The following is a 72,089-nucleotide window of genomic DNA, read 5'->3' on the forward strand; positions in this document are numbered from 1 at the left end:
TAGCTACTTTTGCTAGCGCGTTTGGTAAACAATTCCAAAGTCAGGAAGCGCGTTCACTAAAACGTGACGAAATGTCCAAAAGTTCCGTCACAGTCAGTAGAAACATGTCAAACGATGTATTGAATCAATCTTTAGAATGTTGTTAACATAAATCTTGAATAACGTTCCAACCGGAGAATTACATTGACTTCAGATGAGCGATGGAACGGAGCTCCCTCTTATGTGAACGCGCATGGTCAAAGAATGGCCACCTCATGGCAGTGGTGACTAATTCTCCTCTCATCCGGCCCCCCTTCACAGTAGAGTCATCAGACAAAGTTCTACAGACTGTTGACATCTAGTGGAAGCTGTAGGAAGTGCAAACCCATTCATATCTCGCTGTAATTTCAATGGGATCTTGGTTGAAAATCCACCAGCCTCAGAATTTCCCCTTCCTGTTTGGATTTTTTCTCAGGTTTTTGCCTGCCATATGAGTTCTGTTATACTCACAGACATAATTCAAACAGTTTTAGAGACTTCAGAGTGTTTTCTATCCAATACTAATAATAATATGCATATATTAGCAACTATGACTGAGGAGCAGGCCGTTTACTCTGGGCACCTCTGTGCACCTTTCATCCAAGCTACTCAATACTGCCCCTGCAGGCATAAGAAGTTAAGGAACATGCACCTGTGGAACGGTGATTAAGACACTAACAGCTTACAGATGGTAGGCAATCAAGGTCAAAGTTATGAAAACATCAAAAGAAAGATGCCCAGGGTCCCTTCTCATCTGCGTGAACGTGCCTTGGGTATGCTGCAAGGAGGCATGAGGACTGCAGATGTGGCCAGGGCAATAAATTGCAATGTCCGTACTATGAGACGCCTAAGACAGCGCTACAGGGAGACAGGATGGAAAGCTGATCGTCCTCGCAGTGTCAGACCACGTGTAACAACACCTGCAAATAATCGGTACATGCGAACATCAAACCTTCGGAACAGGTACAGGATGGCAACAACAACTGCCCGAGTTACACCAGGAACGCACAATCCCGCCATCAGTGCTCAGACTGTCCGCAATAGGCTGAGAGAGGCTGGGCTGAGGGCTTGTAGGCCTGTTGTAAGGCTTGTCCTCACCAGACATGACCGGCAACAACGTCACCTATGCGCACAAACCCACCGTCTCTGGACCAGACAGGACTATCAAAAAGTGCTCTTCACTGACGAGTCACGGTTTTGTCTCACCAGGGGTGATGGAGGGTCCATCATGGTCTGGGGGCGGTGTGTCACAGCATCATCGGACTGAGCTTGTTGTCTCAACGCTGTGTGTTACAGAGAAGACATCCTCCTCCCTCGTGTGGTACCCTTCCTGCAGGCTCATCCACCAGCCATACTGCTCGTTCTTTGCGTGATTTCCTGCAAGACAGGAATGTCAGTGTTCTGCCATGGCCAGCGAAGAGCTCGGATCTCAATCCCATTGAGCAGGTCAGGGGGTGGAGGGTGAGGGCCATTCCCCCCCAGAAATGTCCGGGAACTTGCAGGTGCCCTGGTGGAAGAGTGGGGTAACATCTGACAGCAAGAACTGGCAAATCTGGTGCAGTCCATGAGGAGGAGATGAACTACAGTACTTAATGCAGCTGGTGGCCACAGCAGATACTGACTGTTACTTTTAATTTTGACCCCCCACTTTGTTCAGGGACACATTATTCCATTGCTGTTAGTCACATGTCTGTGGAACTTGTTCAGTTGATGTCTCAGTTATTTATTTACACATGTTAAGTTTGCTGACAATAAGTTGACAGTGAGAGGACGTTTCTTTTTTTGCTGAGTTTATTACAACCCTATCGCTGCAAATACAGTAGGGCATTGAGGTGGTTTATTGTGCTTACCCAATGATAATGCACTAAGTCACAGATTCGGCACATCATGAAATACATTGAGGCAAAACATTTGACAGTAGCCTAGTTGTGAAATAGAAGTCAGTTGATTGGACAATATATAGGCCCATGTAGTCTGTGTCTTTTAATGTAGTCATCTTGGTTTTCATTTGAAGCATTATTTTATCCTTGTTTGTAACAATTGCAAATACTTTGTATTTGTACTCAACTTCATTCTGAAGTTATCAGGAGTCAGTCACAAAGATAGCCTAGTTAAGGGGAGAAAGCATCTAACGATGCACTTTCAGTGCTCTACGAGTGGTCTGAAACACTCCTAGATTTGCAAAGGTTTTTAAGAGCCACGTTGCTAATGAAGGCTCTGGGAAACAGCTCGGCTACGGAGGATGCATCGTAAGAAGGTTCTAACGATGATCTTAACGCTATGTAGGCTTTGGAAAACGAGGCCCAGGTCAGGGAGAGGTAGCAGGCGGTTGGACTCCAAGCTGCCATGCGTCGCCTTTGGTATTTTTTTTGTATTGTTATTGAGCTTCGTTGTTAGTGATATTAAGGTAAAGAGTAATGGTTGTTGCTTGTCAACTTGGAGACCAACCAGGTGAAGCTGGTTTGTATTGTATTTCCTGCTGTGTACTCTTAAGCATATAGTTTACATTTGTCTAGAGCCTTACTGTTTAGTAGTTGTACTTATTGTGATTTAACTTTGCAACTTTTGTAATGCTTCCTCGCTTTTGCTGTGCTAGTTTGCTGTGTATCCACTGAACCTAACCTGAGTGCTGTGTATTCGCTAGAAACCTACCATGTTCTGTGCTATACCTATTTAACTTTGGCATGTATCGAACCCACACAACTTCAATTCAATACGTCTACTAGATTTTGTGAACCCCTCAAGCAATGTTCCTATTTTATTGAAACTGTAATAACATTGTAATGACCACGGAATAAACAACCTATTTTGTAATTCTGTGGTTGACGTGTTACCATGGTTGTGTTCAAGTCTACATTGGCCCTGCCCTGTCATTGCAACCTGTGGGCGTTATGCAGCTTTTCTCATTTCAGGGTTTCCCAAACCAACTCACCATCAAGCTTTGATTGTTTGGACTGACTAAATCCTGGTCTATTTAATAGTGGGATGAAGTGAGGGCAGTACAAGTACCTCTGACACAGTGAGTCACCCACTTTTTTAAGATGGAACGAGTGCTTTTTTTTCTTTATAAGAAAATAATACGTCACGTTATTTGTTACTCCAAAATACCAAATTTGAACAGAAAAGCAAGACTGGGTACATACCGTGCTGTTCTGTATGCCTTTACAGAATGCACTGATACAACTGCGTTTCATTGGATAAACTCTGGTTGCCAAGGTGACAAACTATGATTATGGCAATTTGGCCTCACTTCGTACCAGTCGGTCAAGCACTGGGATTTTGCGGTTCAGTCCAACATCCATCGACAGGGGTGACAGTTAAAATCCGAGATGCAAGGTCAATTACATAATCACTGGGTCAGTTTGGATGTTCGGAAGCTGTCCTTCTCAGCAATAAGGCCTTGATACTATTTTGGCTGAACACACTTTTCCAGGGCTTTTTTGGAGCCTTTCTGCAAGCCTTTGTTTGAGTCTGTTCGTTTTGTAGTCAATGGTCCAAAAAGTGTATTGATTAGCAATATGATGTTGTGTGCAGTTTAATAGAACTCTTCCAGTCTGCAGTTCAAAACTTGTGAATAGACTCCTGAGGTACAGGCCTTCATTGAAAGCATATAATATTGTGCCTGGTAAACGATATTGATTTCAAGTGTATTTATTGGCATTATGATCTTTTGTTCCATTTGGTAGAACTTTTCCAGTGTCTAAATCGAAACTGGTAAAAAGGACTTCTGCGGTATAGTCCTTCATTGAGATCAATCAGAATTAAATGGGCCACATTAAGTGACCCACCAGCTGGACCAAGAGCACTGCGATTCAGTGTTTTACCAGAGACACACTGCACATCTTCTCCAATTCATCTACTCTCATGCTAACTGTCCCCTAATTGATCCGTTAGCTGCAAAGTGGTGGCAAGCAGGTGGACGGCCCCATTCCAGAGATAAAGTTAAAACCACCGGGTAAAAAGATGAATCTGTAGCAATGAGCACTATACGGACAAAACGCAAATGCATCATTGTAACGTGACATTTTTGTGGGACATAACGGTTAACACGGAGTGACAGAATTATAAATCATATACACCGTGATACATCTCGACTGGCATGACAGTAAGTCCTGAGAATCAGCGAATCATTGTCCTGACTCTCCCTTGGCAAACCAGAAGTCTCAGTAATTATAATCTTACTGGACACTTTATTTCTCCCCTCCACAGGAATCTGCAGCGACAAGATAAGTGTAGGGCCTTGTAATTGTACGCTGCCTTAGTCTTTCCAGCCCTCTGATAATGAGTTTGTGAAAGCCTTTTGCTCATTAAGCCGCTTTTGTTTTTTATTGGTGTGGGTTGACTATTTTTCAGGAGAATCCCCGGGTTTTAATGTCATTCTATAAACAGAGCAGTTGCTATTCTTCCCGAGCCCTTGTCCTTAGAAATCAAGAGTTATGTATGTGGCCATAAAAGGCCTCCATATTTACCACAACCCAATCTGACGCACTTACGATAACGGAAACTCATTGGAAACTTTCCTAAATTCTTAAAGTAGACAGTCCAAGTGGCGCTCAATAATGATGATGTTCAGACATATTTATAATACTAACACAAAAGAGAAAATAACACAAAGTCCCTCAATAGTATGGCAAACAGAACTCATTAGTTTTCGTTCCTAAATTGGGCAGTTGTGAAATTGTGTCTGCGAAGCCTATTCATTTATGAGCATAATAAAATCGGTGAGATTTCCTAGAAGTAAAGAAGATGAAATGAGTCTTTGCTGAAAGGCAGAGTGACTGTGAGTTATTTGCACTTATTTCTAATCCTCCTGGTTTGGGATGATATGTCGTAGCTGTCACGTGTGCTCCCTCTCTGGCCTTCTAGGTCACCAGGCCGCTCGTTAGGGCGCATACCTGTCACCAGTGTTACGCGCATAATGACACTCACCTGGACTCCATCACATCCTTGATTACCTGCCCTATATATGTCACTCCCTTTGGTTTCTTCCCCAGTCGCCATTGTTCCTGTATCATGTCGGTGCTCTGTTTGTGTTTCTTGTTGAGTTCATTTATTAATTAAATGTATTCACTCCCTGAACTTGCTTCCCGACTCTCAGCGTACATCGCTACAGTAACAAGTCCAGCAGGCTTGGAATACTAAGTGAAAGGATTTCTAAAGGGGATCTGTGGATAAAGGTTCAGATTTGCAGCACCTCTGTTACAGGTGTAATGCTGAAAGCAACGTCCTGCCAAGAGTTCATGACAGGAAAGGCTTCATCATCTCTTCCTGTTTGAAACAGCGCCCTAATCTTTTACAGTGACACCGACTCTTCTGACTGTGGTTTGGCCCCTGTTAGCTGCCTCTTTCTTCCTGTTATGTGGTAGGCCCAGGCGCCAGTCTGCAGTATGGAGTGGCTATGGCAGCTAGTGTAGGAACTCAGGCTACAGCAGCATCAATCCCGAGCAAACAAGATTAAAGCCATGAGTCATCATTTGGGCCACGGGTGCGGTGACCAAAGACCCAGGCCCCCAGTCTATTTCTCTCATCCGGGGGAAGAGAATAGCCAATCCCATTTCTCTCATCTCTCAGTCTCTTTGAGGTTCAGTAGAGAGGGTAAGCATGACCAATCGCACACAGCTAACCCCCCCCATCCCCCTTATCTCTCCCCTCTCCGCCTGCCTCCACTCCTATCCCTTGCCCTGGGCTTCGAATGTAATTGCAGCTACTTTTGGGAGGGCTCATCAGCAGAAAATGCAGGGGATTTTGAGAAGGGGGGTATATTTGATAGAAAGAGAGTGAAGGGAGCAGAGGAAAAGAAAGTTATGTCTGAAAGGTTTGGCGTTTTTCAAAATGTCAAGCTGAATTTCTCATTTGAAGCAATGGATGTAATGGCTTTGGTAGGAAATGACTCCCAATTACTTTATTTCAGCCAGATGCACTTATAGCGGTCATTTAAGCCTCAGATCTTATGCTGCCTGTCAAAAGCTGAAAACAACACAACCATTCACTATAGACTGGAAGGACTGGAATACTGCCACTGTCCTGCAGATAATTACAATTTATGTAATAATCTGATAAATACTGTATATATGCAATATGAGTGACGGAACTTGTGCACAACTCAAAATAGAGGAAAATGTTTCCTGTAATGTCTCATTAAAATGGTATGTTAAAATGTGTACATAGACATGTGGTCTCATATCTCAATCTGGCTCATTGGTAAACACAACTGAAGTTAATAATTCCACTATCTGCTCTCTCCTAAATTCAATTAAATCCACTGACTTGTAGTCAGCTAAACATCTCCACCCCCAAAAAACAGCATACACGCGGTGAGAGGCTTACTTTGAAATAAAATACATTGTCTGTAGGAAATGGTTTGATCAGCCATGTCAAATACCAGTGGTGTAAGGTACTTAAATACAAAAAATACTTTAAAGCACTACTTAAGTCTTTTTTGTGGGTATCTGTACTTTACTATATATATTTTTGACTACTTTTACTTTTACTTCACTACATTCCTAAAGAAAATAATGTACTTTTTACTCCATACATTTTCCCTGACACCCAAAACTACTCGTTACATTTCGAATGCATTTCGAAAGCAGGACAGGAAAAAGGTCCTATTCACACACATCAAGAGAACATCCCTGGTCATCCCTACTGCCTCTGATCTGGCAGAGTCGCTAAACACAAATACTTAGTTTGTAAATTAGTTTTGGAGTGTGCCCCTGGCTATCCTTAAAGTACAAAAACTAAACAATTGTGCCGTCTGGTTTGCTTAATATAAGGAATGCGAAATGATTTTATACCTTTACTTTTGATACTTAAGTATATTTTAGCAATTTATATTTACTTTTTGAAACCTAAATATATTTAAAACCAAATGCTTTTAGACTTTTACTCAAGTAGAATTTTACTGGGTGACTTTCACTTTTACTTCAGTAATTTTCTATTAAGGTATCTTTACTTTTACTCAAGTATGACTATTTGGTACTTTTCCCACCACTGTCAAATACTGATCTGAGATCTGAAGGGCACCAGGCCTGGGGAGTGGAGCTGATTCATCTTTGCTCCAATTCAAATAGCGAACTCTTTCCTCAGAGGTTCCACTGCGCATACATCACACACACACAGTTCACAGATCTCACAGAGTGGCCCGGGTCACTGAAATCAGCCCTGGTTGTGCCACAGGGCCAACTCTTTCCCTGCTGCTCAGACCCACATATTAAAGGAGCTCTGTTGACTTTGATGTCCAGTTCCAGACCTGTATTTGGTGTGTTTGAGAAGAGATACTGTAATGAGGGCTCGTCACAAGGACATTTTTGCCTGGTTGAGGAGGAGAAAGCGAGACACAAATACATGAGAGAATCTTCCAAATAAACTGTGCAGAATCTTTCCATGTTCAAACACGTGTGTGTGTGTGTGTGTGTGTGTGTGTGTGTGTGTGTGTGTGTGTGTGTGTGTGTGTGTGTGTGTGTGTGTGTGTGTGTGTGTGTGTGTGTGTGTGTGTGTGTGTGTGTGTGTGTGTGTGCTCGTGTGTGTGTGTACAGTGTGTGTACAGTGTGTGTACAGTGTGTGTACAGTGTGTGTACAGTGTGTGTGTGTGTCTCTTCTGGTACCCCTTCTGTTTGACTGCTTTTCAAAGGTGGATGTGTTCTTTATTCTGTCTTTGCTCACGCACCGGCCACAATCTGGTCATTCCAATTACTGAGGAACTGCAAATCATCTCATCGTATATCTAACAATAACAAACGGAGGTGTGACGGAGGAGGTTCAGAACCACGGACAGCACCACAAAATCCTGACTGCCGATTCTCAATGTTCACGGCCCCTTTTCACAAAGAATCTCAGAGTAGGAGTGCTGATCTAGGATCAGGTCCCCTCTGTCTTTATAACATCGTTCATTATTATCTAAAAGGCCAAACTGATCCAAGTATACAGTCATTATGTTTCCTGATTATGTGTCATCACCTGCTTCAACAGAGTAAAGTCATGTCTCATGACTTCTCCAGTACTTTCCATATACTCAAGGCATATTAGCCATGCTGAATCTCCTATATCAAATGTATTTGAAACAGAGAGCCATTTACCATCAACAATTTCAACAGTCGCTCATCAACTGGTGTTCAAGACGTGGATACATATTGCAGCAACAGTTATCTTGTTCTCTGCAAAGTCCTGAAGAGTCACCGTATGAAGAGTCTCTTGCTTTTCCCAGAGTTACACATCAGTACAGCGTCTCGAATCCATAGAGGGTTTCTCTCCCTCGGTTGTTTATAATTCATAATTCATCTGAAAGTTGCTCAACGCCTTCATTTTGGGCCCTTCCTGCCTCACTTCTTCCTTCCTTCTCTCTCCTTATCCTTCTATCCCACTTTCTTTCTCTGTTTCTATCGTAGAATCACATTTCTATTTCTGTCTTACACTCTGTCTCACTCTTCTCCCTCTCCTGCGTGTTTGACTGGGTCATATTTGCATTTTACAAATTGTACCGGTGTTCCTTTGCCACACACACACACACACACACACACACACACACACACACACACACACACACACACACACACACACACACACACACACACACACACACACACACACACACACACACACACACACACATACTTACATACACACACAGCCCATCCTCCATTGCCTGCGTCAGATGCCCCAGTCTCCCTTCTCACCTACACAGTGATCTTCTCACGTCAACTCCCCTTCCCTCCGCGGGCGGCCTACTTCCTGGTTCCCTCCAGTCATGCCTGACGTATTTAGTCTTGTGGAAATATTAGCCCATTCCCTGCTTTAACTGCCAAGGATTATTCTCCAACGGTGTTCATTTTGAAATGAGAATTAACGTTACATTTTTAAAAGGACCCAAATCCCACTTTGCTATTTACATTTTTCTTTGAATTCGGTAGTCCTATTTGACTCTGAAGTGCGTGCCAAATTAAAACATGTCTCAAGAGAAAAAAGTCCTAAATAAAATACCTACGAAGAAAATTAAAGCTCTGACCTCTTGAGAGGTGTGTTATGTTAGAACAAACTGTTCTGACAGGAAAACGGAGCAACTGTATCATGCTGATTGGCTAGACCCGGGGTTTTGGTACTACATAGGCAGTCCCCAGAAGACAGAAGAAGTGAGCACGTCCTCAGCCCAATTAACACACATCATTTCCAAACAGCTTCTTTTCAAATACTACTACAGCTAAAGTCCCCCCCCCCCCCCCATAGTTTAACAGAAAATAACAGGATGTTTCGTTAGTGCCAAGTTCTGGTGACGTTCGCCTGCTAATGAAGACCAATTAGCTGGTGAGGAGGAGGACATGTGACGTCGGGTACCCACATGTTCAACTCCAATTTAAGACACTTTGCTACGGAGACTGAGTGCCGTAGTTATTTCTCTCAGTGTTGCCCATTTAAAAACCATTTGTGCCTATAATTACATATAAAATGGATACTTTGTATTGAAAGTGCATAGAAACAGTCATGACAAAAACAATATAGCATTATAGTCCTGGGTAGTGGTTGCACTTCCTCATTTCAGGTCATTTTAAAACACGGCTTGAAAATGCACAACCACAAACTATACGTTCACTCTCATCTTAGACTCTCCTTGATGCTTTGAACTTTCTCCCCAAGCAAATGCTTCTCCCTTTCAGGTCATACCCAGACATAAAATAAGTGAATTTCACCATGCCACAGACAAATAGACAGATGGATATCCTCTGCCATGCTCCACAGTCTACAGAGACTGAGATATACCAGCACAACACTGTGAGAGCCAGTGTGGGTTCTTTGTTAAATTTTCTCACTCACTCCCCTCTTTCTCTTTCAATTTTTTTTCTCTTTTCTACTAGCTGGATGACCTACAGAGCTGGCAGGCTTTGAGCAAGAGGGAAGTCAATCAGGATTGGAACAGAGAGGATCCTGGGGCATGGAGACAGCGCTGTGGTGTATAGAGCGGTGAGCGGGCGCCCATGTGCCAACTTTTTCCTCCAGCGGGGGGTTGTCAGCACAGGTTAGCCCGACACAGGAGTCGGTTTCAGAGGTTGCTTAGGCAATGAGGTGGAAGAAACTCCGTTGTAAAGAAAGACAGCGAAAGTGACTTTGGGGTGTTGACAAGCTCACGCAAAGTGTGGAGGAGGAGAAATCTGCCAGGGGTCTCAAGAGACATTTTATATTGACCTACTACCAGGACTAACAATATTTATAATCACCTTGGGAACTTAAGTTGGTTTTTTTTCAGGCGCAGTGTGCCAGAACAAAGTTATCTAACAAATGAGTTATAGTCTACCAGTCATGGGGGAATAAAAAAAATGCATGGAAGACCAGTCTTTTCTATTCCAGAAGGTTCAAATGAAATTGTATTTGTAACATGCGCCGAATACAACAGGTGTAGACCTTACCGTGAAATGCTTACTTACAAGCCCTTAACCAACAATGCAGTTCAAGAAATAGAGTTAAGAAAATATTTGCTAAATAAATTGAAGTAAAAAATCTAATAAAAAGTAACACAATGAAATAACGATAACTAGGCTTTATACAAGGGGTACCGGTACCGAGTCAATATGCGGGAGTATAGGTGAGTCAAGGTAATTTGTACATGTTCAGAAGAGTGTGTTGTCATTCGACATTAAAGAGAGAGGTTCCACTGAACTGGAAAATTGCAAATAAGTGAAGAACATTCAAAGACACATGAAGAGAGCAGGAATGAAGGTAGAAAGTCAAGGGTGTAGATGAGGAAGGAGGAATATTTTCACCCTGATGGGTTATTTTTTGTCTGATGAACCCTTATCCTCCTCCCCATGTCTTTGGCTGCCGGGGAGGAGGCTACTGTGAGAGCCAGAGAGAGGCAGTGATTCAGAAAGTGCTAAGTGATCTAAATTCCTGGGCTTATGTCACGGAGGGAGGGAGGATGAACGTGGCGGCGAGTAGCGTTTAATCAGGAGTTCACCTCTCACTCATAGAGACTCACAGGTGTTGGGAGATTGGGAGAGGCTTGTGTGTGTGTTGTCGCTCTTGATCTTAACCAGCTGTGAGGAATGGCGACGGCGTGGCCATCCTTACTCATCAGATAAAAGGAGGACCTGGCCTGGGCAATGGAGGCTGCTAAGGGGAGGACGGCTCATAATACTGTCTGGAATGGAGTCAATGGAATGTTATCCAACGCGTGATTGATACCATTCCATTTACTACATTCAAGGCATTATTGCGAGCTGTCCTCTCCTCAGCAGCCTCCACTTGGCATGGAGTTTGTCCTAATATTCTAGGATGGCTCATAAACTGTTATGATGAAATCAAGTGACGTGCCCCACTAAATGTGGTATCTTATACATTTTACTGCTATGACGGGGACTAAAATGTAGAAAAACATTTGCATGGAATGTACATTTTCCAACACATCATATCAAATAACAATGCCAGTTGAATGATCACTCGTCAACATTAAGAGCAGTACACTTTTTATTTGTAGTCCCCTCATGCAGAACATTTCTCAGTCTTCATTGTGAGTCTTCAAAGTGCCCGCACAAGTTGTGTGGAGGCAGTTAACTTCTAATTATGGGGACATCGCAGAAACATTTACACTGATAAAGTGTCACTCAACAAACGTGTGGGTGGTCAGGCTATTAGAACACAATAGTCTTCCCACCATCAGCACCACTCCTCCAGACAACAATGCTATGTAGGTAGAAGCTCCTCGAACCTTCGAGAGGAGAGCGACTGAGAGTCCTGAAAGTACTGGAGGAAGCACCGTGCTGTGGTAATCAAACGACTCCATCCAATCCTGGAGATCGGTACTTTAAGACTTCCTCAGGCGGTCACACAAACTGCTGACGCGGACAAACACCGCTCTGTCAGCTATTGTAGAAGAACACAGACTTCCTCCCAGACAGACATACAGCTGCTGCTGCTGCTGCTGCTGCTGCTGTTGTTGGGTTGCACTCTCATTTGCAATAGAAAGAAGGAGTAAGAGATGCCTTTTTATTTCAGGACTCCATAATATTCCATGTTTCGGCCTACGGGCACTTTACATCCATTAAAAGGAAGTAGTTATCTTTCATGTGTGCACGCATGACCGTAAGTCACTTTTGGATAAAAGCGTCTGCTAAATGGCATGTATTATATTATATATTCTGCTGGAAGAGAACTTTTATAAATATTATTCCATTAGTGTGCTACAACCACTTGGTGAGATGAGGCCTGAGGAAGTAAATGTGTCACAGCATCCTTTCGGTATTTGTCTTATACGCTGGTGGAACGGTTCACTTGTTCTGCCCTGTAAAGTTGATCCTCCCGTCGGGGGTCTTCACACTCATCATATTTTCTAAACAGGTTCTCACACACCCACAACTAATCACCCATGCTCCGAAAACAAATATTAATATCTAATATTATTCTTTTGTTCTATTGAGTGAATAATGCATACACCAGCTAAGTTCATTATCTTCAAGGGTGGCCTCTTAATGTATGAATAAAATCAATGATAATGCCAAATCTTTGCTTATGTACGCTATTTATGAGCATGCTGAATGTCGTGAAAGTGCATGATATATCATGACTGGTACGATAAATTATTATTATTTAAACAAGCAATTGAATGTTGGAAAAATGTACACATTGGCTGGCATTGTAAGCGCGTTGCCATGGCTTTTACCTACAAAGCAATGGTATTGAATTGGAGGAGGAGGGACTGTGAGTGGTGTTTAGCACTTCTAAAGTCAAGATAATGTTAGCGTCAGCATAAAGCCTCAGACACCAAGGCTAACTGAAAAAAACAGCAAACACACACCCCTGTCAGAAAAAATGAAATGGCTGTTCAATACACTTCCTTTTATTATCTGTTTTTGCCATCAAGGTGTTGTTTACAAGACAGCTCCTTATTGTATTTCCTGATCTTATCCTTTGGCCCTCTTTCATTTCCTTGTACAGCTTTTCATTTAGCCTTGCTGGGAGTGAACGCAGCAACTCCTCTGCCAAGACCAGTCAGAGCCACGCGCTAAGCATCCCATAGCAAACTGACGCTTTTTCTCCTCTTTTTTTGCTCTCTTTTTTGCCCTCTTCCCCCCCCCCTCGACTGATAGCTAGAGGAATGGTTTCTCCAAGGAAATACAGGAGCTGCCAAATAATTCATTGAATTTGTATTTCAATTGATCCCTTAGAGGCTGATGTGGTTGGTTGGTGCTGGAGGTTCGCGGAGGAAGAGGGGGAGGAGGGTAGAGAGCCAAGGTTAATATGAAAGGCCAGTTCTGGTTGTCAGGGGATTCTGGTGGAAAATAATACAGCAAAGTCTCAATGTGAATAGTTTCCACTCCATTCTGCTTCCTCCCATGCCAATCTGCTTCTATAAAAAAGTTGGTACGGGAGGAGAATGAGGGGTTTTATTGGGTGCTAGGGTTGAGACTAAAGGACTATAAATAGCCAGTTAAGCTTACAATTCCAGATTTAAGGGTTTAAGATTACTCACGGTATCCTTACACCCCCCTTTCTTTCCATGGAATCACACTGTGTGTGAGAGCGGGGAGGTGTGTCAATGAAAAATCATATGCGCATCACTTAATGTAAGGATAAGGTGTTGGACAGAGAGGTGCACAGGAGCATGTCAGGGAGAATAGTGTTTGGCAGTGTCCTCAGTGTTCGGCATACGTCTCAATCGGAGTGCATCTTTGTCGAGGCTGAAAAGGTGGAGAGCCTATGTCTATGTTGCAGTGCTTCCTAAAAGTGGACCTTTTGTCATCCGACACATTTGATCATTACAGAGATGAATGCTGGCCTTTGCCATGGTCTAGTGATCACTCCCCCGCTGTAATAGCTGCACAGTGGAACGAGATTAATCCAGCCATCGATTTTGAACTGCTGGTCTCCGCTGCTCGACCTTTGGTCCAACCATTAGGTTTGCATTTCACAAAGAGTCCATGGGCACATTCACTTACCTTTGACAGAGCATCTAACAGGGGAGACTAACAAACTATTGATCCCTAATACCCCATCTGCATATTGTCGATTCATGGCACTGTTGTGATAAGCGCTTTCATCTGTTTCGATACCTTTTTATATTCATTAAAAAATATAATTCAACTGTAGACAGAACTCTACACCTACAGTGAGAATATACAGTGTGAGGAAGTCGAATCCCAATGGCATTTCACAGGATCTCAGCTTTAGATCCCCATGAATTAGTGATAAGCGCTTTCATCTGTTTTGATATCTTTTATATTAATTCAAAATATCATTCAACTGTAGACAGAACTATACACCTATAGTGGGAATATACAGTAAGAGGAAGTCGAATCCCAATGGCATTTCACAGGATCTCAGCTTTAGATCCCCATGAATTATCCCCACCCCTAAAAAGAAAGTCTGAGATTAAAAGTCTTCAAACTCGTCCAGGCAGAGGGGTGGAGAAATGGACTCGGGGTGGAAATCGGCTTGCACCTCCCTTCTGTAGATTTGGCAGGACTACAAAGGGCCACCTGTGAGGCTCTGAAATCCCCTCTCTGTGCTCTAGAGTGTGAGTGGGCCGCTGTTAGCAGCTCACTCCAATTCTACAGGTTGATTGAAGGAGTGATGCCTTGAATCCCCCGTTGTATTGCTGGCTGACTATTCCTACGAAGTGCTTTAAAGTATCCTCCTCAGGACCCCTGGAATTCCCTGTCAATCTACAGATCAGACATGGTGAGAAGAATATCAGAGACTATGGTAAAACATGCATAATCACACACACACACACACACACACACACACACACACACACACACACACACACACACACACACACACACACACACACAAACACACATGCACACTCACACAGAGGAACACACACACACACACACTGAATTTGTACACATACATAAACAGGCACACACACACGTACACACAATTGTGTTTTTTTGTGTGTTTTTTTTTACACTTGTGTTTTAATCAGGTCAGGTTTTGCACCACCAGAAGGTAAAATCTTTCCTTTGTTCATTAGTCATTATTAATTAATGGACAACCTTTTACTGCACTTCTAAGACTACAAATGATTGAATTAACGTTTAGAGATGTAGTCTAGTTGTCTCTATCTCCTGCTCAGTATCTGCAGAGCAGTTAGCCCAGTTAGTGTACACCCCAATGATACAATGTATAGATAGTATCAATGCTATTTGGTTGCAGTCTTCTGTAGCGAATGTAGCTGGATTGCATTGCTTTGCATCAGATTTCATTTCATTCAAGGTGTGCAATGGAGAATCTCTCGACTGACGCTCGTCTCACTGGAGCCGTGCTGACCCATAAAATCACAACGCCAAATGGATATTAAACTTAGCCAACATCCCCAGGTTGTTTGTGTCACTCCGGTATGCATTCAGCACACTAACTGCCGGGAGTGAATGTGGACGTTCATCTCCTAAAAGACATGATTTCGCCTGCTGCCCCCAGGAAGTAGAAAACATGGAGGGTTGTGAATTTGGAACGGGTTGAGGGAGGCGTAGAGTAAAAACATGGTGGAAATGTATTTTCTGACAAAAATCCACACCGGTCTCGGTTTGGAGTAAGAATGGGCGACATGGAGAGCATACATGACCAACCAAATGAGAATGAAGTATTGTTTTGCATTGTCTTGCAGGAGCTTTGTCTCTGCTGCCTCTGTTCGGTGTTCACTCTCTGCACGACAGTGTTGCAGAGGTAGAAATGAGGCCCCATGAGGCGCCAAGCCAGGTTTTCCCAGTCCACTATGCATCCACTTGGGTTCATTCATGTGTCCACAGCACCCTCTGGTGTTCGGATGTAAAAATTGTATCATTCCCATTCACCTCACAACTCACCTGGTAAGAACATTTATTTTAATCTTGCCTATCATCAAGAAGAGTTAAGGGATGTTATATCAAAGCGAATCAATATGCTGCGTTTATTTTTTTATTTAGAAAATGTAAATTTTTCGTCCCCTGAAGAGAGATATTTATGCAAGTCATTCCTCCTCAATGGCAAACTCCAGAGGAGTATTGAAGAGAAATAATCTTCTTGATGTCAAAATCAAGTATATGTCTGAAAAAGGGTAATATTTGCATAACTTCCAGATGTATTTAAAGATATTGCTTTCACGCGTCGTTGGGATCACACTGCCTGCCCTCCAGGACATCTACAGCACCCGGTGTCACAGGAAGGCCAAGAAGATCATCAAGGACCTCAGTCACCTGAGCCACGGACAGACATATAGACAGATAGACGGATAGACATACCCCCTCGCGCTTCACACACACAAACAGCATGCAAGCAAGCAAGCACACACACAAGCAAACACTACACCCCCCCAACCCCCACCGCCTTCACACACACAGATGCATCTAATCCTGAGCTGTCTTTCCTTCAACACAACAGGGGCAGCAACATGCCATTTAAGTGTCACCTGGGAGAGTGCAACTTCCAAATCTCTCTCCAAGGGGACTCTGCTCAGGTTATCCATAAGCAATTTGCCTTGCGATGCACCCCCCCGTCATATCCCGCCCCCCTGTGCAAACACACCTCCGCTTGTCTGGTCAACCTACTGAGTCACAGCGTCTCACATCATCTCTCCGCTATCTTCCTTTTTTTTTTAAAGGCAGCGCCGCTTGAACCTGGGCTGACATAACTGAGGATCTTTGCTTTTTCACCATTGGACACTGGTATACCAAGCCTCCCTACCCACCTTCCCCAGATAGCATATGAACACGTCATAGCCATGGCAAAAAAACAACAAATGAACAAATGAATTACGGAAAATGTGCTGTTAAACTGCTCAGACCTTGAGGGGGAGGGCTAAACCGTGGTGAGCCATTGCCATTGGAGCGTCAGCATCTATTTCACCCAGCCAGGGGGCTGTACATGTCCTGTGTCTGGGAGTCAGTGTAAGATAGAGCTTCTCTTCAGAATGGTAACGGTCGGATGAAAAGTGGCTGCGCACGTCCTTGAGTGACCTCGCCGTTCATTGTTTCTCGGCTGCCCTCATCATCTCAATTCCCATTGGATCTGCTCTTACTTTGTAGATTAGTGGAAGGGAAAGGTCAGGGAGAAGACTGAAACACCTAGGTAACGCGTAAGCGCTGACGCGGGGACCTTTAAATTCATGGCTTTATCGTTTTCAGTCGCTCGGCTGCTCAAGCTGCTTTTTTTTTCAATGGCTTGAAAGCACAAAAGCCCTCGCAAATGTGGAGTGCAATAAATTATCATCACTTAATTAGCTGGTGCAGTGGTAAAAGGGGGCCTGTCCAAGTTTGTTTCACCCTAGGTGAAGATGTTAGGATCGAGGGGTGCAAAATAATTGGATTCTCTTGGCTGTCAGGATAAAATTGCTGACTATTATGAAAGGATGGAGAGACTGACTCACTAGCTGACTGACTAAATGTGGGAAAGAAAAAAAGAGAGAGAGAAAGAGAGAGAGAGCAAGACAGACAGAGAAGAAAGACAGACAGACAGACAGACAGACAGACAGACAGACAGACAGACAGACAGACAGACAGACAGACAGACAGACAGACAGACAGACAGACAGACAGACAGACAGACAGACAGACAGACAGACAGACAGACAGACAGACAGACAGACAGACAGAGAAGAAAGAGAGAGAAACAGAAACAGACAGAGAAGAAAGAGGGAGAGAGACAGAGAAGAAAGAGAGAGTGAGAGAGAGAAACAGCAAGAAAGACAGAGAGGAAAGAGAGAGAGTACAGGTGCATCAAAGCTGAGACCGAGACTGAAAAACAGCTTCTATCTCAAGGCCATCAGACTGCTAAAAAGCAATCACTAACTCAGAGAGGCTGCTGCCTACATTGAGACCCAATCACTGGCCACTTTAATAAACGGATCACTAGTCACTTTATACAATGCACTAAATAATGCCACTTTAATGATGTTTACATATCTTACATTACTCACATGTATATTCTGTATTTTATACCATCTATTGCACCTTGCCTATGCCACTCGGCCATTGCTCATCCTTATACTTACATGTACATATTCTTATTCACCCTTTTAGATTTGTGTGTATTAGGTAGATGTTGGGGAATTGTTAGATTACTTGTTAGATATTACTGCACTGTCGGAACTAGAAGCACAAGCATTTCGTTACACTCACATTAACATCTGCTAACCATGTTTATGTGATAAATATAATTTGATTTGATTTGAGAGAGAAACAGCAAGACAGAGAAGAAAGAGAGAGAGAGAGAGAGAGAAACAGCAAGACAGACAGAGGAGAGAGAGAGAGAGAGAGAGAAACAGCAAGCCAGAGAAGAAAGAGAGAGAGAGAAACAGCTAAGACAGTGAAGAAAGAGAGAGAGAGAGAGAGAGAGAAAGAAGCAGCAAGACAGACAGAATAGAGAGAGAGAGAGAGACAAACAGCAAGACAGACAGAGAAGAAAGAGAGAGAGAGAAGAAAGAGAGTGCGAGAGAGGCGAGACAGAGTCCATAGCTTTGCATTGAGCGTATTTGTGAGGTGCCTCTTAATTGAACTTGCCCAGTGGGGATGTAAGAGAGTGGTGCAGACAGAAACAGGAGCTGTCAGAGCTGCCTCAACCAAATGGAGAGAGAGGGCTGGGGGGAAATATGATTTAAGGTGAAACGAGCGCATCATTTGTTATTCTGACCCAGCTCTCAAAGAGCTCCCCCGCTATTCTCAGTTATGATTAGGTCTGATGAAAGAACATCAGAACTATTAGGATGTTAGATTTACAGACCTGATACCTTCCCAGTTCTGATTAGGCTTGATGGAGGGAACATAGGAGGATATCATATTTATGCTAATAGTTGTGATTACAGACCTTCCCATCTTCACCTGAGACATGATGATCTCAAGAAAGTGTATCCGCTATGAAATTCTATCCTCTTTGAAATTCTATCCTCGTTGACATGTTCCCTTAACTTTTTTGTCCGTGAATGCTGGTGTAACTGGATACAGAGCGCGCTCTGTCTGACTATGCTGGTACAAACCATATCAATCTGATGAAAAGTCTCCATGTGTCTTTACACAGTGAATTATGGGTGCATTATGTGTCATGTGCAAGTCAGGGTTGTCACGCTATGCCATTCGTTGTGCTTTGTAATCACGTGAACATGTAGGCCATCCGATCAGACCAGGAAAGAAGGAAGCAAGAATGATGCTTGTTTACAACTGACTCCAAAACTCCTCCCTTCTCATTTATCTATCCTAATAATCCTGTAATTGCAGGGCCCAGGTTTTCAAAAGTTACCCATCTGGATTTTGCCTGTCGGATAGGATTAAATGCATAGACATAGAATGAATAGAATTGACAAACAATTTACTTGAATGGGGACTCCCATTCTATTCATTCTATTTCCATACATTTAATCCTATCCGATAGGCAAAATCCAGATAGATAACTTTAGAAAAACCTAGGCCCAGGGCAGTAGGACTTAAATCTTCAGAGTGAATTGCTTCCCAGCCTTCATACGATCCATCAGCGGCACAGCGAATCAAACGGCAATTTATTACACGGCAGGAAGCAAAACACTGTGTAAGAGGAACCGATAAGCTTTTCATTAGGATCCAACGTTGATTACTGGAACAGCTGTAGTCAGTGAATTAATAGGATCTTTTCTTTAGTGTGTTGTTGTTGTTTATGTTATAGTACTCCAAATTCACAGATGTTGTTTTGATAAAGTACAATCAGTACTGTCAGATCATTGTTGATAGCCGGACGCCTGTATCAGAGATATTAACCATAACCCATACTAAGAGTCAGACTACACAGATTCAACTCAGCATGCGTGGTCCTCTTGTAATTAATCCTATTAAAATCACTACCCTGACCGTTAGACATTGGCACAAGACTTTCTTTGATTTTTCCCAAATGACGTTATGGATTATGGATGAAGTACTTTCACATTATACTGGCCTCTGCTGGCCATTCCATGGAGTTGACTCGACTCAGCATCCACAGTTGATGTAATACTTTTTGTTTAAAGAAAAGAGTATCATGTGCCATAATGTGAAGTATAATTATGTGGACAACTTTTTCGGTTTCTTTTCCTTTTAATACGCGACCAGCAACATGGGTGCCTTATTGAAATGTGTGTAGATGCCTGTTATACAACGAAATAGCCACACGAAACCAGACAATGTTTATCAAATTGAATGAAGGCAGTTGATATAGACATTTGTTTTTGTTATTTTTCCTATTTCCTTCTTATCGACTGTCCTTCACTTCCTGTGTCTGTAGATTGTGATTCTGGGCAGTTCCTTCACGGGTAGCTAAGATTCCTGGTGTGTTGGCCAAACATCCAGCCATGAGGGAAATGTCACAGCGCTCCTGCTCAGTCATGACCTCCACTGACCAGTAATTGATGTGCCGGGTCACTGTAAGTTCATGAACAACACACATGCATGCACACAGTCACATATGCATGCACACATGAATGCACACACGCATGCGCGCACAAGCATGCATATACACTCACTCATGCACAGCGTACGTATGTCATCACGCACACACCAAACACGCACCAAGTCCCTAAAGCTTTTCTACCGGGTGACCAAAAGAGATGTCCTTGAAAATCATGTCAGCCTAACAGTTTCCTGGGCTGGTGCAATTGCTGCCTCTTGAGAATCACTGTACCATCCCACTGGGCACAGATCAGTTCAACATCTATTTTTGATTTACATTTGGTTGAGTTGTCAACTAACGTGAATTCAATGTGATATGTTGACGGCAGGTAGCCTAGCGGTTAAGAACATTGGGCCAGTAACCAAAAGGTTGCTTTTTTGAATCCCCAAGTTGACTAGTTGAAGATAAAAAAAATCTGTCATCTAGCAAGGCACTTAACCCTAGCTGCTCTGTATAAGAACGTCTGCTAAATGATGCAAGTGTGAATACTAAATTTACATTGACTACTTTTTGGAAGTCCAATCAGTTTTCCACGTCATCACAGTTTTTACTCAGTGGAGTACCATTTTAGGTCAAATACATACATGAAGGACCACACACACACACACACACACACACACACACACACACACACAGACGCACACACATACACACACACACACGCACACACACACACACACACACACACACACCTTCCCAAACACTGTTGTTAAACATGTATGTTAGTTGTAAGAGGAAGGACCCCAGTCAGTTGTTTTCAGGTCTTTGTTTGTCTGAGGCCCATATTGTTTTGTCTGAGGCCCATATTGTTTTCTCTGAGGCCCATATTTTTTTGTCTGAGGCCCATATCGTTTTGTCTGAGGCCCATATTGTTTTGTCTGAGGCCCATATTGTTTTAGGTAAAGCCCATATTGCCCGGTCACATCGTTGCCCTTGTGAACCAGAGTCAAAAGCCTCTAGCGGACCAGGAAAAGGCCCTGTTGTCTACAGGAAGTTCCCAGGATAAATTCACCAGCTTGTAGGCTTAACTTAGACATAGATGGCTGGTTGGGTTGGTTTATGGTAGGAAGGCAAGGGTCTAGAAAGAGAAGCAACGATATATTAGGCTACGTTGATGGTCGGAAACAGACAAAGACCATGTGGTGTATTGCTAAAGTGATGTTTACGACAAAGTGAGTGAGTGTGTGGTGTGTGTGTGTGTGTGTGTGTGTGTGTGTGTGTGTGTGTGTGTGTGTGTGTGTGTGTGTGTGTGTGTGTGTGTGTGTGTGTGTGTGTGTGTGTGTGTGTGTGTGTGTGTGTATAAAATATAGAGTACAAGAGGCAGTAAACAAGTTAAAATGTATCTTTCTTTATTGTACCTTTGACAATCGACAAATGCTACTTCATATTTGTACAGTGACACAAGCATTCCGATCCTCTTTCCTAAAATAGTGTCCACAGGATTCAAACATACATCTGAATTGAAACCGTTTTTGTGGCAACATTAAAGAGCAGATAATCGCTGCATCCAATACAAGGAAACGGATAATCCCAAACCACACCTAAGACACATATTAATGAGTGAACCAATCCATTTTGTTCCTTTTAAAAACAAAACGATTATCTGTAAAATATCCAGATGGTTCTTCTTTTGAAAGAAGACAGAGTAAAAGAGAACATAATACGTTATGTACATCATGGAGTGCCTGTGTGTGGTGGCGAGACGTATCCTACAACATTTGAGTTCACGGTCACTGGGTCATACAGTGGTCAAGCTGAGGTCAAGCTGTGGCTAGTGGTGGCATCGACCTTGGTGAAATAATTTACTGAGTTTGTAAGTGGAATGAGAGTGAAATGTAGAGAAATTATTGTAATAGTCTTGTCCGCACTGTACCTAACAGCAAAGTGGAAGTGTTTTTCAGTTCAGGATTGTGACAACTGCTAAGTACAGTAGGAAGTTAGTATTCACTCAGGAGAGGACAAAGTAGTTTGCATTATTTTCATGGATGAAAACAGGATTTGGAATAGACCTGAGAGATACTCACTAACATGCATGGCTGAACTACAAAGGACCTATCCCATTGCAAAGAGGGACCTATCCCATTACAAAACATGACAAAAATGTAAAATGCAATGTGTTGTTTATCCCTGCTTGTCTAAAATGCAATAGTACTTTTACACTTGTGGGTTTAAGGTACTATAAGGAAAAAAGTAATTATGTTGCCACAAAATATGTATAATTTACACATGAATGTATTAGGACACAATACTTTTTCTAGATTAGAAAGTAACATCGATAAATTGCATCAAAATAATTCCCTAGATTTATAAATGTCTCCTATCCCTGGTAAACTGACCATAAATAATGTATGAACAGTGTGTAAACGTAAGGGAAGATGTGCATATTGAAATGTATCTAGGCTATTTTCTTACACTTCAATAATTAATATCTGTCATATAAGCACAAGAAAATGGTAGTAAAAACATAATTCATGGCTACTTTGGTTCCATAATCATGAAGGTGGGAGTTGGGCAATGCTATAATTCACAACTGTATAGCTACGTAGCGCTGTCCTTCTTTCCCATTGCAAACAGCGGTCCGTGGTTGAATAGAGGGTGGTCTGTGCGATTGACGTTGGCCCAAGGGGTGGTCCAAAGTGCCTAAAATGAAATGAGGTGGTAGCATGACGTTTTCTGGGACGATTCAAGATTGAAGATGGCCTTTGCTAGTTCATAGTGGCCCAAAGTGCCTTGGAGGTGGCTTAATCTAATCTAACCTAACCCAATCCAACTTAGTCTGATTTGTCTCTGTGGAACTCTAGTTCCCAGAGGGTCTCAGTCCTGGGTTTCCAACCCTTCTAGGTGTTCGGGGATGGGCAGACCTGTGAGGACAGTCAGACACTTGTTCCACACATTGAAGACGGGACACACGGGCTGGGCGAAGGACACGTGGAACGTGTGCAGGTTCTGCGAGCCCACGGCGTCGTAGAAGGTAAGCGAGCCGGCGTCGTAGTCCAGCAGGACACCCACGCGGCGCAGGTGGGGCGAAGGCTCGATGGCCAGCTCCTTGCTGTTGTGACGCACCACCCACGAGTTGTTGCAGCGGCACAGGACCCAGGAGGCCGAGTTCTTGCCGATCCACTCGTGCTTGGGGGCCGACTTGTAGGCGATGCCCACCGCATACCTGCAGAGAAAGAAGTAAGAAGACACTGTTAGCCTGCCTCTAAAACCCAAACACTTCAACACTTGTGAACACTTACCAAGTGTTAAAAACTCATAGTTATTAAATGTGCATTGAATCTTTCTCTGACTACATTGTATAAATGTGCCTTTAAGTGACTTACAATGTGGCGTATCATGACCGCCCCTCTATCTCTGTCATTCTACCCAGCCAGATCCAACAGGCCAAACACCATGTGGCTCAGAGCAAGACATTGGTCCATCATGTCTCCCAGGTCTAACTCACCATGTGCTTCCTCCAATCAGGGCCTCCCAGTAGTGGCGTCCGCTGTCGATGTAAACGTTGCCGACGACGCCGTAGCTACTCTGGCTGGTGAAGCGCTCCTGGCCGTGTCCCTTCTTCGATGCCGTCTCGTCGCGCTCCACCGTCAGGTTGTCATGGGAGACCTTCAGCTTCTTGTGGGCGGACTTGGGGTCCAGCTTGAAAGGTTGGCCTGGACGAAGAGGACGGAGAGAGACAACATGGTTACATTAGCAAGGGGCTAGGATAGGATAGACTATGAAGGCAGCAGCTGTATGTATGGTGTCCATATTAGGAGACCATCCCCGGCATGTGATGCTGCCCTAATATGGACACCGTATTGAAAACATAATATGGTGACCATATTAGGTAAGAATCACAAGATACTTCTCTAAAACTGCATGCTATAATTCCAAGTAAATCGTAATGAATACGGAGCCCTTACTGTTGGTTTTGAGTGTCCCTGGCTCACTGCTGCGGGCTCCTGCCTGGTTGATGGCTTTGACGATGAAGATGTACTTGGTGCCGCTCTGCAGGCCGTGGACGGTGTAGTGGTTCTGCTTGATGTTCGGCACAATCATCCAGCTGTCTGCAGAGTTACACAGGCCTGGGAGGGAGAAGCAGACTCACAGTTACAGTGTTGTCATGCATACACACTCAGCTATGTATGAGTGAGCACACAAACGTTTCCGTTTGCACACTCGTAGTCACATGAACACACACAGAGTGGCTATAAAAGACCAATAACACAGACTGCACATGTACAGTACACATACTTTGTTGTTGAAGTATTGCGGCCTTAATAAACTTTGAAAAGCAAACATCTTCAATTAATTAGGTCACTCGTAAACTGCCGAATTCCAGGACGTAAGCAACGTTCATTGTCACAGAATGAGGAAATGATTTGCTTTGCCTGCTGCAGAGACAGCCAATCCTCAGCCAACGTAAGTATCATTCTTGGACCGAATATAAACATTCACCTAATTAAGTCTATATTTCCCCAACATATTGTATATTTTTATTCTTTAGTTTAGCGAACTCTTATCTATAGTTTGAGAGAGGTGTAGGTTTGAGTCTGTTTGTGTTAGGAGGGGAGGAAGTCGATTCATGTGATCCTAGGAGACCAGAGCTAAAGGATAGAGAGGAGTGGTCCAAATTCCACAATCAGTCATTCGCTCAATCAATTCGATGGCCTTTTATCAAACCCACGTGAGAGGGGAAGGATGCATGATCAGTGTGTTCAGACAACGCTTCTTGTCCAATAGGACTTTGGTGTTGGAAGGTGTAGTAGATCTACGGGGAATTAAGGGGTCATTTATCATACAAAGTCAATTCATTATGACAAATGCCAGGAACGTTCAAAAAGACGGTCAGCCAGTATGCAACGTAGCATTACGCCATTTATAGTGATTCATTTCTAATGATCCAACACATTATATATATATTGCTGTTCACTCTACTCTGTTGTTTCATGTGGTTACTCTAGGTGTTAGGAGGGGGGGGGGGTCATTCACCTCTCAATGGCTGTGCTGTTCCATGTCCGTGGGACTGGCTGTGCTGTACATTGATAGGCCTATACTAAGCCGTGCTGTGCCACATTGATGCCCGCAAGCTTAATTCTCTGCCAGAGCGGCCGTCGTGCTGAGTGCACAGTGTATTCTCCGTAAGCTTCACGCGACATCTTTTTGAGCGCGAACCCATTACACCTTTATGTCCGTCCCTATAGGCTACCATGTACCGTCATACCCCATCATCATGTCTAACATGTGTTCTGAAGGCTGCCGTGCTGTAAATGTACAGTGCACTGTGAATGTACAGCACATTTGCCAATATTTTAAATGGACTGCCGTCACCCCTTCTCCTCTGAAGTGTCATTTCAAAGATGTGACATTGTGACAACACCTCAGCCTCAGCCCAGAGCTTAGACCTGGTGATTGGATGTGAAACTAGGGCGGGAAGAAAACATAGCGTGTGTAGAGGATGAGGAGAGGAGAAAGTGGAAAAAAGCACGTGTCACTTTGGGTTTACGCCACCCCTTATGAAAAGTGCTGATGTTGGTAGACTTTTTTAAAAAAGGCCCTTCTCAATGGGGTTCCAAAGACAGCATCTGATACAATTCTTATGTTCAATTATCATTCAAGGATGAACATGGTAGACTTCTATTATACATTTATGTTCATTCATTTTGTATATGGGTACCGAAAGACATTCAAAAAGTCATTCTACTTGGGGGCACTGGAGTTTTCAACATGATTTAAGCGTGGAAAAAGCCAACTGCTCTTGTTCCAAATTGTAGCAACACTGATGATGTATTGCAATATTAAAGCTAAAGTTCTGGTAGTTCTCAGTTTCTTCTCTTTGTTGTTGTTGCTAAAATGCTAATGTTGGAAGTGAAGAGATGATCACAACATGAGACACATCATATCCCATTTATTCTCATGGCATCCTATAACCTTGTTCGCTAGCCGTCCGCTTTCATCAAACCACACTTCCCCCTCTGTTCTCTTCATCTAAGAAGCTATATTTCCCATCCCCTGACCTCATTTTATATTGCTTGCCCAGCGAAGTATGCATGAGCGTGCCATTCAGGCGCGATCCGTGGGGGAGGAGGGCTCTGAGCACTGATTCGTGTTATGACTGTAATTCGCTCCGAGTCAGCTAGTCTCCCTCACTCCTTTCCACTCTGTCCCCTTTGACACTGCAATAACTCAAGCTGAGATCCTGAGAATGGAGCTCACCCCATTGGCCCTAGTCGACAGGCTCGGTGAGAAGAAACGCATGATTCGGTTTTGATTCTTGAGTCCTCCAGCTGTTTGGCTTTACACCTGATTTATCACGGGGCTTTGAGTTGGAAAATACAAAAGTTATCATCAGGAGAGAGTTCTGCGAGCACAAAGCCGTTCTCTCAAGGCGTTCTGTGCACTTACTAGCACCATTGGCTTGCCATGTGAAGATACCATTGTGGTGTGCCTGGTATGCCAGAGGGTAGTATAACTTACACCCTGATACACACTGACAACATTGGCTTGACCTATGAAGATAGTTGTGCGCTCGGAGGTGTTTCTGGTATGTGTGACTGCATTTGTGCCGACACCCAGATACTTACTGACAATGTTGGCTTGCCCTGTGAAGATAGCATACTGGAGCTCATAGGAAAGCACTGTGAACTCGTCGTCTGAGGTCCAGTGGACGGTGATGGTGTCGTACGATGCAGTGCAGAGCTCTTCTCTGATGCCCGGAGGACTTGGCGCTAGATAAGGGTAATGAGAAATTAGAGAAGGGGAAGAATGGAAAATGTTATGCGTGCTCTGGCATAACGATGAAATAACAGTGGTTCACCTTTTGAGCGTGCTGTTTTACCTCAAACAAAGTACTGTGGCTCTTAAAGGAGGACTGAAGGCTTGTGACTTATATTGATTGCCAAGCATTTGTATGCTACTGATAATTCATAGCCCAGATGATATTTCAGAGGTTGACAGTTGATCAGAGGCTGATGACATCTTTCGCTCTCCTCCTTAACCCTCCTCTCTCATCTCTCTCTCTTCTCTCTCTCTCCCCCTCTCTCCCTCCCTCTCTCTCCTTCTCTCGCGCTCCCCCTCCGCCAGTGAGTGCACATCGATGACTCAGAGTGATTCACTTAGTGAGCCAGCCCTCAAGCGAAGCCCTCTGCCATCACAAAGACTAAACAACTATCTCTTCCACAAACTCATATAAATCTATTCATATGATGTATAATTCTTTGGGGTACTGCAATAACATGCAATAACATGGACAATTTTGGCATTATGTAGATGTGTTACTTTGGACCACAGTTAGGTTGAGTGCATACAACCACATTTTTAGGTTATGGTTGTAGAGAGAGATGCCAACTCTTGCACTTGACAATAGAATATAGGGAGATAAATTGCCAGTGCTTTGATATAGTAGACATCATGACATAAAGCAATATCACAATATAGGCAACAATATCACAGTATATCACGATATTGCCACATTATCACAATATACCGATATTGTATTAAATGATCACTATTGGCGCCCACCACTACTAGTAAACAGAGCTGATTGTACTCTGTACCTGTGAGGTAGTCCAGGCTCTCCAGCAGCTTCTTCTCCTTGGTGAAGTCCAGAGCGAACGTGTCAAACGTGTCCGTCAGGTTGATCTCTGGAATCAGGACCTGAGAGGAGGCGGTCGCCATGGAAACCCTAACACATATCCCAAAGGGTTTAGTTCACAACTATCCCACTATGTTGCACATTTTCATAGGATGCCAGAGGTCATGTTGATTGACTGTGAATTGCCAATGGTTAGTCAGAGCCGGTGTTTGTAGTGAATTTCTACCACACCCTCCGTGCTGGCCTTGCTCACCTTTCGGTGATACTCTTTGCGGTCTGGAGGAAGCGGGCGTGGTCCGTCTCCTTCAGGGTCTGGTCGGCCTGGGTGATGAGAGCAGAGGACCTCTCGATGCACTGCTTACAGTTGGAGATCTGCTGGGCTAGCTTCCTGATCCGGACCGCCTATAGAGCAGATAGGACAGAGGGGGGTTAGAATGGGTTAAAGGTGATTAACTGAATCCCACGTCAGGGATGGTAGAGATTTAGCCCAGATGGGGCTTTTTGGGATCGTATCCAGATGTTTTTGGCTTGTTGCTTTCTCTTCACCTAATGAGAGGTTTAGAGAGAGTGATTGAGGGCAGTGAAATGTGGTTGGTTGGATGTTGTATTTAGGTCAGAGTCACTACCCTCATCAACCTTTTCTGACACACTAAACTGAACAACTAATCTTTGGTTTCATTCGAATGTGTATATATTTGTTGCAATTTTCTGGTATTTATATGAAACAACTTTTCACCCGTATCCTATATCTGGACAATGCCAGAGGTGTGGGAGCAGGAAAAAATACCAAATTGTATTCAAATTCTATTCAAATTCTATTTAGGCAGGTTTTCATTTCCAGCCGAAAGCTCAGAGCTAAACTGCCTCTATGGCCCTTGATATTGGTACTTCTACTTTAAAGCCCCGCTCCTGACTCAAGTCCTGACACGAGACCAGGAAGGATGGAAGGAAGGAAGTCCCGTCATTTAGAGAAACTGCAGGAATCTGGTTTCTGACTAACCCTGGACAGCTATTGGTAATTCCAACGCCAACAGAAATTCAGAAAGCGAAATTAAGCAAGTAAAAGTAACACAAAGTGTTAAGTCATTTTCATTTCCTCTGACTACAAATAGTTAGCTTTGAGCGAACTCCAACTCTGTCAGTCAGTAAAAATAATTGAGACATGCCCTGTAGGTTGGACATTTTGATAATTAAGCATGGTCCAATTCCCCTGGTGACCTTGTTCAAATGTTCGCTTTGCATCATAAATGAACAGATAGAGAGTGAACAGACGGTGGACTTTCCAACAGATCCAATGCAGACCCCGAACAGAAGGCGAGAGACATTTACCCTTCTGTTGTTTTACTATTACATTCCTGAACCGTACGGTTCAGACTGCAGCTCAGAGAAAGTGCAGAGGATTGTGTGTGTGTGTTGGATGGGATTCCCCTTTCAGACCCATGGCCACTCCTGGAACTTACCTTCCCCTCCTTGATTTTGGTCCCAATGATCTGTCTCCTTTGCTGGATGATATCAATCAGGAGGTCGCATTCTTCCATCAGCTTTCCCTCCTGCCGTGATGCATTGACCTGAGAAACACAAATGAAACATAATTCATCTGTCTGATAATTCATAGCCTTAAAGTAAACTGTAATTACAAAGCATTTACTGTTATACTTACCCAGAGTCAGACGAACTCATGGATACCATTTTTATGTCTGCATTATGAAGGAAGTTAGAGATAGTTTCAAGAGCCAACGCTAACTAGCGTCAGCGCAATGACTGGAAGTCTACAGGAACGCTAGTGTATGGTTTGCGCTAATGCTAGTTAGCAGTGGCTCAGCATTGGCTTTCAAAACTACCTCTAACTTCTTTCATACTGCATGAAGAGACATAAAAATGGTATCCACGAGTTCATCTGACTTAATGTTTTGTAATTGTCAAAATGTCCGACCTGTCTCAAGGCCATGATTTAGAAAAAAGTAGAAAAACAGATGAATTGCCAGAATCTTGCCGTATCCATTTAAAGCTCTAGTTCAACTAATGATAATTCAGATGTCAGTTGGTTTTGCATTGCAAATAATAACCTACGGGTGAATGAATCAACATTGAGCCACAGTACCTTAATGTGTGTTTGTTTCTGGCTACTACAGAAGATAAAGAATGCGTTTTGCTGAGTCTAACAGTGCTCAATTCTATGTAGCATTTGGATCAGTCTACAGATCTTGAAGGTTTGCGATTGTTGAGTGCATGCACGCTCAGGTCCACTTTACTAGCCACAGGCCTTTGAAATAGATGCCTCTTTGGTGCCCGTTTTTATGTCCTGGTGAAACACAGATTTCACCACCTGGACAAGTTTCAACCGAAGCGAAGCGGAGAGGGGAGTTGTGAAAGAGGGATTGTTTGAGCGTTGCCAAGCCAACGAGGTGTGTTACGGTCACTCCCTGGTGGGGACAGGCTGTTTATGATATGAAAGGACTCATTGAAACGGACACAGATCCGTCTTTTCAACGCCAGTAATTAGGTTCCTTCGCCCTGTGAGTGTGTTTCTCTACTGTACGTTCACAGGGTTTAGAGGAGGTCATGAGTGAGTGCCACCATGTCTCCCTCTGATCTGCCATGGAATATTTGTGGATTTTAGGTCTAATGAAACGTCTATGTATTACAGTAGGAGATGGATGTTCAGTGAGGACACACTGTGGGCTCAGCCTTTGGACATGGCAAGGGAGCGTGTGACGGACATGAAAGATGAGTCTTTGGCAGGAGCATAAGCGATTCATTTAACCCAAAGCAAAAGCGTTTCTGGGGAATTGCACGTCAAAAGAGCTCAGAAACGTTTAACAGAAGGTGGAAGAGAGGCTGATTTGCTTTAGAAGGCTTTCAAATATTCAGCGATCTCTCCAAAAAGTACACACGCGTCCTGTGTACTCTTTAAGTGCTGAGAAAGGGTGTCTTTCCGGTCCTTGCACATTCATGCACACTGATGATGACTATACAAAAAAAACTCTAACTGTAATCCCTGGGGTGGATATAGCAAATTAAAATCTACAGATTTAATGAAGTGGTTTCATGAGTTGCACAATAATTCTGCAGCTCATTCCACATTCCTCAATTATTCACGCAGATTACTTTTACAAAGTACAAAGTTGATTCACTGAGCACAAGCTGCACACACACACACACACACACACACACACACACACACACACACACACACACACACACACACACACACACACACACACACACACACACACACACACACACACACACACACACACAAACACAGAAATGCTTGAGAGTTAGCCTATACACTCATTATTTAATGGGTGGAAGTGTGTTTAAAAACCATGTACACGTTCGTTTCTGACCTACATCCACCATGAAAACGAGGTCAGATATTTCCCCTCTTTTTCTCTGATGCATTATTCAACTTCTCTGGGATATGTGGGACGCTAGTGTCCCACCTAACCAACAGCCAGTGAAATTGCAGGGCGCCAAATTCAAAACAACAGAAATCTCATAATTAAAATTCCTCAAACATACAAGTATTATACACCATTTTAAAGATAAACTTCTCGTTAATCCAGCCACAGTGTCTGATTTCAAAAAGGCTTTACGGCGAAAGCACACCTTGCGATTATGTTAGGTCAGCACCAAGTCACAGACAAACATACAGCCATTTTCCAAAGAAAGAGAGGTGTCACAAAACTCAGAAATAGCATTATAAATATTCACTTATCTTTGATGATCTTCATCGGAATACACTCTCAGGAATCCCAGTTCCACAATAAATGTTTGTTTTGTTCGATAAAGTCCATAATTTATGTCCAAATACCTCCTTTTTGTTTGTGCGTTTAGCCCAGTAATCCAAATGCACAGTTCGCGAGCAATTCGTTCAGACGAAAAGTCAAAAAAGTTATATTAAAGTTCGTAGAAATATGTCAAACGATATATAGAATCAATCTTTAGGATGTTTTTATCATAAATCTTCAATAATGTTTCAAACGGACTATTCCTTTGTCTTTAGAAATGAAAAGGAACAGAGCTCACTCTCACAGCCGCGCGCCTGACTTAGCTCATGGCATTCTGCCAGACCTCTTAGTCAAACCGCTCTTATTCTCTCCCCGTTCACAGTAGAAGCCTGAAACAAGGTTCTAAAGACTGTTGACATCTAGTGGAAGCCTTAGGAAGTGCAATATGACCCCATAGACACTGTATATTGGATAGGCAAAGACTTGAAAACCTACAAACCTCAGATTTCGCACTTCCTGGTTGGATTTTTTCTCAGGTTTTTGCCTGCCATATGAGTTCTGTTATACTCACAGACATCATTCAAACAGTTTCAGAAACTTCAGATTGTATGCATATTCTAGCTTTTGGGCCTGAGTAGCAGGCAGTTTACTCTGGGCACCTTATTCATCCAAGCTACTCAATACTGCCCCCGTTCCCAAAGCAGTTTTAAATACATCCATTTTGAAAGGACCAGGTTTGTGGATTTTAAAAGGCTAAATGATATGACCAAAGTGGACCTGCGGCCTGTCCTCAAATGTTACCACCCTTTTAGTGTACTGGTCACAGTGGCCATGGAGACATAGTACAATCTCTGCTTAGAGTATAAGTCATAAACATTCAGGCCATGTCATTTTCATTTCCTAGCCCACCCTTCCACCATGGGGCTGTGACTCTTTCCTCTCAGGCACTTCTAATTTAGAACAAGTGACTATGGTCAGAAAGGCTTAATCCAGAAGAACCTTCATTAAAGAAGTGGCACAACCAATCTTTTGTCTCAGTATAGATACATCAGGAAAAAATCTGATTGTATTGCACATGGGCACATTTAAAAATTGGACATGTATATATTATAATAAATTTTTATAATGTGTTGCTTGACAACTCAGTGATTAGTAGCCTACATATCAGGAAAACATTGTGCATTTTGAAATTCGAGAACATGATTCTATGTACAAATTCAGATGAGCAAACTCAAGCGGAGACAGGAGCATCTGTTGCCACATAAACTACTTCATAATGACATGGCAACATTAGCATAATCATGTCAGGGAAATCATCATTTGAAATTTGACGTCAATACAAAAATCTACTAAGTTTGTAGTTTTCTCTAAGGTGAACGACATACTGTACAGTTAATTGGGCTTGCACCACATGCACTACACTAACTGACTACAGGATGCCTCTTGCACATGCACGCATTTCTGAACTCATAGCATGGTCAGTGACAGAGCGCTCACCTCTACATGTTGACAGGTTTGGATCAACTTTCCCATCAACCCTTCCAACTCATTGTTCCTCTTGACCAAATGACTCAGGTTGGAATCCAACGCTTGCTGCAAAAGAAAGAGAAAATTACTATTGAAGACAGAAGAGAAAACAACAGTTATTGTCCTTGTTTTTCTTACGAACAAGCCTGAAAAGCAACCTACCATACTTTCAAGAGAAAATAAACACAAAACCAAGCTGATCAAAAGGTGTCAGAGGTCCTACATTTCTGTTTTAGAGAGAGCAAAATCATAAAGCCAAAACGGAGAAGCATCTTCCTCCTCCTCCCTCTCGTCCTCACACTCCTCCTCCTCCTCCCTCCTTCCCCTTCCTAAATCTCATCCACAGTTGTCACATTCGCTTTTGGACAATTTGGACACGAACCTCCGGGCGCTGCCCCTGTCCCTCGTCCCGATACCGCCTCATCCCGGTCAGTCAGTCTCTGAGCAGGACTCACAGCTTAACACGACTGGCAGAGCCTGAGCCAGAGCCTGAGCCACTCCGGGGGAAAAAACGTCATGCATAAACCACCCCCCGATCGGCAAATGAAGCATCAAAAGCTCCACTGACAGCCCATCTACCTATCAAAGAGTCTTTATGTAAGCTGTTCTTCCTGACGTTTTTCCCCTTTTCCCCCTTCCTATTCTGTCTAGAACAAACCTGTCTTCTTTATTTCATCGTTCTATCATATTATTGCCAAACCGACCATATTAAGCCACAATGTGATGTTCAGTAGGGATTAAATGGAGTTGCCCCATGGGTAAACAGCGTAAACAACAGACGAGCCAAGCAGGAGAATAAGGGTGGGGGGGCTTACCAGTCTAATGGATGGCCTTAATACGACGATGACATACAAAACAAAAACACGTTAAGGACCATAGGGGATGGCATGATCAACGGGGGTGTAAAAATAACTTAACCCATGCAGGAGAACAGCAATACTACAAGGACTACTAGCGTGTCTTCTTGCTTGAACGGACATATTGAATAGGTATCACTGGAAACCAAAACCGTAGTTCAGTCACCAACTAAGGGGTCAAACAGTATGCCCCATGTGACTCCCTCCATTATGTTCTCCTCAGCGTGTTCAATCTAATGGCCGATTGAAATTGACATTAATACAATGGAATTTGTCCCCCACATTCCTGAGAAGATTAATTAAAAATGTCCCTGTTGTAAATGTGTATTAGGGTCAGGAGAAATTACTCTTGATCTCATGTATTTATAGCCCATAGTCTCAACTCACTGAGTTTAAAGTGGACACAAGCTCTGGGATGAAGAGGATATTTATTATGTATTTTCTTCTTATTCACCTAGTAGGAGGTCAGAATAAATCAGAGTATCAGAAGAAATGTGAAAGAAGCATCTGTTACATATCTTGAAACTATTGGACAATAAATAATGTATGACAATGTTGGGGTGTTTCAAGCCTGTTGTCTGTAAATGTGTTGATAGAGTAAATGAGATTCACTGAGAGATGTATCATGTGGATAAGACCTCTGTTGAAAGACCTTTGGCTGTATGGAGTAAAGAAATGTCTATGGTGGTAAAAGGAAAGACTCATATTAGGCAGGAGACACATCTTCAGAGTTCGTTCTGTTAGGTGACCTAAACTGGCATATGCTTAACACCCCGGCAGTCTTACAATCTAAGCTAGATGCCCTCAATCTCACACAAATTATCAAGGAACCCACCAGGTACAACCCTAAATCCGTAAACATGGGCACCCTCATAGATATTATCCTGACCAACTCGCCCTCCAAATACACCTCTGCTGTTTTTAATCGGGATCTCAGCGATCACTGCCTCATTGCCTGCGTCCGCTATGAGGCTGCGGTCGAACGACCACCCCTCATCACTGTCAAACGCTCCCTAAAACACTTCTGCGAGCAGGCCTTTCTAATTGACCTGGCCTGGGTATCCTGGAAGGATATTGACCTCATCCCATCAGTCGAGGATGCCTGGTCGTTCTTTAAAAGTAATTTCCTCACCATCTTAAATAAGCATGCCCCTTTCAAAAAATGTAGAACTAAGAACAGATATAGCCCTTGGTTCACTCGAGACCTGACTGCCCTCGACCAGCACAAAAACATCCTGTGGCGGACTGCACTTGCATCGAATAGTCCCCGCGATATGCAACTTTTCAGGGAAGTCAGGAACCAATACACGCAGTCAGTCAGGAAAGCAAAGGCTAGCTTTTTCAAACAGAAATTTGCATCCTGTAGCTCTAACTCCAAAACGTTTGGGACACTGTAAAGTCCATGGAGAATAAGAGCACCTCCTCCCAGCTGCCCACTGCACTGAGGCTAGATAACACTGTCACCACCGATAAATCCACGATAATCAAGAATTTCAATAAGCATTTTTCTATGGCTGGCCATGCTTTCCTCCTGGCTACCCCAACCCCGGCCAACAGCTCCGCACCCCCCGCAGCTACTTGCCCAAGCCTCCCCAGCTTCTCCTTCACCCAAATCCAGATAGCAGATGTTCTGAAAGAGCTGCAAAACCTGGACCCGTACAAGTCAGCTGGGCTAGACAATCTGGACCCTCTCTTTCTAAAATTATCCGCCGCCATTGTTGCAACCCCTATTACCAGTCTGTTCAACCTCTCTTTCGAATCGTCGCAGATCCCTAAAGATTGGAAAGCTGCCGCGGTCATCCCCCTCTTCAAAGGGGGTGACACTCTAGACCCAAACTGTTATAGACCTATATCCATCCTGCCCTGCCTTTCTAAAGTCTTCGAAAGCCAAGTTAATAAACAGATCACTGACCATTTAGAATCTCACCGTACCTTCTCCGCTGTGCAATACGGTTTTCGAGCTTGTCATGGGTGCACCTCAGCCATGCTCAAGGTCCTAAACAATATCATAACCGCCATCGATAAAATACAGTACTGTGCAGCCATCTTCATCGACCTGGCCAAGGCTTTCGACTCTGTCAATCACCGTATTCTTTTGTTTTTTAAATTTTTTTATTATTTATTACAAAAAACACAAGGAAGGGGTAACATTAAAGTATTAGAACATGAAGGACAAACAAGACACTATCAAACATGTATCAGTCTTTCCTCAACAGAGCCATCCTTATGTGTGAGTGTGCGTGTGCATGACATTGATATAAAATATATGTCATAGTTTCCTCTTTCATGATCACAATCTTGTGAAACCCGAACCCTCCAAGATCCCCCCACAGTTCCCCAATAGCTGTCCCTCAACCATTCGAGACCCCTCCCACAGTCCCCCTCCGGAACAAAAAAACAACAAGAAAAAAAACTATGAATTCTATTCCCCACCCCCGAGAACCCCCCCCAATGCACCAACAACCAAGAGAATGAACTAAAGAGAAAAATGGAAAAGATGGAAAAGACAGAAGAAAACAGCAAACAACAATGCAGCAAACAAAAACAAAACAGCAAACAAAAAATATATAAAAAAAATAATAAATTTAAAACAAAGGAAATCAAGGACAACTGAAATCATAACAGCAATGGCTACTTTATATGTTTGTGTGCATGTCTGCCACTATTACATGTATGTGTGTGTTCTTGTATGTGTTTATTTGAATGAGAGTGTGTGTATATGCATGTGTACAAACACCTGCACGGCATCAGCCTCAGGCAAACCGGCATTAGTTGTAAAAACACTGCCACTTAGTGTGATTCAAATGTACTTTTATTAGGTTTTATTTAGACTTTTTTCCCCTTTATCTTTTGACCATCCTTCTCTCCCTCACACAGCAACTCCACTCCCACTTGTCTCCATTTCTACATACCAACCCTCAGCTTCCCTCAGCCCATCCCATCTATCTCTGCTGGCCACCCACTTCGTGTTCCACATATATCTTTCAACTATGCTATGATGTTTAACGTACAATTTCAATCTATCCAATCGAATAGAATCTACAGATTGCGTGTTGAAGATAAATACTTTTACTAAGAGTATTAGTATATTAGTAATTGACTGACCCGGTCTCTCCAGATCTCCTAACAGTACTATTTCAAGGGTCAATTTTAGATCAATGCTATGCATTTTCAGCCATTCCTGAACCTGAGACCAGAAACTGGCTACCTGAGGGCAATACCAAAAGTAATGGTCTATTGATTATGTATCCTCACAACAAAATCTGCAGAGCTTCGATGATTTTATGCCCCAAATATTCAACATTTTGTTGGTGGCAAGAATTCTATATAATAATTTTAGCTGAAAAGCACGAAGTCTTGAATCTTGCGTTGTTTTATATATCAACTCATACACCCTGTACCATGGAATCGGTACATCAAAAATCTCTTCCCAACTATTTTGCAATCTGTATGGCATAGTTGTCAACATCCTCGTCCTCAAATGAAACTGGTATACTTTCCTATTTTTATTCCTCCGCCAGTTTTGATCCTTTATATTTGGCAGACAGACTAGTTCCCTACCTCCTCCAGCTGCCTCCCGCCTCCTCCATTTTTGGGGCAATGCTGTAATCAATTGGTTGTACTCTTGGATTGAGCAGACCTTCCCGTACAATTATGATAACTCCATGAAGGACATAACTCTACCATTACAATTTACAACATAATTTAAGAACAAAATACCCTTTTCAAACATCTTTCCCATAAATACAGGTATTTTATCAACCAGCACATTTGAGTTCAGCCATAATATTTGTTGTAATATTTGTTCTATCTTTTCAGGGGGATGAAATTGAAATTGTAGCCAGCTCTGCAATGCTTGCTTGAAAAAGACCGATACTTTGACAAAAGTATCATTTTCAACTAATCGAAAATGAGACATGGCAATCTGCACAAAGGCAAAAAGGCAATTTTTAAGCAATGGATGAGCTTTTCTTATTAATCTACTTGAGAACCATTTAGGGTTCAAATAAAACTTTTGAATGAGTGAAGCTTTTAGAGAGGTTTAGTGCTTTTACATTTAATAATCTCAACCCAACCAATTCATATTCATTATATAGATAGGCTTGTTTTATTTTGTCTGGTTTAGCATCCAAGATAAAGCGAAATACTTTTTGCTCGTATGATTTTAAAAACGAATCATCAGCAGTAGGCAGTGCCATAAGTAAGTGAGTAAACTGAGATATGACTAAGGAGTTAATCAGGGAAATTTTTCCATAAATAGACAGGTATTTACCTCTCCATGGTTGCAGGATCTTGTCTATTTTTACAAGTTTTCTATTGAAATTCATTGTGGAGAGCTTATTTATATATTTTGTAATATGAATACCGAGTATGTCTACTTCACCATCAGCCCATTTTATAGGTAAACTACAAGGTAATGTAAAAGTTGTATTTTTTAAGGATCCAATACGTAATATTGTACACTTACTGCAATTACTGCAATAATTAGGTTTTAGTCCAGAGAGTACAGAAAAGTTATCGATGAGACATTGCAGGGCTCTAGCTTGCGGACTTAACATAAAACTTGAGTCATCGGCATTCATGGACACTTTGTTTTTAAGCCATGAATTTCAAATCACCGTATTCTTATCGGCAGACTCAACAGCCTTGGTTTCTCAAATGACTGCCTCGCCTGGTTCACCAACTACTTCTCAGACAGAGTTTAGTGTGTCAAATTGGAGGGCCTGTTGTCCGGACCTCTGGCAGTCTCTATGGGGGTACCACATGGTTCAATTCTCGGGCCGACTCTTTTCTCTGTATATATCAACGATGTCGCTCTTGCTGCGGGTGATTCCCTGATCCACCTCCATGCAGATGACACCATTCTGTATACTTCTGGCCCTTCTTTGGACACTGTGTTAACAAACCTCCAGACGAGCTTCAATGCCATACAACACTCCCTCCGTGGCCTCCAACTGCTCTTAAACGCTAGTAAAACCAAATGCATGCTTTTCAACCGTTCACTGCCCGCACCCGCTCGCCCGACTAGCATCACTACTCTGGACGGTTCTGACTTAAAATATGTGGACAACTACAAATACCTAGGTGTCTGGCTAGACTGTAAACTCTCCTTCTAGACTCATATTAAACATCTCCAATCCAAAATTAAATCTAGAATTGGCTTCCTATTTCGCAACAAAGCATCCTTCACTCACGCCGCAAATCATACCCTCGTAAAACTGACCATTCTACCGATCCTCGACTTCGGCGATGTCATTTACAAAATAGCCTCCAATACTCTACACAACAAACTGGATGCAGTCTATCACAGTGCCATCCGTTTTGTCACCAAAGCCCCTTATACCACCCACCACTGCGACCGGTATGCTCTAGTCGGCTGGCCCTTGCTACATATTCGTCGCCAGACCCACTGGCTCCAGGTCATCTATAAGTCTATGCTAGGTAAAGCTCCACCTTATCTCAGCTCACTGGTCATGATAACAACACCCACCCATAGCACGCGCTCCAGCAGGTATAGCTCACTGGTCATCGCCAAAGCCAATTCCTCCTTTGGCCACCTTTCCTTCCAGTTCTCTGCTGCCAATGACTAACTTTAAACATCAGCTATCTGAGTAGCTAACCGATCGCTGCAGCTGTACATAGCCCATCTGTACAAAGCCCACCCAATCTACCTACCCCATTCCATATTGTTTTTATTTACTTTTCTGCTCTTTTGCACACCAGTATTTCTACTTCCACATCACCATCTGCTCATCTATCACTCCAGTGTAAATTTGCTAAATTGTAATTACTTCGCTACTATGGCCTATTCATTGCCTTACCTCCTCACGCCATTTGCACACACTGTATATAGACGTTCTTTTTTTCTATTGTGTTATTGACTGTACGCTTGTTTATTCCATGTGTAACTCTGTGTTGTTGTTTGTGTCGCACTGCTTTGCTTTATCTTGGCCAGGTCGCAGTTGTAAATGAGAACTTGTTCTCAACTAGCTTACCTGGAAAAATTAAGTTGAAATAAATAAAAATTTCAAAACATGGTTGAACTTATACTCAATGCAATTGTCCTATTTATAGATATTTCAAAGTGTTTGTTTTTAAAAACCAAAATGCCAATAAAACGGATGGAATACCTACATCTTTATAGTCAGTTTCTATTTTGAATGTTCTCTCAGCAGGAGATAATGTAGTATATGAAATGACAGCCTACTGTATCCATTTACCAAATGCACTAGTTCTCTTCATTGCGGAATATCACTAGCCACATTTCAGTTGTTAACATTCCAAACTGGAAGAAATCCCTGGTCATTAGTGGAAGGGTATATGGAAACTTTTGAGATTTAAATAGTTCTATAAAAAAAAAAGTGGGCTACTCCTGAGTGTGGTCAGATGACATTGAAGGCAGTTGCAGGGAGTTCTACAAAGGAAATACATTCCAAACGTCTTTCCTTCAACATCTGTATGTGATCAAGAGAAAGCTACCACTAACCAAATTTTCAATGGCTTCTTTCAACTTGACCTTCCAAGATCCCTGTAAGAACCCTTTACTATGAGGGAAAAACGTTTACTATTCAATATCTGATCATATCTACAGTGGGGCAAAAAAGTATTTAGTCAGCCACCAATTGTGCAAGTTCTCCCACTTAAAAAGATGAGAGAGGCCTGTAATTTTCATCATAGGTACACTTCAACTATGACAGACAAAATGAGAAAAAAAATCCAGAAAATCACATTGTAGGATTTTTAATGAATTTATTTGCAAATGATGGTGGAAAATAAGTATTTGGTCAATATTGGAGGAAACACCAAATGCATCCAAAACACTATTTCTTTGACACTATCATAGCATAAAGAGAGCTGAGGACAGGCAAGGCTGTTTTTATCTTAATGCAAAGGTCAACCTATAATGTATGTGTGGCTTGGAAATAACAAAATGTTTATATATTTGTAAGTATGAACCTATTGGGGTGTCAATTCCTACTCCAATGTTTGCCTTTGTGAACGGCGTGACTCAGGAGTACCAGGATCACCACTTTGCCCTTTTCTCCTTCTCCCATAGTCCGAAGTGAGCATCCTCCTAAAGCATCCCTCTAAGATGCGTGAGTCCTAGGAGGCCTACCCTCTTCACACCCCTGAGTAAAATGAATGAATCATTGCTATGGTGCGTCAGGTCCTGTACCTTTTATACTGTAAACAAGGTCACTGATAAAACATGGCGTGTGACATAACTTCTTCTGCATCCTCTATACGAGGGCAACTAGGCTGGTTGTTGTGCTTTGCCTGGCATTTAATTACCTGCAAGCACATACCTTGATTTGCTGGTCAGACACTGATCTGAAACAAGAACAAAAGCTAGCAGACAATGGTCCCCGAGAACTACATGTCCTATCATGTCAGTGCCCATTCCCCAATATTACATAACACAATACCACACATCTCTGAGCAGCAGGCTTCTGTTCGGAATAACAACAAGAAGCATGTTTTATACCTGTGTTAACTCACTGAGTGTGGTATTGACTGACATGCAGTGATGTTAGACATAGTTAGCCTCAGGCAGTGATGTCATGGGAGTAGACCGATTATCCTATACTGTTGCTACACCACTGTCTCTTTCCACATAGGCAGGTGGGACGTTGTTTTCCTGCTCACTCTGTGTCCGGGTGTCCCTGAACAAGCAGTCTAATCCTCTGAAAAATGTCTACCGGGTCATCACACATCACAACTCCCTCTAGCGCTGTTGTTGCAGCCAGGTCACACCAGATCCACTTCAGTTTTCAACGTTTGTCCAGGTTCCCAGGACGTCGGGAGATGCCTTGGATACCATCCACTAGGGGCAATGTGAGCACCTATTACCATCTAGTAGGCTCGCGGCTTGATAGGGCGTTGTGGATTAGGATAGAGGAAGGGCTTGAACCGCAAGCTACGGCTCCGAGGATCGAGGTTTGAACCCCAGTGCTAGGCACTCTTTTGTATTTTGTATGTTTTAACCCTATCCCAGACCTTAACCCTTACCTTAAACAGTCGGAATTAATGCCTAAACTTAACCATTACGTTTTTTTCTGTTTTATCCCTTTTAGACCCACAGTTGCAGAAATGCAACGCTACCTATATCGCATCATATAAAGATCCTAAACTAAAAAATGATGTCAAACACTATATGCATTTCCTTAGACTCATATTTATCGCTTAGTAGCATTTGTTGCGTGTCAGTATGATTACTTTGGCATTAGTAGCCTCTGAAACATTCGAGACCTGTCCACTCGACTGAGACTACAAAGGTCCCCCTACAAAAGCATATGTTGGTAGCCATCAATGCAAGTACATGACTTGAGCCATTTTTTTCCTGTGTTCTCTAAGATGTAGTGATTATGTGTATATATACAGTACCAGTCAAAAGTTTGGACACACCTACTACAAAGTGTAAATAGAATAATTTTGGTCATAATGTCAGTATCGTCTAAAACAGAGTTTGGAACCTACAAGTTTGAGAACACCTACTCATTCAGAAGTTTTTCTTATTTTTTTCAATTTTCTACATTGTATTAATAGTGAAGACATCAAACTATGAAATAAGACATATGAAATCACGTAGTAACCAAAAAAGTGTTAAACAACTCAAAATATATTTTATATTTCAGATTCTTCAAAGTAGTCACCCTTTGCCCTGATGACATCGTTGCACACTCATGGCATTCTCTCAACCAGCTTCATGAGGTAGTCACCTGGAATGCATTTCAATTAACAGGTGTGCCTTGTTAAAAGTTAATTTGTGGAATTGATTTACTTTGTAATAACTTTGAGCCAATCAGTTGTGTTGTGACAAGGTAGGGGTGGTATGCAGAAGATAGCCCTTTTTGGTAAAAGACCAAGTCCATATTATGGAAAGAACAGCTCAAATAAGCAAAGAGAAATGACAGGACTTCATTCCTTTAAGACATGAAGGTCAGTCGATAACGAAAATGTCAAGAACTTTGAAAGTTTCTTCAAATGCAGTCGCAAAAACTATCAAGCGCTATGATGAAACTGCCGCTCATGAGGACCGCCACAGGAAAGGAAGAACCAGAGTTACCTCTGCTGCAGAGGATAAGTTCATTGGAGTTAACTGCACCTTAGATTGCAGCCCAAATAAATGCTTCACTGAGTTCAAGTAACAGACACATCTCAACATCAACTGTTCAGAGGAGACTGCGTGAATCAGGCCTTCATGATTGAATTGCTGCAATTGATTTCGATTTCCACCGATCTAAAGTCCATTGCTCGTGTTTCTTGGCCCAAGCAAGTCTTTTCTTATTATTGGTGTCCTTTAGTAGTAGTGGTACTAAAGGACACCAATAATAAAAAGAGACTTGCTTCAGCCACGGAACACGAGCAATGGACATTAGATCAGTGGAAATCTGTCCTTTAGTCTGATGAGTCCAAATTTAAGATTTTTGGTTCCAACCGCCGTGTCTTTGTGAGACACAGAGTAGATGAACGGATGTGTGGTTGTGCAAAGCTGTCATCAAGGCAAAGGGTGGCAACTTTGTGTGTAGCACTTTTTTGGTTACTACATGACTCCATATGTGTTATTTCATAGTTGTGATGTCTTCATTATTATTCTACAATGTACAAAATAGCAAAAATAAATGAAAACCCTTCAATGAGTAGGTGTGTCCAAACCTTTGACTGGTAATGTATATAATAATTCTGAACCAGAGTTAGAAGTATTTTTGAAATTGTTGTAAAAATTCATTTTTGTGCTTAAAGTGTTAAAGGGTTGCAAAACTGAGACAAAAGTCCACATTCGTATGAAGAGTTTTGTTCCAAAACGCAATATACACATATTTTTTGCATTTGTGTTTTATCATCAGAAATGAGTGCTTCATTATGAGAAACTTCATGTGTGTGCAACATTTTGCTGTTCTCAGATGTTTCATTCATAGATTTTACATGTCTAAAAGCTATATATCCATTGTTTAGCTGGAATGGAATGTTCATATCGTGTATATTTGACTGTGATGTATGGTTGTCTCACCTTGGTATCTCAACATGAATACGCTCTGGATAATAAATATTGATGTCACCAATGTATAATTTACACAGTTCTTTATAAAAAAAAGATGTTACAGAATTCCCCTGCCGAGGGCACTGTGGGACTCATTTCCAGCATGTGTGTCACATTTGACTGTGTAAAGACTAGCAGTACTAGTTATTTGAGAGTGAGGTGGATATACATTATAGCGTTTTGAATGAAACTCTTCATATGTTGATAGACAAGACATAGACAACCAAATAAGAGTAACGTTGAAATTGCCTCTACATATGAAAATAATAAAAATGTATACAGTGATCCCTCGCCACTTCGCGGTTCACTTATCGCGGATTCGCTATTTCGCGGATTTTCATAATGCATTTTTTATTTTTTTTTGGTGCATTGTGCTCTGCATTCTGATTCGCTAAAAACTCACTCCCGCTTCTTGTATCAAAACATGCTACGAATTGTGCTATCATTTTGTCGTCTCGTGCAGTTATGTGTACGTACATAAAACAGCTTGGCAAATTTACATTAAGTTGGCCAGGAAGGAAGGAAGGACTAACGCTTGGTCGCTTAGCAACCATGGTGCGAATGGCCACTGAACTTAAGCGAGTAGCTGAGGAATGGGACCCTTTGACGAGCCGTTCATTACAGTTCTCCAACGTAATCGATGGTGGCATGTCGGTGTACAAGGATCTTTTTGCAAAGAAGAAAAAAGAGCGACAACAGCTGCCTATCACTATGCTCTTCTCCCGAACAAACACACCTGCACCGCGGGCTTCAGAAGAAGAGAACACTGCAGAGCGCAGTCAGGATGCAGCGGCCCAGTCTGAAGAGCAGTGAAACGGCCTACACGTGAGTCACTGTATTTGTATACATGTAATAGTTGCTAATTGTAAAAAAAAAAGAAGTTTTCTATTTCGCGGATTTCACTTATCGCGGGTCATTTTCGGAACGTAACCCCCGCGATAAACGAGGGATTACTGTATCTTAAAAATAAAAATAAAAGAACTATGAGGTCAAAAAACTGCCATTGATGATCATTCATTTTATGGTAAAGAGGTAAGACAGGAGGTTCTCTTCAAGTTAAAACAGGACAACCAAATATTACTAAATGTAAGTTAGCTGTTCTTCATACATAGAAAATCCACAAAAGAGTTGATCCTTTCAAAAATACCTTTTTTGATAGCAAAATAAATTTTGGTGGATAGATCAATTTGATGCATTTTGCTATTTCAGACAATAAGACTGTAACGGCTCTCGTTGATGGTATGAAGAGTGGACCAAGGCGCAGCGTGGTAAGTGTTCATGATTCTTTTATTTCAAAAACACTCAAACAAAATAACAAACGTGAAAACGAAAGCGCACAGTTCTGTCAGGCAGAAACACTAAACAGAAAACAGGATCCCACAACCTGATGGTGGGAAAAAGGGCTGCCTACTTATGATCCCCAATCAGAGACAACGATAGACAGCTGCCTCTGATTGGGATCCACACTCGGCCAAAAACAAAGAAACAGAAAACATAGAATGCCCACCCAAATCACACCCTGACCTAACCAAATAGAGAAATAAAAAGGCTCTCTAAGGTCAGGGCGTGACAAAGACGTCATTTTAGATGCTCAGGGTCGGAAATTATTAACATCCTTGATAAAGACGAGCAATAATGACTGTATGAAATAAATAATAAAATACTGAGCTAAACTGTATGCAAAAAAAGGGAAATTATATTATTTTATACTAACCCAATTGCTCAGAGAAAGAGATTTTGTTTAACAAGTAGTATTTATTTTCACTCAAAAAGGTAGGTGTCAAAATGATTGACTTCCCTAAAGATTCTTATAAATAAAGTAATCAAAAGTTGAGTATTTGGTCCCATATTCCTAGCACACAATGACTACGTCAAGCTTGTAACTCTACAAATGTATTGGATGCATTTGCAGTTAATTTTGGTTGTGTTTCAGATTATTTTATGCCCAAGGTCCTAAACGATATCATAACCACCATCGATAAGAAACATTACTGTGCAGCCGTATTTACTTCTCTGGGGTAAAGCCCCGCCTTATCTCAGCTCACTGGTCACCATATCAGCACACACCTGTAGCATGCGCTCCAGCAGGTATATCTCACTAGTCACCCCCAAAGCCAATTCCTCCTTTGGCCGCCTTTCCTTCCAGTTCTCTGCTGCCAATGACTGGAACGAACTGCAAAAATCACTGAAGCTGGAGACTCATATCTCCCTCACTAGCTTTAAGCACCAGCTGTCAGAGCAGCTCACAGATTACTGCACCTGTAATATAGCCCATCCAACTACCCTCATCCCCATACTGTATTTATTTATTTATCTTGCTCCTTTGCACCCCAGTATCTCTACTTGCACATTCATCTTCTGCACATCATTCACGCCAGTGTTTAATTGGTATTTTGTAATTACTTCGCCACCATGGCCTATTTATTGCCTTGCCTCCCTTATCTTACCTCATTTTCACACACTGTATATAGATTTTTTTCTACTGTATTGTTGACTGTATGTTTCTTTATTCCATGTGTAACTCTGTGTTGTTGTATGTGTCGAGCTGCTTTGCTTTATTCTTGGCCAGGTCGCAGTTGTAAATGAGAACTTGTTCTCAACTAGCCTGCCTGGTTAAATAAAGGTGAAATAAAAGTTTAAAAATTAGAAATAGAATTATATGGTAATTAACGTTTTGTGTCATTTTGGACTCCCTTATATTGTAAATGAGAATAGAACATGTTTCTAAACACTCCTACATTAATGTGGATGCTAACATGATTACGGATAATCATGAATGAATCATCAATAATGATGAGTGAGAAAGTTACAAAGGGTCAAAGATCATACCCCCAGGACCCACAGGACATGCGCCAGCACGTCAATGCTTTTCATACATTTTTATGTGTTTTTTATAGAATTTTACATTTTTCTTAATTAACACAAATTCTTCCTAAAGATTTTACATTTTTGCAACTTTCAGCAAAATTGTTCTACAAACTTTAAGTAAAAAAATAAATAACCCTAACCGATAATCAGAGGCCTATGCTTGGGTCTCACAGGGTTAACCCTATAACCCTTACCTTAACCAGTCGGAATTAATACCTAAACACAGCTGTCGAGTTTTGACATTTGTTCCCCCTGTACAAACGTTGAATACTGAGGTGAGACCATAAGATCTTGTTGGTTGTTGAGCAGAGGATACAGAATGTTGTGACAGCCATAGACTGTATATCAACTTCTCTGATGTTGCCAATTCACATTTTGCTTTATTATTAAGGTGTCTGTCTTGCTTGTATCTTGTCTCAGTATTAGTTTGTGTGCCATTACGTTCTCCGCACCTATACGTGTGTCAACTTTCTCTTCATCTCCCTCAGTTCTCCGTTTCTCCTGTTTCATTTTCCCAAGCTGTTTCTGTCTGATATAAACTCAGTGATTTTGTTTATGGAGAAAGGCAAGCAATTTTGAGCTATTTACTGTCACTTAATGGACTCCAGGCCTTCATGTGTACACCATGTGGGAAAGTTGCAGGATCCATGTGATTTTGTGCCATTAGTTTTGTTGACATCAAATGTATACAAAATCATTTATATCACTATATGTTCATGATAAACGTAACGTTTCTCCTGACACTACTCTGCCAGTTGTGCCAAATGCAAGCCATAATGCTGCATAACATACTGTACATGATAACATTTGTCAATGCTTGTGTTGTCTCTGGTCAGTCCCTTGGCCTAGACCCTTGAGACACAAAGTCATCTGCATGGCCAGTCGTAGATCAGAGGCAAGGCTGTAGGCAAAGGGTCTTGACAGTGTAACAGTAGGACTCGATTACTCCAGGGCGTGGAGGAAGAAGTTGTACTGGGGCTGAGTAAAGTGATGAGCTGTGGCCAAGCCAGGAGCTGTGCCATTGGGGAGGGGAGGAAGACAGAGGACAGTCAAAGGTCTTTGCTTAGCTACTACAAGTTTATCATCATTCTGCATTGTTAGATCAGAGCTTCCTCTATGATCCAGATCCATGGATCTCTGATGATATTTTGAACCATTTCCTCTCTCTGTACGTTTCCGTGAAATGGTCATTTTAACAGGTTCTCATTTACAACTGCGACCTGGCCAAGAATAAAGCAAAGCATCTCGACACATACAACAACACAGAGTTACACATGGAATAAAGAAACATACAGTCAACAATACAGTTCAGAAAAGTATCTCTGAATTAAAAGATATTCTGCTAAAGTCACCAGTCACTTAAAATGACGTAGAATTGCATGAAATGCTTTTATAAAAGGACACATTTGTCCCAGACCCGAGGCTACAAAAAATGTCCCCATTTGTGCAACTTCTGCAAGTGCCTCTACTCTACTGCTCTACTAGGCAAATACGATGATATGCATGCAATGCTTTATTATAAAACTGTTTGTTTTATAACGCAGTCCGGTAGCTCAGAGCCCCCCGGGTCACCCCCCCTCTCGCGCTCACATTTTGTTTCAGAACCTCCCGATTTACAAATTAAGCACTGATAATAGTTACAATTTGGACTTCATGTGTTACTTCTGTAATCAGAAGACTTTTCTAGACCCCTTAACGTACACATGAGAGATGGACCAGATTGCAAAAGCCAAACTGAAAAACAGTGATCACATATGGCCTTCTCACAAATCAAACTCTGGTCTTAATTTGTCCTGCAGAGAGGGGGTAATACCAGGCCATCTCCCAGTGGGCCCTCCCTAACAGCCTCTAACACCACCTACCAGTCACACTCAATTAAACCAACCCCCACCAAACAGAGCGATTACCACTGTTTAACCTCAACCTTCTGGAGGCAGCCATCTTCCCCGTCATTAATGAGCCCCTATTTTCACACTGCCTGCACAGGAGAGATGCAGAGAGACCCTCTTGACATTTTGGGGCGGTGCAGTACTTGTACTAATTGTATGATTAGGACGCTCCGCTAATGATGATGATAACATCATTTTTGTTGGAAATCTAGGCTACATGGTTAGTGAGGATTATAGTGCACTCAAAACTAAATATAGTAGCTGTATTTCTTCACCACAACATTGCACTTACAAAGTCACACCTACGATTACGAGTGCACAATAAGGCATCTCACTTTCTCCCTCTTTTCACTTCACACACAGCTTTCCGCAGCTCCTCACCTCTCGCTTTTAATTCTTTACCCCGTCACACACATTATCCACAGAGTTCTGATGCCTCCCCTCCTGAAAACAACATGTCCACCAGCAGAGCATAGCGACCAGGTTCATGCATTCATTCAAAAAGTCATCCCTTACCTTGAGTTTCTCGTAGCGGTCGCTCAAGGCCGCCACCTGGTGGTCTCGGTGTCTTCCCACCAGTTTGCACAGAGAGCAGATGAGCTGTTCGTCGGTGACGCAATACATGTTCACTTTCTCCTCCTCGTGCTCCAGGCACTGCAGCCCCCGCAGTTGGCAGTCCGACATGGGCTCGATCAGACGGTGGCCCGTGAAGGGCTTCTTGTTGGGGTGCGTGGCGCGCAGGCATTCGTCGCAGTATGACACCTCGCACGTCACGCACGTCTTGACGGCATCCTGCGGCGGGTCCTGCTCGCAGAACTGGCACTGCACGTGGCTGGGCGGCGTCCCGAGGCTGGTCATGGCGGTGGAGGCAGGGACCAGGGCCAGGGCGAATCGCCCGGCGTCCTCGCTAGGAGAGTTGGGCCCGCTGTGGGGCAGCAGGGCCAGGGGGCCGGAGGAAGCGGCCCTCTGGACGCGGTCGATGATGTTCTGGAGGGTGACGTTGCGTTTCAGTCCTTCTAGGCCACGCTGCGGACTGAGAGAGATGACATAGCGGCAGGTGGGGCACTGGAAGGCTCCGATGGACTGGACGGGCTCGTTGGAGGAGCAGTGGGATATCAGGATGCGATGGGCGCAGCCGAAGCACAGGCTGTGGGCGCAGGGCAGGAGCAGCGGGTCCTCAAAGAGCTCGAGGCAGATTGGGCAAGTCAGCTCTGACTCCAGCGCTTCCATCCTCTCAAGCAGAACTCAGGCGCGGTGTCAGCGAAATCCAGGTTAACTGCTCAGCTATCTGGAGAGGTGGACAGAAGAGTTTGGGGTGAAATGAACCGTTCAGATAAATACACGTGAATGATTATCTAAAGTTGACAGATCATTTCCATTGTCAGATTCCGTACTTCAATGAAAATGAATTCAACAAAAACGTAGAGTATTGACCTATCAGAGCTTGTATTGTTTAAAATATCCACAATATATGGGTGAAGCTGAAAAAGCTGAGGTCATAGAAATAACAAAGCAAAAGTCTCTTCTGTTATTTTGTGTTTCCTTTATTTATTTGTCTTAATTGTCTAATGTTAATAAACAGAGGAGAGGAGTACAATTTATGTTAAACATCTGTCTCGGTAATGGCAAGCTGTAACACACTGACTGACGGTGATTCAGAACCCTTGTCAAAACCAATAAGGAGGGATGTTTTTCACTTTTACCCGGAAACCTGGTTACACAACTCAATACATTTGGCAATATACATTTGTATATCATTTTTGTAGGCCTCCAGGTGGGTTATCTAATCCCCAATTGATGCTGAATGCAGATAATCACTCATCAGAACAGAGAACTGAAATGTGCTCCCCCACAATGCTGTCTTTACAGGTCAACTAAACACTCATGCCATTGTCTGAGGTGACCGGTGACAATACTCTTCCGACGCCATGCCCGTCTCTCAATCCTGCAGCAGTGACAATGTACCCTCAGACTTCAGGTTGGCTGAGTGCAGCAAAGGGGCAAATGATTTTCAATAAACTGATGCTGAGCAGAGCACAGGAAACAGGACCTGTCTACCAGGAAATGTAATGATTTTACAGCTACCCAAAACCATTATGTGATTTTACTTGACCATGTTAATGCTGACCTGATGTAATTGAACGGTTCAATTTGAACCCTTCTTCAAAGTCTCGTGTCAATAAGTGAATAACCCTTCAAAGTCAGAGAATAATCCTTCCTCTAATGAAGCCGTTTTTCCAGGGATGTCCCTGAGTGCAGCATTTTCAACAGATGTCACTGTTTTCTGTACTTGTGTGTCCAGCAAATACGGTACTATACATCTCTCTGACCTAGTTCCAAGTGGGACTAGATTGCTAAGCAACGCCACTCCCCTAACCCCTCTGGAACTGTGACAGACACACATATTCTTATTTGGTATGGAATCGTCTCTGAATTCCTCTGATCAGGGACAGTGAGTTCACTGAATGTCAACTGCAGAATGCTTAAACCTCCGGGCATCGGACAGAAGCTGTAGTGACCAAACACATTCATTATTAAGGATCATACATTGTGTAATAAGTCACAAGTTTTGAAACACGTACACCAAACTTGCCTACATTAGTTGAACTGATACAGAACTGAATGAATCAATTTAGCACGCACGGTAGTAACAATGACTTCGCTATCACAGAGACAACTGCAGTGACCCAATCGTTTCCCTGAACTCAGCGACGAAATCGGTCCCTTGACTTCGGTGTACGCCATTAAAGTATGCGAGGGCATGTCAAAGTGTCTGCCCTCAACCTAATAACACCAGATAAACCATGAAAGAGCTGAATATATTCCTCTGGTAAAAGTCCAAAGCAAGTAAGAACTTTAATAAACGCAATACTAGTCACTTTAATAATGTTTACATATTTTACGTTACTCATCTCATGTATTATATTCTACTCTACTGTATCTTCGTCTATGCCACTCTGACATTGCTTGTCCACATATTTATATATTCTTAATTCCATTCCTTTAGTTCGATTTGTGTGTATATGTTGTGAAACTGTTAGATATTACTTGTTAGATATTACTGCACTGTCGGAGCTAGAAACACAAGCACTTCGCTACACCCGCAATAACATCTGCTGAACATGTGTATGTGACCAATACAATTAGATTTGATATGAAGTGGAGCCCCCGTCAGACTTTGCCATGGTCTTTTCCCTTCCTTAGCACGCGTATCCCCTCTTAGCCAACCGACTCAGTACCCACCGATGGATCTCGCTCCCGTGCACTCAGCATCGCAGGCATCTCTCCTGAGGAGGTGGACGATGCTACAGAAGCTGAAGAGCCCGAATCAGAAACACAGGCAGCAGGGAGCTCAGAGGACAGAGCCCTGAGCATGGAGACACAGCGGGGTAGAACACCGGTCCACAGCAGGCATCGCTCTGCTGTCTGCTTATCCCTTATCCTCCTCACGCACACACTGAATACACGGAGTCGTCTAGTGTAGCTGCCGACCAGCGTTTCACAGGAGCCACAGAGGCACAACCGGAAAGGACAGAGTTGTCTCGGCAATTCCAGGAAAGTTAGCGAGAGAGAGCGGTTCACTAGAGCGGTTAGCTCTGTGGACAAATCCCACTTCACACAAAAAAAAGTGACACTGCAATCTGTCGGACCTCACAGTGGAGGTGCGGGAGGGAGGGAAGGAGGGAGAGAAGAGAAGAGAGGAGAGGGGCAGAGAGGGGGTGAGGGAGAGGGTATTGTCTTCTCTCTCCCTTCTGCTCATTTATAGCTGTGGTCCAATGAGAAATCGGGCAGGGATAGGTGTCAGAAGAATAACCAATGTAACGCGTGTCATTAAAATACTGTGTGAATTTCAGATCTGAGGGAAACACATTGTGTACACTGGGGGGTACACGTACAGATATGAAAAACAATATTTGCGTGAAGTTCTATGACATGTAATTTAGACACTAGTCTTGGACTCTTCTTCCTAATTGACCTCTGTGAAAAATAGACTGTGATGACCTTCCCAAAGGGCCTAACAAGGGTTAGTGGTTGAACTGAGTCTGAACCTTTAAGATCAATAAAATACTGTGTGGAGTCATGTTAGTGTGCTGATATGCCTGATAGAGTGAGAGAGAGTCACAAGTAGAATTACAAGACTCTCCATTTGGTAACGTTCAAGGCATTAACCCTTTCTGTTGTAACTAAAATGGTGCCTCAGGCAGGTTTTGGTTGAGAAAGTTAAATGTTGCTGGTTTGGCAATTGCAGCCAGGTTGGGACAGGTACAAAGAATGGAGACTCACACTGACAGCCAACTAGGCCATAGCCAGACTGAAATATGACCAATGAAGAAGAGGCTACACTATCTTCATACCAAGTTGAAACCTAACCTTTTGATTTACCGTTAAGGCAACTTTATCACTTTCAGCTAAATTTGCCTTTACTGTAAGTTATATGGTCCTAAGTAACATTTAGAGCAACCTTTTTTAAAGTATGAGGGGGGAGGGGGGTGGAGGGGGGGGTCAACTTATTGTTGAGAGTTACAATAGTGGAATACATGGTGCAATTTTTAAATGTGGTTGTGAATCAGCAGTCTTTCTCTTGTTATGTCAGTCACTTGTCAGTCACTCAATTAGCCTAGTCAGCTAACAATTTTTTGATTGGTAAGTTAGTGTATTTAGCTATCTAAACTTGTAGTTATCGTGGCCGAATACTGACGCAGGGCACGTGCCCCGGAGCCTTGACCTCCAGGGGTCCCCCTTTGATTTTGTTTGGCACTCTCACTCTAATATCATATTAACATGGCATAATGTGTAGGATTGCATGAAATTAGCTGTAAAACTGCAACAACAAAAAAAATGTAATAAAAAATATATATATATATATGTACATCTCTTCCCCATGGCAAAATTTGAAGAATTGCATGAAATGTGTTATGGAATTGCAACATATTCTCTCTACCCCATGGCATAATGTGTATAGTTGCATGAAATTAGCTGCAAAACTGCAAAAAATATATATCTCTTCCCCATGGCAAAATTTGTAGAATTGCATGCAATTTGTTATGAAATTGCAACATATTCTTTCTGCCCCATGGCATAATGTATAAAATTGCAGACAAATTGCTTTAAAAAAACACTATTTTCTCTATGCACATGGCAAAATGTGTAGAATTGCAGGAAATTTACTTTAAAACAACCAAAAAATATCTTTGCTTTCAAGAGGGTGGCCACTAAAATATTTTGCTCGGTTAAGGCCCTCAAAAGGGGGCAAGTATTCATGACCTTGAGTCCCAGGAAAACATTGAATTTCTCATTTGGGTCCCAGGCTGAAAAAGTTGAAGAACCCCTGATTTAGAGCACTGTGCATATCCCATTGTGTCTCTCTGAATATCTTGTCTGTGTGGAGGTACTGGTTGTATCTTTAATTCAACTCAGTTACTAGAGGTTGTGGCTTTTTCACTATCTTTGATCTGTAACATTTGAAACAGATCATTTTTCTCTCCAGTTTCTAAAAACAGTCACTTCATGAAGAGTGGATGAAAGATGAAAGAGCAAGACAATATGCAGTATAAGGGTGCAAAAAGCAGATGCTCTGAGACAAAAAGGGAAAGTATTTGATTGAAGATTGGTTAACGCCTTCAAGCTACAGTATATTGAAATTGGATGTAAAAATAGCCCTTATGCTATCATAATACGCTTGCGTCTCCTACTGAATGTCTGTAGCTTGAGTAGCCAAACAAAACACCCCTTATTCAATAATATGTGGTCAAGATTCCCTTTCAGTTCGGTACAATGGGACGATCGAAAAAGGGAGATCCCATACAATGGATGGCATTTTGTAATCCCACGCTTGTTATCCCAGAACAGCTGAAACTTAAAATAGAATAAACAAATAAATAAATGAACCAGCAGAAAGCTGCTGTAACAAAATGGAGGGGAATATTGTCCATCCGGTGGCTTGACGTGAGCGACTGTGGCATCCCACGGAGCGCAACGCTCAAAGTAGGTCAAAGTAGGCATTGACCTAGCTAGCATAATCAGTGTGTGTATGCGTATGCACTTCCATTTCCAAATGAACCGAGATGGGCGAAAAACAGGAGGAGATGCACAATGTGTTTTGGGGCAAGAGAATGAACCATTTATAGGTAGTGTAAATGCAAACCAGTCTTGTCTACATCTCGCCCAACTTTTGGGGATTAGATGTGAGATACATACTTCAGATAGCAGGGTTTCTTTTGCCATTGTTAATGGGGAAAAAATTGTTGCATTATTTTGGGGTTGAAAAAAAGGGACCAAGAAATACAAATTAATAATTATAGTTTTCTAATCGTTATACAGTATATAATAAGAATCAAAGCTTACATGTCCATAGTTCATATAGCAGGACATAATCTATAGTTTTCAAACCAGGGCCAAAAATTGAAAAGAATTGTTCTAGCTACCGGGACTTTTGACATTTTTTTTTGCTTCTCTCCGAACACGTTTAATAACCTAATGGTAGATTAGAGGATTGGCTGTTAAGAGTAATAACAATCTCTCTCAGACACACACAGTTGGAGCATCTGAGATGAACTCCTGACCCTAAAGTTTATTTCAGGAGCTGACCCCCCCCCCCTTTACAATTTACCTGAAGTTATAGATATTTTATTGTGTATGAAATTGACATCACCCTTTGAACCATAGCATAACATTTGTTGCATAGTCTTCATGCCCTTGATGTCTGCTTTTATTGTCAATATATACTGTAGGCATATTTCCAATGTCATTGTTGAGAGTGTGAAAATATCCACTACTAAATGGCTATTGGACCCTATGGTCTTGGCATAAAAACAGATTTGTCACAGCTACAGTTCCATAGCCCCAGTCCCTCCACTGTTATGACACCAGTTCTAATACAGAGTGTATTGTTACCCAGTGTCTTTCTCTCTCTCTCCCCTTCTCCCCATGACCGTCGCATGCAGTGCCCCCCTAATCACCTCTAATGACCGCCCCACACCGTACGTCAGACTCATTAGCGTTAGCATTTAGCCTCTCGCCCTCCCCTCACTTTTGGCCTGCCTGTCTTTGTTTCGGCCCTAGACATCCTGCCTGTTTATCCATAATCCGCTCCTGCCACTGTGTCTGTGACCAATCAGAGACTTTCATGTTGAGGATCGGGTCAGTCACGACTAATGGGATTGGACGCTGTATTTGAGGCTGGGGTGCGAGCCAGGCGATTAGGGGGGACCCGGAACCTTAAACTGGCACATCTAACTCAGGGGGGTCTCTCTGGCTATGATCCTCATCTCACTCCCCCCTCCTGACTGACCCAGACATGGAATAATAATAAAAACATTTATTAAAATGTTGGGGACAGATTGGGGAAGAATGTGTTTAGATAATAGTGTTTATAAAGCTGACAGGCCCAGATGGAAAGGTTTCCATGACGCGTGTGTGTGTGTGTGCGTGCAAGCATGCATATGTGTGTGTGTGTGTGTTGCGTGCATGCGTGTGCCTGTGTGCAAGCCTGCATGCCTGCATGCTTACGTGTGAGTGCATGTTTGCACAGCAAGTCAGCATAAAAAATGGCTATCCTGTGAAGTAGTGACCCGCGACATACGCCTAATTTCCTGAATCGAGTCACATATGTGAGGTTATGAGTTTGTGTAGAAAGTGGGAGTCTATCCAGTTTACGGTGGAGACATCTTATATGACCTGTGCGATGTGAACAGCACATAACTCCTTCATCTATAATGCATCATACTGTATAGGATCGTTCCCCTCTACCTCGCTCCACTCCCTTATAAGACAGATGACGAGAGAGAGAGATCTATGCAAGCAACTATGCAAGTGTGTGCGCATGTTTTCATGTTTTCAGTGTCTGCCTTTCAGAATAGCTGAGATGGTTGATGTGATTTTGTGATATTCTTCAAGGCCCAGCTATTTTTTTCCACAGACATGGCTAAGTGTCAGTCAGTGACAGAGGAGGAGAGAGGGGTCAGGGGTGACATATGCCTCTCCACTCATCAGCCAGTTCTGGCAGAGTCAAAGACCCAGTGCCGGGGTGGAGAGAGTGGGAAAACTTTACCTGGCGTCTGTGGAATGTTATATGGAGCTAGGAAGCTTACGGTACTGAGTTTAACAGTCTTAGAGGTCAGAGGTGGGAATGTAATAAAGGTGTGTGTGTGTGTGGGGGTGCACTCGTTTGTGTGAGTGTGTGCCTACACCTGTGTGTGCGCACGCGCCTGTGTGTGCGTGTTCGTGTGTGTGTGCGTGTGTGCATGTGTCCTTCCGTGTGTTTGTGTGTGTGTGTGCCTATGTGTGTGTGTGTGTGTGTGTGTGTGTGTGTGTGTGTGTGTGTGTGTGTGTGTGTGTGTGTGTGTGTGTGTGTGTGTGTGTGTGTGTGTGTGTGTGGTTGTCTTATCTCTGACACACATCGTCAAGTCATACTGATACCCATTTCTACCAGCAGAAGGTGTCGCTATAGACTGCAGACACGTGGGATCGGGGGGCCCTCGTCCTGACATGTCAGTAAGACCACGGGTCATTGGTTGCTCCATCAGTCACACTCCAAGAGGCTGACCCCAGGTTATCCTTGGCATGCTTGAACTGACCTGGTAAACAGTCATATAAGGTCATAACAGCATACATAACACCCTACACATGGATCAAGTTAGAAGCTCTATGAACCCACTATGGGAGGTGTTTAAGCAGCCTATGTGTAAGTGATATCTGTTTATGTTTCACACTTCAAATACTACACCTTTTATTGAGTTTTCTGTAGTAAAAGACATAAGCTGACACACACCCCAAAAATGTTTTGTTGAAGTGCTGAGTAAAGGAGAGTAAACTATAAAATGAAAGAAAGTTGCACACTAATTATGCTCCCAAATATGTAATGGGTATAGCAACCAACGTTTCAGCACGCAGTGCCTTCTTCTTCAGGGTTTTATGTGCAATGTACCATGCACAAGCCTGTCTATTATCTTGCCTGTTTTAATACTGTTGTTTGTCCATTCTTGTGATATGAATGTGAGAACTCCGTTAAATTCTTCAATTTATACACGAAAATGACCATCAAAGTGACTTTGTAAGACGTTTCAAGAAAGAACGCTCTCTGGTGGCAACAATGCAGACGTGCAGAAAGACACACCGTTATACATTTGAGAATCTGCTTCTCTGGATCTTGAGAGAGAAGGCTCTCATCATCCCACATTCCCCCAAAATGGCAACCATCAAACTACAGTCACACTTTTCCGATTTCAATTGTTCTCGCTCTACTTTGCCGAATGACTATGGCTGATCGCTGGAAACTGAAAAACTGCATTCCGGTACACACGACTTCCTTGATCGAAGAGGCAGAGCCAAAATCCCAAACAAGTCTCTCATTGTCAAAGGCTCAATGCAGAAGAAGTTACCATGGAAATATTGTTCATGCATCTATTGGACCAAATAATCAAAGAACGCATAAGCATTGGCGCAGAAGAGAAAAAAAAACTGTGTGTGGCTCATTTCCTGCCGGTAGATACCCAGATTGCAATTAGCAAACAGCACAACTGTACCAAACTGAAAATCTGTCACTACAAACGCAAAGATAGCAGCTTAGTCACCATCCATCTAATTACCTTATATCAACAAGACACACAACATGACCAGAAGTACATTAAAGACACAGGAAAGCAGAGACAATCAGACAATGCTGTTGTTGCTATATTTATGCCCAGTGACAAACACAGAGCAAGTCAGTGTTCAGTGACTCATTCCCACAGTGACTCATTCCCACAGTCTGTCATGTCCTGTGGCAGGTCAAAGTGGCCCCACGAGAGCTTATCAGACTATGGTCCTCAAGCACTCGTCTCCACTGACCAAGTCGACTGTGCGCCGCTATATAACAGGTTATTAACAAAGCATCAACCATATCTTGAAATCACAGATCTCCCTTCATTATCAAAGAAATAAATGCAAAGCCTGATCCAAGATATATGTGTGCTGTCTGTCACCTGATATGGTCATTGTCATGCCAAACATGAACAAATAGATCTGGAACCAGGGGAGAGAAGGTTAGAGAAGCATCTCTGTGCCTTTGACCCACAGTACTGTGCTTAGGGACAGGAGTCCTCAGCAGACTGTTGTCAAATGCATGCCTGGCTGGAGAGGACATGTCGCAGAATGGGCAGATGTGACCTCTGCTTCCCTCCTACTCTGTGTGATCAGTATCACACCATGGTGACAGCAGTATGCTGAGTGGATTTGGAGGAACTCAGAAATACATAGCATAAACAAACACAAGTGCCCATGTGTATACACACACATGCAGGTACACACACACACACACACACACACACACACACACACACACGCCATCCTTCCAGTTGCCACCCCATCCATGCCGCCCCCGTAGTCAGTGTGCCAAATTCTCTTCAATAAAAAGCCTAACAGTTCAGGTTTCTCACACCACACTAACTTTGTGAACACCCCACCGATATCTCTCACCCACTCATATAAAGTCTGCTAAGAGGACAAAAGCTTGTCAGCGTCCCACAATTAGGTCACATGAAAAGGATTGTGGAAGCGAACAGAGGCATCGCTCCCTGCGCTGATACAATCACGACACGCACCCTTAGGAGTCCCACTGTATTCCAGCTTTCAAAAATATTTTACATATCACAGTCCCCTCATCTGAATATGCAAGGCACTACAACAACTACTTATGTAATAACCCCAAACAGAAACCCTGTTCTAGTCTCATAAACACAATAACACTGTTTTTGAAGTAAAGTGTATCATACTCAAATTCTACAAATGATCAATAGGTTATATTGATACAGTAGAATATTCACTAAATGAACTACCTCTCACAAGTATATGGTGGGAGTCCCATCTGGAAATGTTGCCTATTTAACCTCATGGTCATACGATCATTAGGTCTGTAACTGTAATCCCAGTTATTGATGATTAGAACTCATCTCTCTCTGTGATATCATCATCACTAGATGTAAAGAGCTTTGGAGAGGACTCCTGATGACCCCTGCTTTAAGTAACCAGAGACCCCACAGCCTCAGGGACCACACAACAACATTTCCACACAATCAATCACAGTCCTCCTTACCTGCCACATGGTTAAAATCCCATTGTCCATAAACAGAGTGAAATAAGAGAGGAAGACGAAATGAGAGAGCTGAACTGAGCTGCTGAACCGTCAGGTCGGAAGAGGCCCTTCCTTCTCCGTTACAACAGACCAGCTGCAGCAGTAGTAGCCCAGCAATACTCCAGTCCGACTGGGGGAACTTTGTGTCAGTGTGCGTCTGTCTCTGGCTGTCACATCGCCTCTCGTGGCATATTTCCTCGCACCCGAAAGCCGCTCCTCTCCCCAGCCCAGTGAGAACACGCTGGCAGGAGGAGGGAATCTAGCTCACCGGTCCACCTCCCCTTCCCCCTCCCCTCCACTCTGTATTCAAATAGCTTAGTGGGCGGCCCTGCTTTAGATGAGCCAATCGGGAGGTACTGTGGCTAGAGCAGGGACAGCCCACGCTGTGCAGTCAGTTGGTACAGTACAGTATGCCTGTTGTGGGATTATGGCAGCTGAAATAAAAATGTGTCAATCACCAATCCTGGTTTATAATCTTCTCTCCCTCCTGGTATTGTCCCATTTATAATTTACGCTCGTTGCAATCTTGTCAAAGCTCTCTGTCTCGCTTCATCTCTCTCTTGGTATCTCTCTTGGTATCTCGCTCTCGTGCTCTCTCTTTCTCTTTCTTTCTATGTCTCTCTCTCTCTCTCTCAAACACACACACACACACACATACATACACACATACACACACACACACACACTTGCCAAAGTTAATTGTAGCATGCTGTTTTCTCTCCCCAAACGAAAGAAGGTTAGATTAAAGATTCTGGCCCCAGTCATTTACTTCTGGAGACAAGTAGGGCGTTCGTTCTCCCTCAACTTCTGCATTATATTGAGTGACTCACTGACCTTATCTTGGGTCACATTCCCCATAGTCACTTGAAAAGTTCAAATCTGCCACCTTCCTTCTAGAATCTGTGCATTTCAAAGCAAACGTGTTTGGAAGAAGAATGTAATACGCTTGTATTCATGAGAAAGAGTTGAAGTTTAAGACAAGACCTTGGCTGAATGGAATGACTCAGGGCACTTGGCTAGTTAAGCACCCTGACCGTGGCAGTGATTCTGGCTCTTATTTTTAGAGTTGGAACCGGATGAGTAAGGCACAGTTTAAAAAAAAAAAAAGTACTTTTGAGAAAGACAAGTCAATCCATTTCCATCTAAGGTTCATTTTAGACGAGAGTTGAGCTTTTAACTGAAAAAGCAAAGTTATTGTATCATCCCAAAATATGCTTTTATATCAGCTAAGCACATTTGATGAAACATGATGTATAGTCTGCAGAAATGCAAAAAAAGACGAAGACTATGTAGCGGGTTTGAGCAGGAGAGAGGTTTCTCTACCTTTGGGAAAAACACTACGCCAGAATAGCCTCAGTAAATAAGTGCTCATCTCCAGAGTAAGATGATCTCCTCCGTTTCCCTGAGAGTAAAAAGAAAATCAAATAAAAGCCCTGTTCTCTTTGCAACCTTTTGAGAGCTGCTGCTGCTTTGGGATGTGCTGTTAGGTGGAGAGGCCTCTTCAGAAAGCACATGAATACCCACAGCACAGACTCTTTCTTTAATTAAGCCCACAATAGACCTCCAGTCACAGAGCCTGGCTGGAAAGCCCCCGGCTCGGCTGTAATAACACAATGCATGCCACTCAGCACACAGGCGGAGCTCAGCGTTCGTCAGCCTCCTCAGTGTTCAAGAGACTCTTATACAAGTCAAAAAGGTCATTTATAACAAGGTTGCTCCTTGCGTCCTCCAATGTACAGGATTTTATGTATTATTTATTTTATTGATACTGTGCTTCTATTCTTTTCTCTGTTCATCCTGGAAGGACTGCAATCGAATTAGTACGTGGAAGTAATATCATCAACCTACACAATGTCTGTGGAATCATTAGTGCAAAGGCAGAGTGTACGAAGTCAAAAATGCCAGCTCTTTCATCCGGGTGTGGACGATTATTGTGGTTGAAACTGACATAAATTATTAGCACAAGCTGTTATATGGGGTTTCTCTACATTTCTTTCGAGGACGTGTTTTGGGAGCCTTGGTTTTAACGTGGTGGAATGCTTGGAATGTTCAGGAGATGGCCTCCTTTCTCTAAGTGAGCCCATTAAAGGGATAAGCCTGACCAGATTATTTAGAGGGCACTGCCGCTATGGATAACACACACACACACACACACACACACACACACACACACACACACACACACACACACACACACACACACACACACACACACACACACACACACACACACACACACACACACACACACACACACACACACACACACACACACACACACACACACACACACACACTCTCTTCTTATCAACATCTCTCATCTTCCTCCCTGGTCGTAACATCTTTACCACTCACATCTATCTCGACTCCCTCCTGCAATGAACTGGTATGGTCTGACAGTGGAGCTCCTACACATGTTCGTGGTAGTTTAATAAAGCTGAGTGGCAATCTAAAGCTCTCTGCATAGCTTTGTTGACAAAGCACTCACAGAAAAGGGAGGGCACTTTAATACAAGTACACGTCTGCCTCGGGGGCATCACGCTCTAAGGCGTCATGGCCTCCAGGCAAATCCCAAACACATTTCTTCACTTGGTGACCTTTGCCCCTTTAACTGAGTTCAGATGGGCCTTTAAAGAGGGTTTTGTACTCTTTGTGGTGATATATTCGGCCAGTGTTTGCATTTGGCATCTCAACACAGGCAACTAGAAAATGGCCCAATATTTTAGATCTAATCACCAAGTTCCACAGGTATGCCTGGCTGCGTGGTTCAACAAGACACAGAGAGAAAGGACATGTATCAGCTGAAAGGACCAGACATTCTCTTTTAGCTGTGTTGTGTTGTTCAAGGACTTCCAATGAGTCGGCTGTGGTTGCTAGGCAATAACTAATAATTGGACACAAACTGAATGAAATGACCGCTCAGGGACGATCGAAGAGGTCAATAATGACTATAACCAGTGAATACTGCATTCTCCTTTCTGCCAGGGGATACAAACCAGTGAGATAGCCTACAAGGGATGAATGGAAATGTAACATCAATATCTTTAGCATCATGAATTGTGTGTTTTCTTCTTTATGGTTCAGGAGACGTCCTGATGCTGAATCAAATCCAGCATTGAACAGTGCATTGCACAGTGAAAACAGTTTGCGGCGATGCTGGAAGTGTTGGCAAACACACACACAAACGCCCCTCGCCCGGCACTGAACTCGTTCTCTGTCACACAGGGGAAATCCAGTTCACACACACACACGTGCATGTGCACAGACACATATGGGTACAAGCATGCATGCACACACACACACACACACACACACACACACACACACACACACACACACACACACACACACACACACACACACACACACACACACACACACACACACACACACAACACTGGCATGTCACACAGCATCACCATTTTATCACAGTGGGAACAGTATTACAAAGCGGCCTTAAACTGTCAAACACGTCCTCAAACACGTCCTCTCCGCTCTCGCCCTCAACCCACCCATCACTGACACCAGCTAGGCTCCGGCAAGAAACTAACATATTGGGTGAAATAAGGTTTTGGACCCTGTGATGGTGCGATGTGCTATAATCCTCTACATCCTCAATCTAGTGACATAAATACTGTATATGTTTCATGCATTTACTATGACCAACTCACATGGATTACAGCGGAACTGTCATGTGCCAAATCCATCCCGATAGCCAGCTAATCCTTTTTTTAACGCGTATCGTATGTAGGCACTATTTGTCGAGTGCCCATGTATGCTGTGACGCTTGAAGTTATTAGAGATTAAATGGTTAAAGAGAGAAATTATATCTAATTTATATGAGCGCATCACTCATATCCAGCATGGGGGAGTGAGCACTGGGGGTTTGTTCAGCCAATCTGAACGTATACGATATATAACACGGTTTATGAGACAGTTAAAACACGTCTTATAATAATTTAGAACAAACGACTTGATGGAAACGACTTGAAAGAATAAGTCAAAGAGGACGAATATGGATGGGAGAAGACTAAGTTCCCAGGCGGGCTACCACCTGTACCATATGCCCTTGCTAGCAACGTCACACTAAAAATATCCAGGTGTATAAAAATGCAGGTTTATGAATAAGTCATGAATAAGTCAGTCACTCTAACCTCGCCGTTCCCCTAACAGTAGAGCTAGAAGTAATGCAGTGTGTAATGTGACGGCCCGTTAGGGATAGACGTGATTTATCTCTCCTTCAAAACAGAGAGCAAGAGGTCTATACCCTCGGCTAGCTCAGAACTGGAATATCTCACTTCGCTCTTCGCTAATACAAAAGTTATGCATCATCTTTAGGCATCAAAGACAGAGAGATGGGAGAGAATTGCTTAATGGGGCTAAGAGATGAAGGCGTGGGAACATTCATCAGAGCCATGCATTTTACATGAGCGGACACGGGCTAGCTATGGCAGAGGAATTAAAATTGGTGATGAGCGGCCATTAGGTCGCGTGATCCATTGATACGCCCTCGAGCCAGGCTGTAGTCGTGGGATCCTATCAAAATCTCGAAGGACAAATCTTCCTTAAATTCTCCATTCACCTTCCAAAAGTTCCGAATAGGGTCCAAACTAAACAAAAGGTTCTAAGGATCTCAATGGGAAGTCAAACAATGGGTTTCTTTCACCTGAAATAGTTTCAACCCTGAACAGTTAAAAGTCTGAAAGGTCCAATGCAGCCGTATTTATCTCAATATCAAATCATTTCTGAGTAACAATGAAGTACTTTACTGTGATATTTCTCATTAAAATGGTCAAAAAGAAACAAAAATAGCTTCTTAGCAAAGAGCAATTTCTCAAGCAATAATTTAGCTAGGACTGTCTGGGAGTGGTCTAAGTGGGGAGGGGAAAACTGAAAACTAGCTGTTATTGGCAGAGAGGTTTCGAACTCCCTTTTAATTGATCTATACTCTTAGAAAAAAATGTGCCATCTAGAACCTATAAGGGTTTTTCGGCTGTCCCCATAGGATAACCCTTTGAATAACCCTTTTTGGTTCCAGGTATAACCCTTTTGAGTTCCATGTACAACCCTTTCCAAAAGGGTTCTACATGGAACCCAAAAGAGTTCTACCTGGAACTTAAAAGGGTTCTCCTACGGGGACACGGTGTGTAAACTTTCTCAGAGGGTGTAAACTAATTTATGTCACCAGGCAGGCCAAAACTCCATTCCACCAAAACAGGCTGAAATTTCAGGGGGTCTTTTCAAACAGCTCTTACACTAAAAGGGCATTATCATAATTTTCATAATTTCACAGTATTATTCCAAACTCATAGTGTGGAAATATATATAAAACGCAGAAAAATCATGTTTTCGACTACACTGGGCCTTTAACAGATTCTGACTCAGACTGAAGGCAAACGAAGCACCTTATCTCTATTCTTTTTACATCGAAAACCTAAATCAATAAACCACATACAGCATAGCCTTTGTCCAGCAAACGTTGCATTGTAGGCCTCTATCTAGACAGAATGTGATGTTTTGTTCTTTAAAACACATTACAGAATTTATCATAGGCCACATGCTGATTTCACATTAATTCCCTTGGCACACCGTGGCTTTGTTGTCTCACAACTTGTTATCCGCTAACGAAGAAAGATGCTTTCTGATTGGTGGCGATGCACTGCAACCTTGACACTTCCTCTCAGTGTGTGCTCATGCACGGGATAGATATCAAATGAGTCCAAATGGATTGTGTGGATGGAAAACAACATTGAGGGGTTGCTGCATCGAACTGTGGAGACAACAGAGCGTGTCCATAGTCGATAGTGTGGAACGAGAAGCGTGAACGCATGATCAAGTTAGCACAGTGTCACCCTCCCTGGACTAGATGTTTGTTAACACATTACATTAAGTTGCTCTTGTGACGTTTAACAATAAGCGTTATATTTTGTAATACTTTACATCAAGTTGATCTTCTACCTGTGTACTAATGCTGAAACACTGTGTGCGTTAACATCATGTTAGCAATGGTGTTACTAGTGTAATTACGGTGTTACTACACGGGTATAAGAGCAGCCTAATGTATAGTGTTACCTGAATTTCATAAATATACCCTGTTAACATAACCCGTCTCATGTGAATTCTAAATGGATTCCGTTAGGTTAATTGACCATTTATATGACATTTAACTTTGATGTTAGGCCTTTCAGGGAAATTATATAACCAATGTGCCAGGACTGTTCACCAAAGCCCTTGCATTTAATAATACTGTCCCCTTGAGCCCGTTTTAGTGGAGATTAGGGGAAATTGATAACAAAATGACATTTCCCCAGGGCCAATAGTGGCCTCACTGCATTAATGAGATTTAACATGGCTTAGCTGTGTGTGTAGACACCTTGCATCTCAATGTATTGTTATGGTCTCCCTCCATAGACTGGGTCAAATGGGTCCACAAACACAATGGATAATTACAAAGCACACAGCAGATTGTCAGCAGCAAGAAGCATGTAGAATGTCATCTAAGACGATGTTTCAGTGCTCGAGTTCTGATAAGAATAAATGTGTAGCCTTGCTGTAGTTTCACCACAGTGACAACATGACATAGGGAAATACATTGATTGTCTTCTTTCCTTTTAAGTCAACATGTGTTTTCTAAAGGCTAGGAGACAATCAATACTGTTCTTTCTGTAGTCGCTTCTCTTCTCTTTTATCCTGGGCTATCATCTAGCCTAGCTTGAAAAGAAAATCTACTGCTCTGTTGTGTAAATGCAGTGCCATTGACTGAAAACATCATCCAATCAAATATCCAGTTAACGCCGACAGCTGTGTACACAGACTCCATCAGCGCCTTTTGTCAATGCAACTAAAATCATGTTGGCACAAAGCCTAAACTCAACCAGTTCAAATCAAGTGTGCACTTGAGAGACAATAAACCTACATGATGGCGTTAGGCCCTTGTAAGTCAACTCAGATACTCATACTAGGCTAATACTGGTACTGTCTGAGGTCAATGACTTGCCCTGGGTCTAAGTCAAGATATTCAAGCCAAAATATATTTGCAGTTATCAGTTTCTGCTCTCAGATCTCTCTCGGGTTGTTTCTGCTGTATATTGACGGTGTCAACCGTGTTATAGTCAACAAACCTCCACAGCAGCTTCCTATCATGTCCCTGTATGCTCAAAGACTGACACCGCACTACCACTTTCATTAGATAGTGATGTGAAACTGGCCTCAGGGTAAAGTCATTGACCATTTTATTTGTGGCAGGGTCATAGCTGGTTTAATAGCCATGACATTGAATCTAAAGACAAGTTTGCACAACACCATCCCAGGGGTAAACACACTACGACTGTATGTCCTCTGCTACTGTCCTCCAGCATAGAGCTGGAAAAGGGTGGCCACTGAATCTTTCCCAAGCCAACACACTTTAATGAGTAAGTGCGGGTGGAAGAATAGAACTAAATATCCAACCTCCACCACAATAAATTGGATTCGCTTGGTTTTCTCAAGCCTGTCTTTGCCAAGAGGTACGTTCCAATGTCATGTCTGGTCACGCGGAACACAAACCACCCTTCACACAGTCCAGTAACCCCACAGTGTAGAAGAGAAAGACCCTCACCAACAAACCACTTTTAGTTCTATTGAAAACTCCAGCATTCTTGACTCAAGTGGGAAACTGTGTGATGTGGAGGAGCCAGAGAATGGCTGCCAGACACTAGAAGTCACAGCAGGGGGAAAGGATAGATTTTCAGCAGTAATTTGGGAGACTGGCTGGCCGTGAATAGATCTGAGACACAAGGCCTTGCTTGGAAATGGTGGTGTTTCTACCATGGCAACAAGGGAGTTGGTTTATTAAAATCGGACCACAGTAATTAGACGAAAGACGGACTGTGCTGATGTGAACTCGCCATTGCCTTGTTGACCACTGCGAACCAGTGTGGTATCTTCCCTTGTAGGCTTTGACTAACAACATATAGCAGTCTATGTAAAGGAATATCTGTATCGTTCATATAACTAATAGGTCAGCTTGGGTACAGAGGTTAAATGTCACCATTTTGACATTTTAATGAGACCATGTTGTCATCCTTATAGGACACATCACTGCACTATACTCCTCTGTAAACTGGTCATCTCTGTATACCCGTCGCAAGACCCACTGGTTGATGCTTATTTCTGATCCCTCTTAGGCCTCACTCCCCCCTATCTGAGATACCTACTGCAGCCTTCATCCTCCACATACAACACCCGTTCTGCCAGTCACATTCTGTTAAAGGTCCCCAAAGCGCACACATCCCTGGGTCGCTCCTCTTTTCAGTTGGCTGCAGCTAGTGACTGGAACGAGCTGCAACAAACACTCAAACTGGACAGTTTTATCTCTCTTCATTCAAAGACTCAATCATGGACACTCTTACTCACAGTTGTGGCTGCTTTGTGTGATGTATTGTTGACTCTACCTTCTTGACCTTTGTGCTGTCGACTGTGCCCAATAATGTTTGTACCATGTTTTGTGCTGCTACCATGTTGTTTTGCTACCGTGTTGTTGTTATGTTGTGTTGCTACCTTGCTGTGTTGTCATGTGTTTGCTGCCTTGCTATGCTGTTGTCTTAGGTCTCTCTTTATGTAGTGTTGTGTTGTCTCTCTTGTTGTCATGTGTGTTTGGTCCTGTATTTATATTGTATTTATTTATTTATTTTAATCCCAGGCCCCGTCCCCACAGGAGGCCTTTTGCCTTTTGGTAGGCCGTCATTGTAAATAAGAACTTATTCTTAACTGACTTGCCTAGTTAAATAAAGGTTAAATAAAGATAAATAAAGCAAATAAATACATTTGAACTGAAACTGATCCCACCACAGTAATATGAATACATTATCCATTTTGTTTTTCCTGTTGGGGAGTGGCCGTGACTTTCTGATGGAGTTTATTTGACAAGTACACAAAGACAAAGCCTTTGTATAACAGCATCACTTTCTCTGTTTTTCTGTGTCAACAGTCTCAGCAGTGTGACCAACCACAGCTCTGTTCCATGCCTCAGGTCCAAAACCGTCACTCCCTGACTTTGTCCCCACTGCCTCAACTCTGCGTGTCAACTAGAATCAGGGATTTTCGGAAGCGAGGGGCAAACTGAAGCTATTCAAATCTATAAATACAAATGTAGATTTTTAATTTGAGTCAGTTTGCTACAGTAGGAAATTACTCCTACAGCAACAGGAAATGTGAATTATCATGTAGATTATAATTAATGGATGTTTTTGTAGGGGTTGATACATTTGTCATTAGGGCAAATCAAGTTTGACATTTTTAAGTGGAAATTGGGAACTTTAGAAGCCTTTTTAAACCTTGAATACTGTCACGTTCCTGACCTGTTTTCTGTTGTTTTGTATGTGTTTAGTTGGGTGGGAATTCTATGTTGTGTGTCTAGTTTGTCTGTTTCTATGTCCAGCCTAATATGGTTCTCAATCAGAGGCAGATGGTAATCGTTGTCCCTGATTGAGAATCATATATAGGAGGCTTGTTTTGTGTTGGGATTTGGTGGGTGTTTGTTTCCTGTCTCTGTGTTTGTGTTCTGCACCAGATAGGACTGTCTCGGCTTTCACGTTTGTTATTTTGTTGTTTGTAAATGTTCACAGTTTATCATATAATTAAACATGTTGAACAATAACCGCGCTGCATTTTGGTCCTCTCCTTCACCCCTGGAAGAAAGCCGTTACAAATACACTACAAGTTAGAATGTCCTGCTATGCAGGAAAATTCTCAGCAACAAAACAGTGACCAAATGAAGATCCTACATCTACAGTATATGCCTGAGCTCAAGCAGTCCCATTTCACAGTTTCTCTCAGAGGATAAATATTAGCTCGAGGTCAACTGAGAAGTCTGAATAAGAAAGTACATCTTTTCACAAGTAAATAAAGAGTTCCGGACAGCTTTCCTGCCTTTCATCGGTTTCCCAAGAGCATATTACCTTCCTGACCTCGAAGTGTTAAGAAATATTTCAGAATGTATCTTATCACTCCCTTGGGACTAGCTGATGGTGTTATATGTTTAGATGAGGGGGTGGACGGAGGAACCAGGCCCCTGCACCAATACACTTATCTTGTCATCCAATATTTATGTTAGGACACAATCTGCCGTGCTATAACAATGGACCCAGGGCAGAACCGTGTGAAAGGTAGAAAGAAGCCACACAGAAAAACAACCAACAATGAATATTAAAACTTAGGTTGCAGCCACCAATTCGGACTCTCTTTATTTGATGTGCACTCTGTATACGTACTGTACCAAGCATGTGTATTATTGATGTTTATAAACTGGGTGGTTCAAGCCCTGAATGCTGATTGGCTGACAGCCGTGGTATATCAGACCATATACCACAGGTATGACAAAACATTTATTTTTACTGCTCTAATTACATTGATAACCAGTTTATAATGGCAATAAGGCACCTCGGGGGTTTGTGGTATATGGCCAATATACGACGGCTAAGGGCTGTATCCAGGCACTCCACGTTGCATCACACATAAGAACAGCTCTTAGCCGTGGTTTATTGGCCATACACCACACCCTCTCGGGCCTAATTGATTAAATGTATGTACACTATGTGGATTATTCATCAGTCGTCCTGACTGAAACTCACTTCAAATGTCCTTGAGTTGCACCGAATCAAAATACCTCTATAAAAGCATGCTACATATAATGACAACCAAGTGGAAAAGGGTCACGGTGACATTTATGATTCATTTGTAGTTCTATGTGGAATATACAATTAGGCCTTGATGAATACAGTATCCTGTGGGTTTCAAAGTGCTTCGGCCCTTAAGGAAAAATCCACCCAAAACCACTCATTCCTATAATTTATAGTCTTATATAACACTAACACATTTTTTCTTTATAATACAGTTGGTAGTAATGTGAAAATCGTGGAACTTTGTTGCAGCTCAAGTTGACTACAAAACCCACAATGGAATACTCTCTCTATGGGCTGGCCTGCAAACATAGCTACACACAATAATACCAAAGTCAATACCAACATGTGAGTAGCTAGTTAGCTTTAAAATCTCCTAAACAAACTGAAGTCAATTTAGGAGTCTACAATCTCACCATGTTCAATCTGCAGATCGATGTGCCTCGCAGAGTGGAGTCTGACATTCACAGCGGAACCATGCAAGGCACCCTGGACTGAAGAGGCAGACAAATAGGAGATATTAGGTGGACCTCCTGTTCAATTACACAATTCTCAAGGTAGGAAAATCGCAAAAATATGACCAATGGCTCATTCGAGAGAAGGCAACCTCCCAAGTTATTACATCGGCAAATATTGAAATCTGACATGTATGATAGATGTTTTCACTATCTAAAAGTCATATTCCTATTAACTTCGAGTGTAGTGAGAGCGGCTTTATCGCTGTGCTACGTCTTATCGGCAGAATTTTTTCCTGCTTGAACGGCAATAGCTTCGATATACATGAAAACATGAAATGACCCCGGGATTTGATAGGTCATTGCTCAGAGATGCAGAAAAACAATATAACATTCAAAATGGGTAAATCTTTCATCTTTAATTGACCAAAAAAAGACCGTAAGTTAGGTCAGAATTGCATGTCTCAGAGTTCCTCCTGCTGGGTAGCGTATGGGTTAAGCGCGTTAGGACAGTAACCAAAAGATTGCTGGTTCGAGTCCCCAAGCTGAATAGGTGAACAATCTGTCGATGTGCCCTTGAGCAAGGAACTTAACCCTAATTGCTCCTGTAAGTTGCTCTGGATAAGATTGTCTGCTAAATGACTTAAATGTAATGTAAATGTTAACTACCAACAACAAAAAATGTAAGACTAAATTTATCCCAGCTCAGTTGCAGGTGTTGCAGGTGTTCAGATGCAGGTGTTCAAAAGCCTGACAACATGGTCCTGCAACTGAGTGCAAAATTAAAACCATTTGTCCTTGAGCGCAGTTGAAGGTATTGCCCTCTAATGTACCCGGTACATTCTTGTATTAGATTGTTATACAATTCAGCAGTGAGCATGTCATTCAAGTGATATTTATGCAAACCCTGATTCTGGCAAACCTCCAAAGACAAATCCCTTGAAAAAGGCACAATATATGATTGCTCCAAGGGTATTTGCCCTTTTCAGAGTCCTTCTGGCTG

At 42.6% G+C, this 72,089-nt stretch overlaps 1 protein-coding gene across 2 annotated transcripts; it reads right to left on the reverse strand.

Annotated features, from left to right (window-relative positions):
- Positions 1-21,697: 21,697 nt before the first annotated feature.
- On the reverse strand, positions 21,698-60,243 carry LOC139532255 (E3 ubiquitin-protein ligase Midline-1-like). Of its 2 annotated transcripts, none has more exons than XM_071329642.1 (10): positions 59,935-60,243; positions 49,380-50,151; positions 33,178-33,273; positions 29,407-29,514; positions 28,200-28,348; positions 27,909-28,036; positions 26,937-27,080; positions 24,276-24,437; positions 23,816-24,023; positions 21,698-23,533 (listed from the first exon to the last, which is right to left on the reverse strand). In XM_071329642.1, the coding sequence occupies exons 2-10, from the start codon at positions 50,091-50,093 to the stop codon at positions 23,185-23,187; spliced, it is 2,058 nt and encodes a 685-aa protein (XP_071185743.1). In that variant the 5' UTR covers positions 50,094-50,151; positions 59,935-60,243; the 3' UTR covers positions 21,698-23,184. The 2 variants fall into 2 exon arrangements, with proteins under 2 accessions (XP_071185743.1, XP_071185745.1); XM_071329644.1 differs by lacking the exon at positions 59,935-60,243 and adding an exon at positions 52,107-52,475.
- Positions 60,244-72,089: the final 11,846 nt, after the last annotated feature.

Source organism: Salvelinus alpinus, chromosome 10 (genome assembly GCF_045679555.1).
Source record: "Salvelinus alpinus chromosome 10, SLU_Salpinus.1, whole genome shotgun sequence".
Classification (NCBI taxonomy): domain Eukaryota; kingdom Metazoa; phylum Chordata; class Actinopteri; order Salmoniformes; family Salmonidae; genus Salvelinus; species Salvelinus alpinus.

Coding starts and splice junctions, on each gene's coding strand:
- LOC139532255 (XM_071329642.1), bottom strand. CDS start 50,093: ATGGAAGCGCTGGAGTCAGAGCTGACTTGCCCAATCTGCCTCGAGCTC. Junction 24,438..26,936: donor AGGGCAAGCCAACATTGTCA/GTAAGTATCTGG, acceptor TCTCCCTCCCAG/GCCTGTGTAACTCTGCAGAC. Junction 23,534..23,815: donor CTGATTGGAGGAAGCACATG/GTGAGTTAGACC, acceptor CTTTCTCTGCAG/GTATGCGGTGGGCATCGCCT.